This window comes from Vombatus ursinus, unplaced genomic scaffold (assembly GCF_900497805.2).
Source record: "Vombatus ursinus unplaced genomic scaffold, bare-nosed wombat genome assembly UNPS02014158.1, whole genome shotgun sequence".
Taxonomy (NCBI): Eukaryota; Metazoa; Chordata; class Mammalia; order Diprotodontia; family Vombatidae; genus Vombatus; species Vombatus ursinus.
The window spans coordinates 3,002,671-3,070,144 of record NW_020953936.1 but is presented as its reverse complement, the minus strand read 5'-3'; the positions used below and the strand labels follow the sequence as shown (position 1 = coordinate 3,070,144).

Sequence of the window (67,474 nt, the reverse complement as noted above, 5' to 3'; positions counted from 1 at the left end):
GATGATGATGATGATGATGATGATGATGATGATGATGATGATGATGATGATAATGATGATGATGATGATGATGGCAAATAACAATAACAACAACAATAACAATGATAACAATAATAATAGAGTTATCCCTTCCACATTGTGGACATTAGGGGCATAGAGCCTCCACAATCTGGAAAATCCATGTAAAATTTTTGGACCTCCCTTTGTACCCAGAGAAGTCTAAATTCTTTCTCTTCCTTTTATGGGGTGTTTACAGTACCTTATTGTAAAATTTAGGTTAAGCATTTACTCATAGGCTCTGTGTAATCTGCTGGCCTTCATGTGTTATCTGTGGCTTCTGCAAAACTCCCCCAAAATTTCCATTTAATTTCTTATGCCGGCACATGATATGTAGAAACTGTGATAGGGAAAGTCGAGATGTAGAAGGGATAACTGTAATTACAACAACAACAATAATAATAGCAACATTTATATAGCACTTATTGTGTACCAGGCATTGTACTAAGTGCTTTACAATTATTTTCTCATTTGATCAGTACAGCAACCCTGGGAAGTAGGTACTATTACTATCCCCATTTTACATATGAGGAAACTGAGGCAAACAGGGGTTAAGTGACTTGCCCAGGGTCACACAGCTAGCCTGAGGCTGAATTCAAACTCAGGTCTTCCCTGATTCCAAGCCAGTGCTCTATCTAGCTACAACTCTTAAAAACTATAATTTGCAAAATGTTTGCAGATCTGCATAGTAGAAGGAGTTTCCTCATAGGAAATTCACTACACCAATGAAATTACACGTCTGGACTCCCCTAGAATGTTCAAGCTTCTGTATTATGTGCTGGGAATAAACTGAACAAAACAGTTTCTGCCTCCAGGAACCTGCTGTGTGCGTGTATCATCAGAAAATAAAAAGTAATTCCAGGAGACAGAGACAGTTATGTACTTACAAGTGCATACATACATAAATGCACACACATATATGTACACACAAATACATGCACACACCTGCACATGCACACCAGTTCAGCACACACAAATACATATGCATGTACAAACACACTTACACATACAAACTCACATACCAGTTCAACATATACACACACACCACAGTTCAGCGCACACAAACACATATGCACACACACATACCAGTTCAACATGCATACACACACATGCACACACCCCAGTTCAGCGCACACAGATACGCACACACAAACACATGCATGCACACATACACACCAGTTCAATACACACAAATACTTATACACACACAAACACACACACACACATACCACTTCAGGAAAAGCTACATACAAAAAGTAGCTTCTAGGCTGAGTCCTTGAAGAAAGTTAGTGTACCAGGGTTTTGGCAAATCTCCCACATGAGTACCTCCATTTTATTTTTTTTTAATAGTTTTTTAAATTTATTTTACTTTTTTAATATTTTCTTTCTTTTTTAAATTTATTTATTTTTAGTTTTCATCATTTACTTCCACAAGATTTTTTGAGTTCCAAATTTTCACCCCATCTCACCCCTCCCTTCACCCCAAGATGGCACACATTCTGAATATCCCTTCCCCTAGTCTGATCTCCCTTCTGTCTCTCCCCCCACTTCTCTTATCCCCTTCCCCTTCTATTTTCCTGCAGGGCAGGATGGATTTCTGTACCCCATTTCCTATATTTCTTATTTCCCAGTTGCATGTGAAAACATTTTTTAAAACATGTGTTTTTAAAACTTTGGGTTCCAAATTTTCTCCCTTCCTCCCTCCCCACCCACCCTCGTGGAAAAGGCAAAGCAATTCAGTACAGGTGCAGTCATGCAAAACACTTCCATAGTAGTCATGTTGTGAAAAACTAACTCTATTTCCCTTAATCCTATTCTGCCCCCCATTTATTCTATTCTCTCTTTTGACCCTGTCCCTCCTCAGAAGTGTTTGCTTCTGATTACCCCCTTTCCCAATCAGCCCTCACCTCTATCATCCCCCTGCTCTCTCATCCCCTTCTCCCCCTATTTTCCTGTAAGGTAAGATAAATTTCCATACCCAATTGAGTGTGTATGTTATTCCCTGAGTACCTCCATTTTAGATGGTCTGGACATGCCCTAAACCCCTGTTACACTAGGAAGTCTAAAGTTTTTCAGGTCAATCAATCAACAAGCATTTTAAATGTCACTGTGGGTTGAGCACTTTGCTAGATGCTGATGGTGCAGAGACAAAAGGGAAATATCCCTTCAAAGAGTTTATTTTCTACAGGGGGACAACATGTACATATATAAAATATGCAAAATATATACAAGTTAATCTGCTGGAGAGGGAGGGTAGGTAGAGCAGGAAGGTACTAAGAACTGGAGGATTGTGAACGGCCTCATGCCTTGAGCTGTAAGGTAGAGGTGAAGAGGGCCTACGTATCAGGCATCAGTAATAGCCTGTTTCAAAGGTACAGAGACAGAAGATGAGAGGTAACAAGTAAGAAACAGCAAGAATGCCAGGATGGTTAGCTGTAGAGTGATGAAGGGGAGTAAGGTGTAACAAGGCTAAAAAGGTAAATTGGAGCCAAATGTGAAGGAAGTGCCTTCCAGGCATGAGGGAGAGCCTATACAAGGGCAGATAGAGTGCTGGGGTCAGGAGGACCTGAGTTCAAATCCGGCCTCAGACACTTACTAGCTGTGTGACCCTGAGCAAGTCACTTAACCCTCTTTGCCTCAGTTTCCTCATCTATAAAATGAGCTGGAGAAGGAAATGGCAAAACATTCCAATATCTTTGCCAAGAAAATCCCAAACGGGGTCGTGAAGAGTTGGACATGACTGAAAAATGACTGAACAAAAAGGTATGGATACAAGAGATGGCATGTTGAGCTCAGGGAACAGCTGGTACACCAGTTTGGGTGAAAAAATAAGTATGTGAATGGCAATAATAGGAAATATCTGCAAAGATAATTGGGAATCAGACTGTGCAGGTCTTTAGAAGCCAGGCTGAGGATTCTGTGCATTATGCTAGAGGCAACAGGCACTTACAAAAGATTTTTGAGTAGGAGAGTGAAAAGATCAGATGTGTGTTTTAGCAAAATAATATGGCAGCTACATAGAAGAGAATAGGGGACAGAGAGAATCAAAGCAGGAAGACCTAATAAGAGACCATTGCAATACAACATGCAACAAACAACATGCAAAAGATGACGAGGGCCTGAAGTGGGGGACTGGGGTGTGAGATTTACCCCCATATCTACCTTTCCTTACATTCTATTAGTCACTAAAGTAAACAAGACACAGTGCATACCCTGTAGGAGCACAGAAACTAGAAGGCAGAATAAGAATGGTGCATAAATATCTGAAGTTCAAGGTATATTAGTGTCAAAAAGATTGAATTTGGAGTCAGTTTGGATTTGGGCCAGAGTTCAAATCTCAGCTCTGCCATGTATTCTTGTACAACTTTGGGAAAGTCTTTCAATCTTTTTGGACCCCCCCCCCCCCATTTCATCACCTTTACGATGGGGACAGGTTTTCTAGATGACTTCTAAAGTCCATCTCCATTTTCAATCTATGATCCTATTTACTCAAAAGTATGAAAGAACTGCTAAGTTCATGTAGTTTAATCTCACATGCAATCCATGAATCCCCTCTAGAACATCCCTGACAAGAAGAAATAAATAAGCATATAGACCATGAAATCAAAGAATAAAAGTTGAGAATAGACAGAAAAGGAAGAGAATTAATGGAGGGAAGGAGGCAAAGAAATCCTTTTAAGAAAAAAGTGCAGAATATGACAAGACAAAAATCTCATCACAAACAAAACAAGCTGAAAGGGAAGAGAAGAAGGAGAATTTTACTTGATTACTTAACTGTCCTCCTCTGGGGACCCAACCTGCTAATGCTGGTTAGTAGCAGTTGGGAAAGTGGTCCCCAAGGTAGTGTTATACCAGGATAAATCAAGTGAATGATATCTAGTAGGCAATTGGCAAGACAAGGATTTGAGAATAAGAATGACATGACCGAATCAATAGATGAGGAAGATGCCCAAAAATTATTTGAAACTCAGATTGGAGAGGAAAGACAGTGGCAGTGGAAAGATCTGTTTAGGGACTATTGGTATAGTTCAAGGCAGTGGTCAAAATGACCTGTACTGGGGTGAGTGTGTTTATGTGTGTGTACACATACAATTATAAGTACATAACAATTGTACGTATGCACACATACAAGGATATGTACACACATACCTACATGCACATATTTATATCCATGTCCTTAAACATTTATTAAGCACCTACTATGTGCCAGGCACTGTGCTAAGTTCTGGGAAAAATGAAGATAAAAGTAAAACAGTCTGTGACCTGAGGGAGCATATATTGTATTAGAGGAAACAATTATTTGCACTAAGTAGATACAAAATATATGTAAATATATCAAGGGACATATGTGTGTGCATGTGTAAATATGTATATATGTGTGTACATATACATGTGTGTATGTAATTATGGCAGTAGAATTAACAGATCTGGGGGAAGGATTAGATATGAGGAAATATAAAAGAGTTAAAAATAATTCTAAAGTTTCTAGATCAGAGATGAGGTGAAAGGTATTAACTTCTAATAACAACTAGCCTGTACATGGCACTTCAAGGTTTGTTTAAAAAAAAAAACCCACAACTTTTGTAAAGGTAATTTTACTAGATCATCTAAAGAACTTGATAAGGTAATATTATTATCCTGATTTTACAGATGAAGAAAAAGAAGCTGATAGTATTTTTCTTGATTATGCAAATTGTGACTTAGCCGGGGTCCCACAGCCAGTAAATGGCTGAGGCAGGATTTGAACTCCACTTTTCTGGATTCCAGGTCTAGCTCACTGCCTAACAGAAGTAAATAAAGTTGGAAGAAAGAAGAAGTTTGAGGTAAAAGATAATAAACTACATTTTAGATATGGTGAGTTTGATGTGCCAGTGGGACAAAATATAGTTCTGGAGCTCACGGCAGTGATCAGGACTGGGAATATAGATGGAAGGTGCAGCTACATAAAGGTCATAGCTGAAGCATAAAGATGAATGAAAGTGCCGAGAGAGAGTGCAGAGAGAAAAGAGAAGGTGGCCAAGGGCTGGTTGGTGGTAAAGAAGAAGACAGACTTTGAGGCTGGACCTATCTCCCCCAATGCCAGGATATTTTCTTGCCATAAAGAACAGGACCCTGTGCTGGGCACGGTAGCACATGCCTGTAATCCCTGCTACCCAAGAGAATGAGGCTGGTGAATTGCTTGAGCTCCGGAGTTTTGAACTGCCGTGGGCTAATTAGTGTCTAAACTAGGTCCTGCACCAATATGGTGACTCCTTGGGATAGAAGGCCACTAGGATGCATATGGAGGAATGAACCTGCCTTGGTCAGAAACCCCACCAGGTCAAAGTTCTTGAGCCAATCAGTAATAGGCTCCAGCCCATGAATGGCCACTGTATTTTCAACTTTCTTTTTTTTTTTTTTTTTTTGTATTTTTAGGCAATTGGGGTTAAGTGACTTGCCCAGGGTCACACAGTTAGTAAGCGTCAAGTGTTTGGTCTGAGGCCACATTTGAACTCGGGTCCTCCTGACTTCAGGGCTGCTGCTGTATCCACTGCGCCATCTAGCTGCCCCGCCACTGTACTTTCAGCAAAAACAAGTCTAACCACAGGTGCTCTCTCTATATGCTTGCTCGCCGTTTGTTTTAAAGGAGGTAAACATGCTAACCATTACAGAGAGGTGATGGATTTAGAATGCAGGAATATATATATACAGATACATGTGTGTAGATACATGCACATATGTATATATACACACATATATGTGTGTATATATCTATATGTGTGTGTGATAGTTCAATAGTTTTAGTCATGTCCAACTCTTCGTGACCCCATGTGGAGTTCTCTTGGTAAAGATACTAGAGTGGTTTGCCATTTCCTTCTCCAGTTCATTCTACAGATGAGGAAACTGAAGCAAACAGGTTAAGTGACTTGCCCAAGGTCACACAGCTCAGGTCTTCCTGATTCCAGGTCCAGCACTCCATTCACTGCATCATCTAGCATGCGTATATATGTGTACAATCATTAAAGAAATTCATTTGGCACACTTATTTATTACAAGAAAAAAATGTATTACAATGGGATGGGAAAGAGAGAAAATAGATTTCTGTTGTTTTTTTTTTAATGAGAGAGGTAGAAGGGTGGTATGGATGTGAAATGTTGCATGTACTTTCAGATGAAGTCATTGTGTTATTAGTTTTACTTTGTTACAAAAGAACTCTCGTGAAATGAGAGTAATCTGTAAATATGATGTAGAAACAAAACCTATCAAAATACTTTTTTTTTATTCAAAGGCATAGGAATGAAAAGACTTCTCCTTAATAAAAGCATTTATCTAAAACCAAGACATGGTGTTGTAACAGAAAAAAAATGGAAGTTTTCCCAGTAAGATCAAAAATGAAGCAAAGATGTCCACTTTTGTCATTTTTAATTAACACAGTAATAAAAATATTATAGCAATAAGACAAGAAAAAAATTAAGGAAAATATTAGTAGAGAGATGTTTTCTCTGCTTTCAAATAAGATGATAGTTTACTCAGAAAACCTGGGGAATCAATAAAAATTAACTGGGGACAATTAATTGTTTCAGTAAAGCAAGATACAAGATAAACCCATTAAAGTTGTCATTATTTCTGTATATTTGTTGTGGTTTAGTCATTCAGTCTTATCTGACTCTTTATGACCCCATTTGGAGTTTTCTTGGCAAAGACACTGGAGTGGTTTTCCATTTCCTTCTCCGGCTTATTTTACAGATGAGGAAACTGAGACAAACAAGGTAAAGGGACTCGTCCAAGGTCACACAGCTAGTTAATTGTCTCAGGGCAGATTTGAACTCAAAATGAGTCTTCCTGACTTCAGGCCCAGCACTATCCACTATGTCACCTAGCTGCCCTATATAGTACAAACAAAAATTAGAAAGAAGAAATAGAGAAATCTCATTTCAAATATCAATAAAATCCTTTAAGTTTCTGGGAATTAAACTTCCAAGACAAACACTGGACTTACATGAATAGGTAAAATTACAAAATAATTTTCAAGAAGGAATAATTGGAGAGATATGCAGTCTTCAGGGTTAAGCTGTCCCAATATGGTAAAATATCCACATTAGTCTACAGATTTATTGCTATGCAAATCAAATTACCAAGAAAATACTTTATAGAATTAGATAATATAACAAAATTTATATGGGGTAACAAAAGGTCAGGTATCTCTATATTACCAGAAGTGAATTGGTGTTCCCTTTCCTCTTACCTCTACCAATACTGAATTTTCTAGTATATTATTTTTGCCAATGTGATAGGTAAAATTATACTTCAGAGCTATTTTAATTTTCATTTCTCAGATGACTAGAGATTTAAGTACTTTTTAGATAGTTGGAATAGTTTCTATTTCTTCTTTGGAAAAAAGTTCATATCCTTTGACCAAGTATTTATCTACTGAGAAATTATTCAAATTTTATAGTTGTCAATTATTTATAGATACTAGATTTTTGTTCAGTGAAGTTTCATGTAAAGATTTTTTCCTAGTCCATATCTTTTCTAATATTTTATTTTCTGCGTATATTCCATTTATGAAAAAAACATTGTCTTTACATAATTGCAATAGTCTGTCTTGTCTTTTATAATATAGGACCAAAGATCTTGAACAGGAAGGCAGTATGGTATGGTGAATAGAGAGTCTGCCTCAAAAGCAAGAAAATCTGCCTCTGACACATAGTGGTTGGACAAGTTCGTTGCCCTTTCAGTGATTTAGGCAATTTTCTAAGACTGTAAACTGGAGAAAGTAGTAGGGAAAGGACAAAAGTCAACCTGCATTTATAAGAGTTTCCTCACCTGGGAGTTTTCTTTATCTCATGAAATCACAGGTCCAGTGCCTCTCCCTAATATTCTCTCTGTTGTAACTGGTTACAAATTTATCCCTTATGCAAAGAGGTAAACAATATTAACTTTCTGTTTTCCTCTAACTTTTTAATGGTGCAGCTTTATATATTCAATTAGAATTGTTGTGGCAAATGGTTTAAACGCCTGTCCTTTTACCAAATAGAAAATTGCTAAAATGTAAGGTTCCATTAGTCACAATGACTGTTTTGTGTTGCCTCACTTAACTGCTTGGGGGGACAAACTACGTTGAGGAGATTCAGTCGTGAGGACACTGTGGTACTGCATGGTGTATCAAAAGAAAATGTAGCAATAAATGGGATGAAGAGGAAGAGGAAAATACTATCCTGTGAGTCATGACTGTTCCTGCAATTTCAGGACCCCTAGACGCTATTTCCTAAAGCAGTTATCTTGACACTTACTTCACACACACCCCACTCCTACTCCCCCCATGCCGCAACACTCCCTTCACAGATACTGCTTCTTCTGATATTCTTTTTGCACAGCTCTGCCTCATTTAATCCAATTCACACGAAAGTCAAGACATCACCCTTGTGATGGAGGAACGACAACAATAGCCTGAAACTCATCTGATTTTATAAAATTCTGGCTCTATGATTATTACCCTTCCTGCTCCTCAGCTATCTAACCCTATCATGCTTTCTTCACTCTAACTTCTTTGGCACAATATGAACTCATGAAATTCAATGACCAATCTTGATTCCAGAGGACAGATGATGAAACACACTTCCATCCTCTTAGTAAAGAAGTGGCGGGGGGACAGTGGGCTCAAAATGTTGTCTGTGTTGGGGTGCTTGGTTTTTCTTAAAATGTCTTTTATTTTTTTTGTGGTGAGGCGATTGAGGTTAAATGACTTGCCCAGGGTCACACAGCTAGTAAGGGCCAAGTGTCTGAGGCCGAATTTGAACTCAGGTGTTCCTGACTCCAAGGCCGGAGCTCTATCCATTGCACCACCTAGCTGCCCCCAAAATTTCTTATTTTTCTTTGATAGAAGGAAGGGTTTGGGAAAAGGGGAAACAGGGTATATTAGAGAGTGTTTATGTTATAAAAAATATAATAATATCATCTTTAAAAATATAAAGGATATGTAGTGAGCAGCCCATGTGTCCTGTGTACAGCATGTGTAGGGGAAAATTCCCTTATAAAAGGTAAGATGGAGCTCCATTTGAAATAGATAATGTCTCCTGTGAAGTAGAGGATGTGTGGATAAAACTCCAGCAACCACTCTGATAGACGGATGGGCACCTCATTTGTATTTGAATGGTCCTTCCCTACCTTGGCTGGTATATGCCTCAAGGTCCTATATCAACGCAGCTAGGGAGTATTTGAATTATGTTTATTTACGTGCTCTCCTGTTTATGGAAACTTGCACGTGCTTAGGGGTATGAACATAGCCGTCTCTCTTAACATTCCGAAAAATCCATACAAGATAAGTGTCTCTTCCTTCTCCCTCCCCTCAAGCTAAGCTGAAACAGGGATGTGTCTCCAATCTCTAGAAGCCAAAATCTTTTCCTGAATCTCTCCCTTCTTCTGTCATTAATCATCAGAAAAGGATTTGGTGGCAGCCTGCTCTTTTGTTTGTAATTGGACACAGGACATACATGACAATTCAAGGGAGTAGAAAAATTCAATCTAAAGGCCAACCAAATAAACTAGCATAATCTGATGATGGCTATCGACAGGGGCGAGACTTCTGTCTCTCTTTCTGTTTCTTCTTCCCTTATTCAACCAGGATGTAGAGTGATGTGGGTAGCAAGCATCCCATTAATTCCAAGTACCACCAACCTGCAAAGACAGCCTGTCACAGCCTGTCAAAGTCCCTCAGGAAGGGACAAGTCCAGAGCTTGACCCTGCCTGCTGGATTGTTTTATTTTTTGAATGATCACTTATTTTTTATACAGATGTACATTATATACACCTGACAATCAGCCCACTTACCACCATATAGATATGGTCCAGCCCCCAAGTCCACATGGGGTACAGCGTTTGGGTTGGAAAAGTCAAGTCAGTTGATAAATATTTATTAAGCCCATACTCTTTCTAGGCACTGTGCTAAGTGATGAGGATACGAAGAAAGGAAAAAGACAGTGCCTGCCCTCAAGTGCTCACAGTCCAGTGGGGGAGACAACATGCATGTGATTTCTACCTCTGCCAGGGCAATATTGACATGTTCCTGTTGCCTTGGCAAAGGGCAGATGCCCAGGTTGGGACCAGGTGCTAGGAGTGGGAGACTTTAGTACTGTGCCCTACATTGTGCGCTCAGAGTGGTTATGGGGTTGGGGGAAATAACTTATATCAATTATCTAAGTTCAGGACCCTGGAGGAGCCAACCTCAGGCTTAGGGTCTTCTTACTCTTCTGGTTATTTAGAATGGTCGTTGAAGGGCATGAGATTGACTCCGGAAGAAGAACAAGAAGTATACAACAGAACTAGTGACCACAAGCCAAGGTCTGACTTTACCTGCAGAATTCCTTTCGAGCCCAACTTGAATGCCACCTCCTATAGAATCATATCAGTAACAATCTTCCCCTGTTGGTAGCAATTTGTCCTATTCCACCTGAATGAATGAATAAATGAAGGAAGGAAGCATTTATTAAATGCTTACTATACGCAAAGCACTGTGCTAAGTGCACCTGGAGGTGGCAGAGAGGAAAGGAGTAATCACAGTCTTGGGTCCTAGCTGTGTACCAAATAAGGAACAAGTTCAGAAGTATATAGCAGCCTTCTGATTCCAAGAAAAGAGTTGAGATCCAGTTCTAGCTGAAGTGCTACGGTGAAGTGGAAAAACAAGGGAAGGAATCCCAGCACAAAGGGAAGCCTACAGTTTAGTCAATCTGAAGATGCAGAGTCTCTCAGTGGGTGCAGTGGATAATAGTTAAACCTAGCATCAGTCTACCGATCCTGCCCACTAGGGAAAAGCCAAGAGACCCAAACCTAGGTCAAGAACTTATAAAATTCAAACTGGGAAGTCAGTAAGCAGAATTCATCCCAGATCATATCACTATGAGAGCACTGAAAGCTTGCAAGGTCCCAGTTTGAGCTTTAAAAACAGCAGAAGGATGGAAGAGGACAGCAACTCAGGCCAGACAGTCTACTCTCTTAGAAGTGTCTAACCTTACAAGTCCAAAGTAGGCTAGAAGGATGAACAAAAAGAAAAAAAGCAATAATACCACAATAAAGATCTTTTGTAGCAACAGGGAAGCTCAACAGACAAACTCAGAAGAAGAGAGTAGCTCCAAAAATCTATATGCAAAACCTCAAAGAAAAACCCAGGTTAGGCACAATTTCAACCAAAATTCCTAGAAGAGATAAAGCAAGAGCTTTAAAAAAAAAAAAAGGCAAAAAATTATTTTAAAAACTAAATGAGAGTGGTAGAAGAAAAAATAGGAAAAGAAATGGGAGCTACAAAAAGAATGATGTGAAAAGACGATTAATTCCTTGGAACAAGAAGAACACAACCTTGTCCAAGAAAATAACTCTCAGAAAATTAGAATTGACCAAATAGAAGCTAATGACTCTATGAGACATCAAAAATATCAAAACAAAGAAATACCAAAATATCAAAAGACTGAAAAAAATGAAAATGTGAAATTTGATAGCAAAAACAACTGAACTGGAAAACAGATCAAAGAAAGATAATTTAAGAATCACTGGACTACCTTAAAGCCATGACCAAAATAAGAGCCTAGACATCATATTTCTTTTTTTTTAAATATTTTTTCCAATTACATGTAAAAACAATTTTTAACACTCATTTTTCAAAAAATTTTGACTTCCAAATTCTCTCCTTTCCTTCCTGCTCCCTGAGGCAGCAAGCAATTGTATATAGGTTATTCATATGCAATCATGCAAAATATATTTCCATAGTAGTCATATTGTGAAAGAAAACAGACAAAAGAAAAACAAAAATAAAACCCATGTAAAAGATAAGAAAAGTAAAAAATATTATGCTTCAATTTGCATTCAAACTACATCCATTCTTTCTCTGGAGGTGAATAACATTTTTTATCCTAAGTCCTTCAAAATCTAGACATCATATTTCAAGAAATAATAAAAGAAAACTGCCCAGATTTCTTACAATTAGAGGGCAAAGTAGAAAATGAAAGAATATACTGGTCACCTCCTGAAAGAAACCTCCAAATGAAAATTCCCAAGAATGCTATAGCCAAAATTCAGAGTTTCTAGGTCAAAGGAAAAAAAAAATACTATACTGAAGAGCCACAGTCCTTGATGACCATCATTACACATGATTTAGCAGCCACCACTATAAAAGAGCAGAGAGTTGAAGTATGATATTCCAGAAGGCAAAAGAGCTAGACTTACAACTCAGAATAACTTACCTAGCAAAACCGAATATAATCCAACTGAGCAGGGAGTGGCAGGGGGAGGGTGGGGGAGATGTGGGGTGGGGAAGGGGAACGTATCTTTAATGAAACAGAAGATGTCCAAGTATTCCCAAAGAGAAGACAAGAGCTGAGTAGAAAATTTGACATACAAACACAGGAATCAAGAAGCCTATAAAGGTAAACATAAACAAGCAAATATAAGGAACTAACAAAATTAAACTGGTTACATTCTTATATAGGGAAATAATACATGTATCCCCTCAGAATTCTATTATCATCAGGGGTCATAAAGGAAGTCTAATTAGACTGAAGGCCTGGGAGTGATTCTGTTATGTTTTAACGATCTTAACAGAAGAATGGAGAAGGGGACAGGAATACACGGGAAAGGAGTAAGGGAGAAGAATGGGGAGAATTATCTCACGTAAATGGGGTACCCAAGTAGAAGTTTATATAACATAGAAGAGGGAGTGGGAGTGGACGACACTTGAACTTTTCTCTCATCTGAACTGGTCAAAAGAGGAAAGTATACACGTACATACACACATAGAATTGGGTACAGAAATACATTTTGAAGAGGTGTAGAGGTTTTGGGGTGCTCCTATGTGCAGAGGCACCCCAACATCTTGGCACCGAGTCTGCCTGAAAGAATTCAACCCAAATCTTCTTCCAGCCAGAGAAATAGTTTATTAAAGATAAAGCATATAGGCCAGACTCCCAAGGAACCCAAACATCAGTGATGCCCATAGGGACAGTGGGCATGAGACAGTCTCAGCCTTTTGGGTGTGAGAAAACCTCAGCCTCTAGGCTTGAGAGATTCTCAGCATCTAAATTGGGGCAAAGGTGGATCTTAGATACAGTAAAAAACTGTGGGAGGGATCTAGGAGTGGCCAAGTAGTTTAGGGTGAGGGGAGGAAGGGCCTAGGGAGATCTGGATGGGAGTGGCTAGTAAGCTGGTGAACAGAACTCCTGGGACCTGGACCTTGTGGAGCCTAGCTAAGATTAAGGGTGGGAAATGGCCAGGGGCCACAGGAAGGTAAAACAATGGAGGGGAGATTGGGTGGAGCCACAATGAAAGGTCAGTTGAAGGGGGGAGGTGGTTGAGAAAAAAGGTCCAGGTGGGAATTCTGTTTGGAAGGTCTGAGAGATTTGAATAAACAATGAGAACAGATAATGGAACTAGAAGGTAGAAGTTTGTTTTCAAAGGGAGATAAAGAGAGACAAACAGGAGCCAGATTCTTTTCAGCCCCAGGGAGGAAAGATGCATATCAAAAGGGTGAGGCCAAGGCTTTGGAAGGGAGATAAGGGGAATCTAAAAATTAAGGGTTTTCAAACTGGATGGTGGGCACATAACCCCATCACATTTCATCCATGTTTTTTGCTGAAAGGTACTATAGACAATAAATTAATATCAATACTAAAAATATATGCTTCAAATGGCATCACATCTAAATTCTTAAAAGTTAAATTAGTCATATGGAGAAATAAATAGTAAAACTATAATAGTGAGGACCCTTAATTTACCCTTTTCAAATCTAGATAAATCTAACCCCCCCTAAAAAAATAAAAAAAGAAATTAAAGACCCAAATAGATTTTTAGAAAATTTAGATATGATAGACTTCTGGAAAATATTGATTGGAAAAAGAAAGGAATATATCTATTCTCACATGTGTATGGCACCTTCACAAAAATTGACCATGTATTAGAGCAGAAAACCTCAAAAAACAAATGCAGAAAAACAGCCAACCATAATGCAATTAAAAAACTGCTTTCAATAAAGGACCTTTGAAGTAAGATTAAAAATTAATTGGAAATAAAAATCCTAAAGAATGGGAGGATCAAAGAATAAATTGTAAAAGCAGCAATTTCATTAAAAATAATAACAGTGAAATGACCTACCAAAATTTGGGAGATGTAGCCAAAGCAACACCTAGGTGAAAATTTATATCTCTAAACACTATCATTAATAAAAGACAGAAAGAGCAGATCAAAAAATTGGACATACAGCTTAAAAAAAAAAAAGCCTAGGAAAGCATCCAATTAAGAACCCCTAATTAAACACTGAAATAGAAAACCTGAAAATCAAAAGAGAAATTAACAAAACTGAAAGCCAAAAAAAAAAAAACGAACTAATAAATAAAACCAAGACCTATTAAAAAAAAAAAAAAACAACCCAACAACAATAAAATAGAGGAGTCATTAGCTAACTTGATTTTTTTAAAGTAAAAACCAAATTACCAGTATCAAAAATGAAAGGAGGAAATTCACAACCAATGAATAAAAAATAAAAGAAAAATGAAAAGTAAAAGAGTAAAAGAAATTATTAGGTGCTATTTTGCCCAATCGTATGCCAATAAAACTGACCATCTAAATGAAATGGTTGGAATTTATAGCAGGACATAGGGAAAAAAAATCAATCTGGGAGGGGAAGACCCTCAGGGTTTCTGGCCAGAACAGAAACAATTGCTATTTACCCTGACTCTGAGCTATCAAAACCCAAACAACGACCAACTGAGGCTTGGGCTGAGACTTATTTTTGGTCAATCAGTGACAGCCAGAGTGATTTGGATTTAAGGCATACTTGAGTAGCCCCATTTGAATCCCAATGGGCCTTACCAAAGCCTGGTTTTTCCAGAGCTCTCTTTCAAGAAATCTACTTTCCTTTGGGTGAAGCACGCACATGTAAGTGCATGGTTCCCCATGTGGACAGAGGGAAGGAGGGAGGGAGGGAGGGAGGAAGGAAGGAAGGAAGAAAGAAAGGAAGAATAGCATTACCCAACTCTTAAATCCTTAAGAAAACAACAATAGGACAGCCCATACCTTTCCTCCATAAATGCCCACAGCCCAGCCTTAACATCAAGTTCAAGGTCAGGAAATACACTGGAAGAAAGAGTAAACAAACAAAAAGAATCCTACCACAAAAAGCTATTATGGTGACAGGTACGCTCAAGACACAAACCCAGAAGAAGAGAATAATAACTCCCAAACATCTAAAAGCAAAATGTCAAAGAAAAACACAGCTCAGGTACAAATTCAACTAGAATTCCTGGAAGAAATGAAACAAGAGTTTTTAAAAGAGTTAAAAATCTTTATCATGAAACAAGAAAGTTAGAGTAAAAAAAAAAAAGAAAAGAAATGAAAACTAAGGGAAAAAAAAAGAATTGGAAAGAGAATTAACAACTTGGTACAAGAGGTACAAAATCATGCCTAAGAAAATAACTCCCTGAGAATTAGAATGGACCAAATAGAAGCCAATTATTCTAGGATACAACAGGAACTATTTGTTTGTTTGTTTGTTTGTTTTTTTAAGTCAAAAGACTGAAAAAATAGAAGAAAATGAAAGGTATCTCACAGCAAAAACAACTGACCTGGGAAACAAATTAAGGAGAAGATTTTAAGAATTATTGCACTACCTAAACACTATGACCAAAAAAAGAACCTAGACATCATAGACAACAAAATTTCAAGAAATTTTGAAAGAAAACTGCCTGAATTACTGCTCTGGTTTTAAGGAACCAGAGAATAAAAAGGAAATAGAAAGAATCCACTGGTTATCTCTTGAAAGAAATCACAAAATGAAAACTCCTAGGAACATTATAGCCAAAATGCAGTTTCTAGGTCAAAGGAAAAAATACTGCAAGCATCCAAAAAAAAAAAAGTACCAAGGAGCCATAGTCAGGATCACCCATGATTTAGCAGCCACTGTTATAAAGAAGTGGAGAGCTTAGAATATATTTGAGAAGGCAAAAGATCTAGGTATACAACCAAGAATAACTTACCCAGAAAAAATTAGTATAATCCCTTCAGTCATTTCTATCTGACTCTTCATGACCCCATTTGAGGTTTTCTTGGCAAAAATACTGGAGTGCTTTGCCATTTCCTTCTCCAGCTCATTTTGCAGATGAGGAAACTGAGGCAAATAGGATTAAGTGACTTGCCCAGGGTTATACAGCTAAGTGAAGCTGAATTTGAACTCAGGAAGATGAGTCTTCTTGACAACCAGCCCAGTGCTCTATTCACTGCACCACCTAGCTGCCCCTTTGTGTATAATCCTATAGGAAGGAAAAATGGATCTTCAATGAAATAGAGCATTTTCAAGCATTCCTGATGAAAAGACCAGAGCTGTGTAGAACTCTGAAGTCCAAATACAAGGGTAAGAGAAATATAAAAAGGTAAACATGAACAATGATAAAGAAGTAAATGGATAAACTACTTACATTAAAATATGGGAAGATGATACATGTGACTCCTCTGATCTCTACTATCATCAGAGGTCATAGAGGAAGTTTAATTAGAAAAGCCTGAGATTGGTTCTGTTATGGCTAAGTGATCTTAAGAGAAAATAAAAAGAGAAGGGAAAAAGAATATACTGGGGTAAGGGGAGGAGGGAAAGAAAGTTTAGGGAAAATTATGTTATAATCAGGGTGTACACATAGACATCTATACAAAGAGGGGACAGGGTGGGAGGAAGCAGCTGACACTTGTACCCTCACTCTCCTCCAAACAGGCTAAATGAGGGAAGAATACACACACACACACACACACACACACAGAATTGGACACAGAAATAACTTTCACTCAACAAGGAAATAAGAAGGAAAGGTAAAAAGGGGGAATTAGAGAGAAGGTAGATTAAGAGAATGATGAGTCTTAAGCAAAACAAATTCTAACTAAGGATGCACAAAAATATTTATAGCTCTTTTTGATGTGGCCAAGAGTGGGAAACCAAAGTGGTGTCTATAAATTGGGAAACTGCTGAGTAAGTTATAGTACATAAATGTGATGGAATACTATTGTAGTTTAAGAAATGATGAAAGGAATGGTTTCAGAGAAACCTGAGAAGACTTATATGAACTGATACAGAGTGAACTAGGAGAATAATTTATATAATGACAACAATATGATAAAAAACACACAACTGAAAAAAAATTAGGAACTCTGATCAGTGTGGCAACCAACCATGGTTCCAGAGATCTAATAAGGAAATACGATACCTGCATCCTAATAGAGGTGAAGGACTCAGAGTGCAGAATGAGACATATTTGGGGAAGGCAGGGTGGGAGGGATGTGGCCAATGTAGAAATTTGTTTTGCCTGACTTACACATTTATAACAGGAATTTTGTTTTTCTTTCATTATTAATTAGAGAGGATTGGGTTGTGGGGGGCAGATGGGTGTGGAGAGAAAGAAGATTCTTGCTGATTGAAATATATATATATATATATTTTAAAAATCAATGAAATGGATGAGTAATTACAAAAATGTAAATTTCCCAGATTAATAGAAAAGGAAATTGACTATTTAAATATCTTACAAAAAGAAATTAAATAATCCATATATGAACTCCCAAAGAGATTAATAATTGAATTCTAAGAAATATTTAAAGAACAATTAATTCCATTACTTTATAAATTATTTTAAAAGAATAGGAAAAGAAGGAGTCCAAACAAATTCCTCCATAAATTAAATATAGTCTTGATACGTAAACTGGAGAGAGTCAAAACAGAGAAAGAAAACTATAGACTGATATCTCTAATGAATATAGATGCAAAAATTTTAAATTAAATATTAGCAAGGACACTACAGCAGCATACACTATGATCAGGATGGATTTATACCAGGAATGCAGAGCTGGTTTAACATGAGGAAAATTATAAATCTAATTGGCCACATTAATAACAAAAACAACAAAAATCATATGACTTCATCAATAGATGCAACAGAATTAATTTGAGTCAACATATAATAGATGGGCTTGGAGTTCTGATAAGTCTTCCCCAAACCTTAATATTTGCTTTTTAAGTGTGTCACTGAGATTTTGGGGAAGTGCATCAATCTTTTTAGGCAGTGAATCTAAAACTGTAATTAAGGTAAGATGTACTATAATACTAGAAGGTACATCCTGATGTTATATAAAGTGAATTAGTTTGTCTCCCTCACATCAGTAGAGAGGTGTTATAACTACAAATGTGGAATGAGACTGTCACACATGGCCAATGTATTGATTGGCTTTACTTAATTGTATTCCTTTTTTTTTTTTTTTTTTACAAGAGAGAGTTCTTTGGGGAGGGGTGATTGGTAATCATTGGGAAATTATAGCAATTTTTTTAAGAATTAAGAAAATGTTTATCTTTTAAAAAGATGGATGGTCAAGATCAGGGAACAGTTAATAATCCAGTGTGGCTCAAATGTACAGTGCATTAAGAGTAGTATGAAATATGGCTGGAGAAGTATATTAAGAGGATTAGTATAAAATAAGGTTGGAGCCAGATTCTGAAGGGTCTTAAATGCTAGGCAAAGGAGTATGTATTTCAGGCCTGTACAACATCTGGCCCATGGGCTGCTTTCAGCCCACAAAAGGATTTCAGGTGGCCCTTGAAAAATGTGGAGAATGTAAAAGAAAGTAAAGATGTAATGGTTCTTTGTCCGCTCCCCGCTTAACCTGCCTTCCACTAGTCACTATTGTGCCCATCATGTAACTTGGTGGGTGGGTTGCCACTAACATGCTCTCCTGTTTGTCATGTGACCCACAGCATTTAACCATCATCACTCTGTCTCTACTCTAAGAGGAGCAAGAGTCACATCTTCTCAATATGTTTTCGGTCATTAGTGGCATTGAACAGGGAGAAAGTGAGTGCAGCCACGCACCAACGCAGCTGACACCCACTATGTGATGAGCAGCAACAAAGCAAGGACTTTTTTTGTGTATTTATTTAGTATTTAATTTTCCCCCAGTTGCATATAAAAACAATTTTTTAACATTTGTTTTTAAAACTTTGAGTTCCAAATTCTCTCCCTCCCACCCCCCACCCCACATTGAGAAGGCAAGCAATTTGATATAGGTTACACATGTGTAGCCATGAAAAACATATCCATAATAGTCATGTTTTGAAAGAAAACATAGACCAAAAAAAACCTCAAGAAAAATAAAGCTTTAAAAAATGTTCAGTCTGTATTCAGACATCATCAGTTCTTTTTCTGGGGATGGATAACATTTTCATCCTAAGTCCTTCAGAGTTGTCTTAGATCACTGTATTGCTGAGAATAGCTAAGTTATTCACAGCTGATCATCTTACAATATTGCTGTTACTTTGCACCCAACACATTTCATTTTGCATCAACCCATGCAAGTCTTTCCAGGTTTTTCTGAGTCTTACTCATCATTTCTTACAGTACAATAGTATTCCATCATAACTTGTTCAGTCATTCCCTAATTGATGGGCATCCCTTCAATTTCTAATTCTTTACCCCCAGAAAAGAGCTGCTATAAATATTTTTGCACATATAGGTCCTTTTCCTTTTTGTTTTTTTAATCTCTTTTGGGATACAGACCTAACAGCGGTATTGCTATGTCAAAGGGTATGCATGGTTTTATACTCCTTCGGGTACAGTTCCAAATTGCTCTATAGAATGGTTGAAGAATGGGTAGGATGAAGGAATACTATGGCATTCTCCCCTCCTACCAGGCACCTAGAGATTGAGGATCCCAGTTAGCAAGGAGAAGTTGTGTTGTTCGTCCTTAGGTTTGGAAGAGGAACGGTGACCTCATGGATGATGTCTTGACTTGCACATGAATTGGATTTAAGTGAGGCAGAGTTGTACAAAGTCCTCATCCTCACTATCTCTTCCTGAATCATTGAAGTCCAACGGCCGGACAAAAGTCAAGATGACTGGCAATGGCCTGGGATGCAGTGTTTTCCTTGGTGTCCTCACTGCCTGACCAAGCTCTGAGCACTCCACAGCGCCTGCTTCAGCCACCTTCATGGCCACTGCAACACATTATTCCCATCTACCCATTCCACCCGGGAAAGTCTTCACAAGCTTGGGAGCAAGGAAAAGTGGTGTTAGCTTAAAATCTAAAGGTGGCATCTGTGAGCTGAGACCTGAGTTGAATGATGAAAAAGAAATAGTAAGGTTATGGAATATATCCGTGGACATCACAAATCAGTTTCATTTTTTAAACATTCAAAAGGGGAGCATCTGAAGGACTGGTGGAGAGGCAGCATAGTACCATAGGGAGAATGTTGGATTCTGCAGCAAGGTGGTGAAGGTTTAGGGTGCTGGACCTTGAATTTGAAAGACCTGAGTTCAAATCCTGCTTAACCTAGTTGTTTGACTTGGTCAAGTCATTTAATGTCCCTAATCTTCAATTTCCTTATCTGCAAAATGGGAGTAATAATAGTAGCAACAACAATAATAATATCTACTTCACAGAGTTCTTGTGAGGATCAAATGACATATGAAAAACACTTTGCGAAACTTAATGTGCTAGGTATTTTAGCCGTTATTATTATTATTATGAGTCAAAAGATCTGGGTTTAAATCCTGGCTCTGCTACTTATTACATGGATAACCTTGGTTGAACTATATAGTCTTAATTAACTAATACTATTTTTAAAATCTGTCCTGGAATCTATATAGCTTAAACAGAATTTATTCCCAGCTTAGATCTGGAGTTTGTTTCATGGTGTTTTTGTCTTATTTTATCATCAGCTTATTGAAACGGCAGCTGTAGCACACTGGAGACAGAGCTGTCCTCAGGGCCAGGAAGACCTGGGTCCAAGCACAGCCTCTGACACAGACTAGCTATAGGACTCTGTAAATCACTCAACATCTGGGTGCTCTGGGCAGTCCTCTAAACTGCAAAGAAGTTGCTAACCTGCATTGGTAAGGAGAGTTTCCTCAGGTGAGAATTCCCTTTGATCAATTAAATCACAGGTCCATTTCTAGTCCCTATCCCCATCAGCTTGTTGAAGGCTAATTACAGTCTGTTGGGAGAAAATGCGTAAGGCAATAGAGAACTTAGAAAACAAATGAGATAGAAATAATTTCCTGCCCTTGACCATTAGTTTCCCTACAACTGAGTCCCTAATACTTGTTGCTGGATTCTCTCCACGGCTATTATACACATACTTGGACGTCTACCTACTGCTTGCTACGTTATTGTTTGTCCTTCCTTCTCAAAGAGGATCATGACATCAGGAAGATGATGCTATGACTAGCAAATTAACTGGATTTAAGTGTGGGAGGACTGTGCATGGTCACCGGCCTCACTCGCTCCTCTAGAGTCATCTGGATCCGGTGGCAAAGTACAAGTCAGGATGACTGGAGATAGCCCCAGATAGAGTGGGAGACCTTGGCCTTTTTAAGTTAAGGTCTTTCCCAGGTCTCACTTTGACCGAGGCAACACCCAGTCAGTGATAAAGGCTACTTAAGAAGTGAGCCGAGGAATGACTCCTTTTATCTAATAAAAAAAAAAAAATCAATCTGAGAGGGAAAGACCCTCAGGGTTTCTGGCCAAAATAGAAAAAATTACTATTTACATTCACTCTGAGCCATCAGGGCCCAAAAAATGACCACTAAGTGGTGCTTGCCGTAGGACCTATTGTCGGCCAAGGAGGCTAACTCCAGTCATCCTGATCTGTATCTTGCCCCTGGACTCAGATGGCAGAAAGTGAGGCTGCTCTCCCTCACTTAAATCCAATTCACTTGCAAGTCCTGGCATCGTCTTTCTGATGTCACGGTCCTCTGCAAAAGTGAATGACAAACAACAACAATAAACAACAAACAACAAAGAGTTGTTGGCCAATCAAAGAGAGCCAGAGTGAATTGGGTTTAAGACGTGGTCTTTAAGAAAGAAATCTAGCTAGTAAATCCCAGGATATCTTGCTAGGTTTCAGCCATCAAAATTTACATTCCTTTGAGCAGAGCACCGGGCATGTAAGGGCATGATACCATATGTGGATAGGGGGAGAGCAAAGAGGGAAAGGAAGGGAAAGAGAAGAGAAGAGGAGAGAGAAGGGGTTGAGGAGAGGAAGGAGCTGAGTTGCCCATCTAGAACTGACCGGTTGGGTCCCTAGTGGGGCAACTTGGACTACTCATAGTTTGTTGTTTGTCCTTCATTCTCCAAGAGGACCACGACATCAGGAAGATGATGCTATGACTTGCAAATGAATTGGATTTAAATGAGGGAGGGCTGTGCACAGTCACCAGCCTCACTTTCTCTTCTCGAGCCATCTGGGTTCAGTGGTAAGATATAAATCAAGATGACTGGAAATGGCCTCAGCTTGCTACATAAAACTCTGCCAAATACCTGGCCCAGCCTTGCCCAGAAAAATAACTTGGTTATCATAGATCTTAGGCTCAGTTTGAGCCTTTTGTTAATAGCAGTCATATCCAGAGCAGGCAGAACATCCACAACATTTATCAATTAAGTTTACTGTCTTATATGGGTGTGGTTCATGGTGACCACAGTTTACAATAACAGTTAAACAGTCACAATAGTAACAACAAAGATCATTAACCACAGATCACCATAATATAGAATAATAATGAAAAATTTTGAAATATTTCGAGAATTACCAAAATGTGGCACAAAGATAAAATGTGAGCACATACTGTTGGAAAAATGGTGCTGATAAACGTGCTCGATGCAGGGCAGCCACAAACCTTCAATTTGCAAAAACACAATATGTGCAAAGTACAATAAAATGAGGTATGCTATATGCTATATTGCATAACCATAGTGCACCACCTCTGTAAGAAAGCAAGGGAAGTGCTTTTTCAATTCAAGCACTTATTTTCTTAGTTCTGCCTGCTTATAAGCTTTAACCCACAGTGAGATTTCTGTCCCCTAAAATAACTCACTCATTGCTCCCACGTTCAGTTCCCCAGCCTTCACTGACCCTCAGGTTCTGCCTGATCTACCATTCTCCTTCCTTCCCTAGTCTAGGCTATCTTGCAAAAGCTGAAGCCCCAGTTATGGTTTATGTTCTCATGAAGGGTCAATTCTTAGTCCAAGGAGTTAAAAGATAAAGCCTTCTGTTTTACAATAAACACTTTGAGGACTTTTTTCTACAATCACAATTTTCCAGAGTGATTATTCTACATCTTTCCCTGGGGATGTACTTCTCACTCTTTAATTAATCCATTTAATTAAACTCACAGAGACCTAAATTCAAATCCATCTTCAGATATGTATAGTTGTGTGACCCAGGGCAAGTCATTTAACCTGTGTCTGCCTCAGTTTCCTCACCTGTAAATGGGGGATAATAATAGCACCTACCTCAGAGTTGTTGTGAAGATCAAATGAGATATTTGCAAAGCATTTAGGACAGTATGTCTTAATAAACGCTTACTCCCTTCCCCTTAATCATTAATCTACTTAACCAGTTGACATGGCCAAAGTGGGACTTCCCATAGGATCCACCTTTTTCGTTCTATGGCATCCCTCACCCCAATCAGATGCCTCAAAGATACATATTTAGATCCTTGTGCCTCTGAGCTGAATAACTATCTGAACTGGGGGGTAAGGTTATAAATACAGGCTACAGAGCTGCCAAAAACTATAGGAAATACTTTATATAAATTTTAAAATCTTGTAATCCATCATTAATATTATCACCTACAAATAATATTTATTGAATGGCCAAAGAACTTATTGCACATAAGTAAGAGCTAGAAGAACTGGACATGTCAGCTATATGGATCTCAAGCATAAAAAGAATCTGGCTTGACTCCAAAATGACTGCTTTATTCATGATCTGGTATTTTCTCATTCCATTGTCTTTGTTATGCCTAGATTGAGCATTTAATTTAAATCCATTAGTTCCTTTTTCAGGTTTTACCACAGAAGAATAATTGCTCCATTCTAGTCTGAAATTAATTATTGATATTTAAGACTACTGTTAGATGCTTGACTGATTCACTTATTTTTTTGAATAATAGGACTTAATGGAAAAGGGCACAAGATAGGGCAAATATAATTTCCTGGTAAATTCATCTTCCCACCACTCTCAAATTAATCTGTCTAAAACAACATGTCATTGTGTCACTTCCCTCCCCCCAAATCTCTCCCAATTTAATTTTCCCCCTAGTGTCCATAAGATAGGGGTCTATGGCATGGTATAGTCAATGAAGTCACAATCAAATAGAAATATGGGGCAACTAATCAGTACATAAGAATCCCTGCTGGCCACACGTTGAGTTAGTTTTTAAATATAATGTTATCTAACTTTAAACTTTTAATTTCTATTGTTATTTATTTAATCTGGCATGTTTGTCACCTCTGGTGTAGTGGGAAAAACACTGGACTGGGAATCAGGAGAACTGGGTTCTGCTTCTAAATTTGTTATAATTAGCTAGTTGAATTGGTAGCTAGGTGGCACAGTGGATAGAGTGCCAGATTGGGAGTCAGGAAGACATCTTCCTGAGTCCAAATCTGGCCTCAGCACTTACTAACACTACCTGTGTGACCCTGGGAAAGTCACTTAACCCTGTTTGCCTGTTTCCTCATCTGTAAAATGATCTGGAAAAGGAAATGGCAAACCACTCCAGTATCTTTGCCAAAAAAAAAAAAAAATGGAGTCGCGAAAATTGAGACACGACTGAAAAATAACTGGACAAATTTTTTAAAAACCCAGCTAGCTGAGTAATTAATCTTGGTCAGGTCACTTTACATTTCTGGACCTCATTTTCTCCATCTATAAAAAGGAGGGATTTGTACTAAGTGATCTTAGAGCAAGAATCTTACCTCCCACTGTTCCAGTCAGGCTAACAGACTCAATCTACTTATCATATGGTGGGTGCTCAGATACAGGAAACCAGTGTTCAGCCTGTGTTTGTGGAGGACTGGTCACTAGACAGAGATAAATTGACCTCAAAACTTCTCACCCATTCTCCACTCCATACATGTCAAACACCAGCCTCAACACTCCCTAGTGCAGGCTGAACCTGATGAAGAGGTCATTTCTTCCTATCATGGAGGCACCTTGCTAAGACTAATCACCTGTGCCCTTGATCCCATCTGCTCTTGTCTTCTACAGGAGCTTTCTCTAATCATCATTCCTTCTTTCTCACGCATCTTTAATCTATCTCTTTCTACCGGCTCCTTTCCTATCTCTACAAGTACTCTTAGGTTTCCCTAATACTATAAAAAGTACTTTCACAACCCTTCAACCCTACCCAGCTACTATCCCATTTTGCTCCTTCATGACTAAAGTTCTTGGAATAATGCTATACAGTTATCCCTTCCACATCGATGAGGGTTAGAGGCATTGGTGCCCATGAGATACGTAGGGATTTTATATATAAAATTTTTTGGCCCTCCCTTCTTACCAAAGAAGAAGTTCTGAATTTTTTATGGGGTGTTCACAGTATCTTATTGTAAAATTTGGTGTATTTGGTCATAGGCTATATTACATAATACTATACATATATTTTATGCATTTCTGAGTTTCAAAGCTTTTTCTGTTGGCCTTTTCATGTCATCTGCAGCTTCTGCAAAACTCCCCCAAAATTGCCATTTAATTTCTTATGACAACCTGGGATATATCAGAACCATGATGGGGAAAATCATGATGTGGAAGGGACAACTGTATACGTGACAACTAAACTACCTCCCCACCCAGTCAGCTCCTTGCAGTTTGGCTTACCACTTTACTGAATGGTTCCAAGTTGACTGTTAATAATAATGATGATGACAGTAGCTGATAATATGTGCAGTAATTGGTAGTTTACATGTTTTCCTCATGTAATACCTGGGGCCCTTCTCACCCATGGGCTCCTACTTAGCTACCCTAGTTGCACAGAGTTTGGATTAGGTACTTTATGGGTTAGTCTCCTCTCCAAAACACAGCTCATGAGCCCCACCAATGTGTTTACTTTATATGTCAGCCAGAGAAAAAGTTCACAACAAAAACTTTTAAACTTTATTTATTTTTATTGATAGATGTTGTTCTGGCATTACCTTCATTTCAGATACGTACTTCCTCCCTTCACTATTCCATGAGCCAATTCTTGTAACAAAAAGTGAAAAAATAAAAAAAAGAAGAAAAATGAAGTTCAGCAAAACCAAGTGATACATCAACTGAATCTGACAGTACATACTTTACATATTAGTGCTATGAAAGGAATGATGTATGTTTTCTCACCTTTTTTCCTGGACTAGCCTTGGTCATTATAATTACACAGGTTTCAGATTTGTTTTTTGTCATTTTTGTTTTTTATTACAATAGCCAGTGTGCAGATTGTTTTACTGGGGCTATTTACTTCACTTTATATCATTTCATGTAAATTCTTCCCATGCTTTAAAATAGATAACACCTTGCTTTCCTAACATTCACTATTTTGAAACAACTGAAAAGTGAAGGAATATCAACTAACACATGTCAGAAGTTAAATTTTTCCTACAGGGGAAAGTTTAGAAGCTGGTTTTGGAGCTGATTCTCCCATCTCCAGCAAGCACCAAAGAGAATATGTTTTAATAAATGTCACTTGGACAACTAAGTTTTTTACATAGGTTTTCTCCTTTTCCCTTCTCCAATGTAGATACTGAATTGCCATTTAAGTAGTCTTTTGGAATGCCACCAAATGCAGGAATACAAATCACCTGGGGAAATTAATCAAATCTCCTCATTTATAAGATCTAGAACTCACACAAATAGCCATCATTCAAATTGCTGTAATGAGTGGCCCTGATTCCATCATGCACAGGACATCTACATGGGGGAACATGGGTGAGAAGGAAGGAAAACTCATACCTTGGATGGCAAAACTGCCAAGATCTTCTGGTAATGTAACTGTGTAGCCTGCTCTCTGTTGGACCCACTCCCTGCCAGGGATTGTCTCTCAGTCACTTGTTACTGTTTGCTCCCACTGTTTTCCAGCAGGTATTATATGGCTGTTCCAGCTGTTCTTTAGCTATCCTGTTATCTTCAGGGTCATGTAATATATTGTCCAACATCCACTGGGGAAGCTATGACTCACCATGGACTTTAAGGAGAGCTACATCTCTGTTAACCAGCTCTTTCAGTCTGTGTAACGCCTTAATTATAGTCCTTCACTGAAGTTCTAGATTCAAAACCATCTGGTTTCGAAGAAAAAACTATTTGGTTACTCTGGTTCCAATTAGCGGGGGTGCTATAATTTGTGAGCCTCTCCCCTACAGAGAAGGCTCCTTATCCAGCCCTCTCAGGCGATGAATGAAGCTCTCCCTATGAAGGTCTCTTCTATTAGTCCTCACAAACATAGCCAATGGTTGTGAAGCTCTTCTTTTTATCATCAAATTGTACCAGAAGATAATAGAGATCAGGCTAAAATCAGGTCTGCTCCATGAGCTCTTCTTAGGACTCTTCTGTTTTATGTTTATTTGATCTATTTTACTGACCTATTTTACTCATTTCTCCTCCACTCCTTCACCTGTGTCTCTCAGTTCAACTGTCATCTAATATATAGTCAAAAACTTATCTTATTTCTTAGTATCATAGACCCTAGGTAGGTAAATATGTTCGGAGCTCTGCTTCCTCAAAATGAAAAGGAGCTGAGTGATACTATGATGATAAAACTATTTTAGGCTTCCCCCAACATGTCCTTCTGCTCTATGCAAATAGCAATGGCTGTGGTGGCTAAAGAAGCCTGAAAAGGCTGGTGACCTTTGTCCCAATTCCCCCTAACATTGCTGCCTGATGTCCTATATATCCTAGCTTGTTGTCTCCTAGACCTCTTGACATTCATAAGAGCCCTGTGAGGTGATACTGCAAAATATTATCTCATTTTTCTAGATGAATACTCTGAGACCTAGAGGTTAAATAACTTATACTGGGTTACACAATTATTAAGCTAGAGAGATGGGACTCAAACTCAATAATTCCCACCAAATTAAATTAACATTTACTTTATTACTCAGTGACATAAATGCAAAAATGGATATATGGAAGAGTAATGAAAAATATGCTAGAAAACGTGATTCAGGTATAAAAGGGAAGATGTGAAAGACTTGTAGACTATATGGAAGCTTCATACCTATGTACCGTGAATACTTTCTTTAAGAAGTGAATTTGGGCTATCACTCTTTGCAGATGACATAATGCTATACTTAGAGAATCCTAGAAAATCAAGTAAAAAACTACTTGAAATAATAAACAACTTTAGCAAAGTTGCAGGCTATAAAATAAACCCACATAAATCATCGGCATTTCTATATATTACCAACAAAGCCCAACAGCAAGAGATAGAAAGAGAAATTCCATTTAAACTTATTGTAGACATTATAAAGTATTTAGGAGTCTACCTCCCAAAACAAACCCAGAAACTCTATGAACACAATTACAAAACACTTTTCACACAAATAAAGTCAGATCTAAATAATTGGAAAAACATCAGTTGCTCATGGGTAGGCCTAGCTAATATGATAAAAATGACAATTCTACCTAAGCTAATTTACTTATTCAGTGCCATACCAATCAAACTACCAAAAAATTATTTTATAGAGTTAGAAAAGATAACAGCAAGATTCATTTGGAAGAACAAAATGTCTAGAATATCAAGGGAACTAATGAAAAGAAATGCTAGGGAAGGTGGCCTAGCCATTCCAGATCTTAAATTGTACTATAAAGCAGCAATCATCAAAACTGCTTGGTACTGGCTAAGAAATAGAGTGGTGGATCAGTTTAATAGGTTAAATATGCAAGACACAGTAGTCAATGACTATAGTAATCTATTATTTGATACACCCAAAGACCCCAGCTTCTGGGATAAGAACCCACTCTTTGAAAAAAATTGCTGGGAAAACTGGAAAAGAGTATGGCAGAAGCTAGGCACAGACCAAAATCTCACACCATATACCAAAATAAAGTCAAAATGGGTTCATGATTTAGATATAAAGGCTGATACTGTAAGCAAACTGGGAGAGCAAGGAATAGTTTACCTATCAGATCTATGGATAACAGAAGAATTCATGATCAAACAGGAGATAGAGAACATTACAAAAAGCAAAATGGATAATTTTGATTACATTAAGTTGAAAAGTTTTTGCACAAACAAAGCCAATGCAACTAAGATTAGAAGGAAGGTAGAAAATTGGGAAAGAATTTTTACAACCAGTCTCTCTGATAAGGGCCTCATTTCTAAAATACATAGAGAATTAAGTCAAATTTATAAGAATACAAGCCATTCCCCAATTGATAAATGGTCAAAGGATATGAACAGACAGTTCTCAGATGAAGAAATTAAAGCCATCTACAGTCATATGAAAAAATGCTCTAAATCACTATTGATTAGAGAAATGCAAATCAAAACAACTCTGAGGTACCACATCACACCTATCAGATTGGCCAACATGACAAAACAGGAAGATGATAAATGTTGGAGAAGATGTGGGAAAGTTGGAACACTAATGCATTGTTGGTGGAGTTGTGAAATGATCCAACCATTTTGGAGAGCAATTTGGAGCTATGCCCAAAGGGCTATAAAAATGTGCATACCCTTTGACCCAGCAATAGTACTTCTAGGGCTATATCCCAAAGAGATAATACAAATGAGAAAAGGACCCACATGTACAAAAATACTCATAGCAGCTCTTTTTGTGGTGGCAAAGAATTGAAAATTGAGAGGATGCCCATCAATTGGGGAATGGCTGAGCAAGTTGTAGTATATGAATGTGATGGAATACTATTGTGCTATAAGAAATGATGAACAGGCTGACTTCAGAAAAACCTGGAAAGACTTGTATGGTCTGATGCTGAGTGAAGTGAGCAAAATCAAGAGAACGTTGTACACAGTAACAGCCACATTGTGCAATGACTAATATTGATAAACTTAACCCTTCCCGGAAATACAAGGATTTAAAACATCTCCAGAGGCCTTGTGACAGAAAATGCTATCCACATCCAAAGAAAGAACTATGGAAGTTGAATTGCTATTTTTTTTGTCTTATGTTGAGTTTTGTTTCCTCTTTCTGATGGTTCCTCCTATTGGTTTTAATTTTTACTTTCAATATCACTAATGTGAAAATATGTTTAATATGAATGTAAATATATAGCCTATATCGGATTGTGCGCCGTCTTGGGAGGGTGGTGGGGAGGAAGGGGGAGAAAAATTTTAAACTCAAAAGCATATGGAAGTGATTATTTATAAATCAAAATAAATTAATAAAAAAAGAAATTAATTTGGAAGTGAATCTGGATATCATGTCAACTGGATATAGAAACATCAAGTAAGATCATTTAAAATCAAATTGGTTATGAAATTGGAAATGAAAGGTCAACAATGTAGGAGTCAGTTCTGAATCATCTGTCTGTGTGCAATCAGACTGCTGATTTATAAGAGCAAAGATCAGTCATTTTCAAATCAGAAGTAAAACAAAGAGAAAATACATTGTACAACTAAAACAACTTCAACTTAACCTGTTTAAAATATTGATACTAAACAATGGGAAACATACCATTATTATTTCCTATAGAAGTTTAAATGATGTAAACCAATCACCACAAGGAGACACCCCCCCATAAAATAAGCCAGAAAACAGCATCAATCAACAGACACCTGAAATCCTTGTGAAGAAGAATATAACAGGGGCAGCTAGGTGGCGCAGTGGATAGAGCACCGGTCCTGAAGTCAGGAGGACCTGAGTTCAAATCCAGCTTCAGACCAACCACTTGACACATACTAGCTGTGTGACCCTGGGCAAGTCACTTAACCCCAACTGCCTATAAAGAAAAAAAAGAATATGACAGACAAAGGGAATGTACCAGTATAAAGAATAAACTCACTCAAATGCAACAAATCAGAAAAAAAGGCCAAGATGCCCCCATAGAAAGTCTTTCGTATGCACACTCAGTTGTAGTTCAGCAACCAATTTAAAAAGCACACAGGAAGCAGACAAAAACAATCATAGAATACTTGTGTATGCTCTAAAGTGAAGAAGGTGCCCTTTATTACACGTGCCCGGCAAACATCCACGTACCTCGCACACACTCATAGGACTGGACTCAATCTCCCATTATACTAATAATGGTAAAAGGTGAAAATATGTCATATACTGCTGAATGAGATAGTGGATCCCAACTAATATTTTAACTATTTTATAAGTAACGTTTAAGACAAATAACTTCACAGCCTATGAAAGCATTAGTACTTGATGTCCTAAGTGATAAAGATCACCCATATTTGGGTTATATCAAAGTGTCTTCAAAGTTCCCTTAAAAATGTTATTAATGTCAATGGGAAATGAGGATGTTGGCTCTGCTATGCCCAGTGTCGGCATTAATCAGGACAAATTCCAGCTTCTTAAAGACGGAACATTTGTGCAAAAAGCTGGGACCCAATGTCTACTCACTGCAATTATCCGTATAGCCTACACAGGCTTACAGGAAAACAAACAAATGATAGCAGTCAACATCATGTAGGCATTAGCATTTCAAACTTAAAAGAAGATTTTAAGAAGTTTGATTTTAGTGATTCTCTACCACCAAAAGTATGGAATAATATATTGAGGAACTCTAAAAGAGAATAGGCATACCATCATTATGTGACTGGGATTGGGATATGCCCAAGTAGAGGATCACAAAGTACAATTTACTGACTCTCAGCCATAGAGAATTCTCTTGTAAATTCCTTTATCTGTCATGGATAGGGATAGGGATTGGCCTTGTGATTTTAGTATAACTGAACTCCCTTGTGAGAAAATTCCTTTTACCAATTCAGGTTATTGCATCTTTTCTACAATTATAGCATATTAGATGTCTATAGAGCACTAAGAGATTAAGTGACTTGCTGAAGGTCAGAAATCCAATATGTGTTAGCAGTGGGATGTGAGCTTAGGTCACACTGGCTCTGAGTCCAGATCTCTCCACTATAACATACCGCCTTCTCTGTTTCTATCAGTGATAGATCTCAGATAACATCTTGAGGAACTACTGGAGTCTAACAGCTTGTATGCATTACCTCTAGTGGTGGTAGAGAAGAAAAGTAGGAAGATACAAATGTGTGTGGACCGTAGGATTCTGAACAAAAGAACTAGAGTAGACCAGTGTACAATGCTATGAATTCAAGATGCTCTGGACTATCTCTTATGCAGCCCGTGGTTTTCAGCATTGTATTTACAGAATAGTTATTATCAGTCTCCAATGGCAAAAAATGATAAGGAGAAGGTAGCTTTCATCTGCCCAGCTGGATTTTTACCAATGTAAACATAAGCCTCAGGGTATCTCGAGGATACCTGCTACTTTCCAATGGTTGATGGATAAAGCAGTTGGAGATATGAATTATTTAGAAGTGTTGGTATACCTTAGTGACTTCAGCATTGTTGCTGTTTTTAAGAAGCCCTAGAAGAACATGAAGAGCGAGTGATAAAAGTATTATACAGACTGGAGAAGGCTGATCTGAAATCGTCAACTGATAATGCTCATTCTATAGAACTTCTATTTAGTATGAGGGTTTATCATCTCAGCAAGGAGTGAACACTGACCTCAAGGTGGGGGAAGAAAGCACTACTTAAATGGCCACCTTTGAGATTTAAAAACTTTTCTAGGAGTTGGAAATTATACTCTTAAATTCATAGAGCATTATCTTTTTATTTCTGAACCACTGATGATCTTACTGATAAATATATGATTGAAGAGAACAGAAACATAAGTTCAGGAAAGGACAATATTCTCTAAACCCTTTGAAGTCAGTTGGAGATCACTGAACATACAAACGTGAATAATCTTTTAAAGATTTGATCAGTTGCATCACATGCCTACCAGTTATGACCTTTGCAGAATCCAAACAAGGCTTCCGTTCTAGTACAGATGCTAACTTAGAAGGTTTAGAATCATTATTATTCCCACAGAGTAACGCTAATCAGAAACCAAATGCCTTTTCAAATAGAACATTTAGTAACAGTGAGACTTACTATGTTGTACACATCAACTGGAGTTTATGGCTTTCATGTGAGCCATCACTGAAAAATTTACACTATATTCACGTGCATTTACACTATATACATTCAAATGCATAGACTGACAATAATCCACTTACATAATTTGACTTAAAGGATAAAAAGATTGCAATTACTCACAATCAATACATTTTACAGCTGAGAGTGAGGCTGAAGAAAGCTCATCATTTAGCTATAACCCAAGCTTAGAAAAATTTTTGCTTTTTGTTTCCCTTCTTCTAGACCAAGGGTGGGGAACCTGTGGCCTCGAGACTACATGTGGCCCTCTAGGTTGTCAAGTGTGGCCCTTTGACTGAATCCAAACTTCATAGAACAAATTCTAGATTGTCCACTTCGGGGAATTTGCATTCCCAATCATTTCATTCTGCATTGGTTCATACATGTTCCTAGATTTCTCATTTCTTAGAGTGCAATAAAATTTCATTAAATGAACATGTAATAATTTGTTCAGTCATTCCATAATTGTCGAGCACCCACTTTGTTTCCAGTTCTTTGATACAACAAAGTGCTGCTAAAATATTTTTTGCGCATATGAGTCTTTTCCCTCCTTTTTAAAATGTATTAATCTTTTTGAGTTGGAATACTATTAATGGAGTCACTGGGTCAAAAAGTATGCACAGTTTAGAGAGTTTTGGGGTATGGTTCCAAGTTGCTTTCCAAAACAAGTAACAACAGTGCATTAGTGTGCTTGTTTTCCCATAGCCCCTCCAATAATTGGCAATTTCCATTTTTGACATCTTTGCTTATCTGGAGATAGAACCTCAGAGCTGTTTTAATTTGCATTTCTTATTACTAGTCATGTGGAACATTTTTTATATGGCTGTTGATGGCTTCCTTTCTTCTTTTGAGAATTGCCTCTTTGTACCCTTTCAGCATTTATTTGGGGGAAATGGCTCCTTATATACTGGTAACAAGTTCCTAAACATCTTGGACATGAGACCTTTATCAAAGAACTTTGCTGCAGAGTTTTCTCAATTAACTATTTCCCTTTTAATTCTAAATTCATTGGTTTTTGTTTGTGCAAAAGCTTTTCAATTTCATGTAATCACAATTTTCCATTGTTTAGTGAAGAACTCTTCCTCTGTTCATAGTTGTGAATAGGTATCTATTTCTACTCCTCCAACATGAACTGTTACATTTAGGTCATGTATCTGAAATGATTGACCTGTATCATTTTTTTATTGATCCTATTTATGGTTAATTGATTTTGTCCTATAACTGCCTAAGTCATGGTGCTTTGTCTTTGAATTTAGTTCAGAATTCCAGCTGGCCTGTAATAGGTTAAGTTTAGAAACCCAGTTCTCTTGCTAATCACTGTTTTATTCTTGCCACAAGGAATTCTACTAATCTGGGGGATATGAGGGATTAGGGAATCTGATCCAATATATACACACCACTAAGTTATCTTAACTTCAAGGATGTCTGATTTGCTCTCCAAAGAAGTCTGGGCTACTATCTTGCAGGTAGACTAAAACAATGAAAACTTCTTCGTCACAGGAGGCAAGGAGGAGTGGGTCATTGCTAGTTCTTCCTTACCAAATTTCTAACCAATCATACTGTTCCCTACACCTCAGTTATATAATCAATCATGTTATCCTCAATCCCATGTCACCTACCCTGTTCTGTTCTTTACTCCTCAAAACCTATAAAAGAAAACTGTCCCCTTCATTTGGGGGTCTTATCTTTGCTGAGGAAGCTGAGATCCTATCTGTTGTTAAATTCGTGCTTTACTAATAAATTGATCATGCTCAGAAATTTGTGCCTCAGTTTACCTTAAACTGTTATATATCCATTTGGCCATCTCTAGTTATCCTGATCTATGTCTTGCAACAGGACCCAGATGGCTCTGGAGGAGAAAGTGAGGCTGGTGACCTTGCACAGCCCTCTCTCACTTAAATCCAATTCACTTGCAAGTCATGGCATCATCTTCCTGATGTCATGATCCTCTTCAAGAAGGAAGGACAAACAACAACAATATCCATTTGGAGCTTATTGTGTTGTACTGTGTAAGCTGTTGGTCTAAACCTAATTTCTGCCATTGTTTTCCAATTTTTCCAGGTGTTTTTGTCAAATAGTAAGTCTTTATCCCAGCAGTTAGGGTTCTTGCATTTATCTGGATTACCTCTGGATCTTATGTGCCTAATCTGTTCTAATAACTTTTTTATTTTTTTAACCACTACCAAATAGTTTTGATAATTACTGCTGGGTAGTAAAATAGGAGATCTGGTACTACTAGGCTCCCTTTTACATGATCTCCCTTTATATACTTTTGGACAAGGAAACAGCAAACCACTGTAGTATCTTTGACAAGAAAACCCCATGGCCAGTGTGGTCCACAGGGTCATGAAGAGTCAGATATGACCGAACAACAACCTTTAGTATTTTTCAGAATGCATTCGGAGGAAAGGAATAAAACCTGTAGGCTATGCGTTTTAGGGAAATCTCGCTAGGAAAGAAATAACCTGAGAGGTCAAAGAAATAGAACTATCAGATTGTATAAATAGAAACAGACCCTCAGGCAGGCACCAATTAGATGAGCATTACTGATTTCTATCTTGAAAGCCTCCACTATAATAGTTAGATATGTCCCTACCCCACCAGGATATTATGAAAAGACTAACCTCTTAGAAATGCATTATCCTACTGGAACAAACCTGATCTTTAGCAACTCTTGAGACCTCTAGGTTATGATAAAATATGATAAACATTTATTAAGCACCTACTATGTGCTGAGAACTGTGCTAAATGCCAGGGATATAAATGAAAGAAAGTCCTTGCTCTCATGCAGTCAATTTAATGGAGTAAGACAACACACAAAAGGAAACTGAGAAGTGTGTGGTGGGATGAAGGAGTGACAGGTGCGTTATGAAGATGATGATGGAGTAAAAACCAGAGCACCTGGTGGCAAATGGAGAGATGGCTGGAATTTTGAGGGACCCTCCCCAGGCTGTGAGAGGAATTTTTTTTTTTTGGTTCCCCCTCCAATCCTCCAGAGAAGTAGAGGCAGTTGAGGTATTGCTGGTGAGATGTGAATAGCAAAGCTAGAGCAATCTCCATGTGGATGTTTCCTGGTGACTTTATCCTAGGGGAGGGGGAGTGACGCGATAAAGATGACAGTGGAATTGAAATACCCCTGAGCATCTAGTGACACATTAAGGAGATTAATATATTCTAAGCTCAGTGTTAACAACGTCTTCCCCCCATCATTTGACATCTTGTCCTTAATACTTAACCTCCCAAATAAGAAAAGTGACTGAGTAACCTCACTTCTTAGCTCCCTTCAGCCCTCCAGAAGGTCTGCCCTAAGGCTGGGTAAAACCATATACACCTTTGTTCTTGGCAACTGCTCATTAGGTGATGCTAATTTAACTCTTTATCTTGTAGCCAGCTAACTGACTCATTGACCTCCTGCCCAAAGAACCGAGGTGACAAGAATTCCTCTCACTTAGCATCTTAAGACCTCGGGGTTGAAGAATTTCCCCAACAGCAAATATATTCACACCATAGCCTAGAGAAGGGATGGGAAACCTCGAGGCCACCGGTGGCCCTCTAGGTCCTCAAGTGCGGCCCTTTGACCGCATCCAAACTTCACAGAACAAATCCCCTTAATTATTGGGTAAAACATGGACTCAGTCAAAAGGCTGCACCCGAGGACCTAGAAGGCCACAGGTGGCCTCGAGGCCGAAGGTTCCCCAGCCCTGGCCTAGACCTTTTCCTTCTGAACCAGGAGAGGGGTGTGGGGTGTTGGTAGTTTTTGTGGGGAGGCACCATGGCTGCCACTGGCTTTAACTGGCATTGAAATCCCCTTGTGCACACACACCAGGTTTATATAGGAATTCTTGGAAGGCTGAAAGCACATGTGCTAATTTAATTTTCAACCCCAAGAAAGGGCCCTGACAAAGCCTTCCATCTGCCCCTGAGAGGCCTGTGGGAGGGAAGGGAGAGGCACAGGGAGTGACGGGGAGAGAAAATGGAGGGACCCCCAGAATGGCAGGTGGTTCTACACTCCAGCGCTGAGGTGAGGGGGGGAGAGGAGAGGCGACATCGCGGTGTCACGTGACTTCCTCCGAGACCGGTCAGGAAGCTGGGCCTGCCCTCCCGGCGTCACGTGGCCCTCCTGGTTGGGGGCAGGGTGAGGCAGGCGGTCCGGGTGGCTCGGTTTCTGGGCTCTGCGCCTGCGCGCCGCCTCGCCTGCCGCTCCCTCACCTCGGTGGCGGCTGGCCTGATAGCCCTCCTGCGGGGGGAGCCTGGACCCCGAAGTCCTCTGCGATGGGGGTCAGTCACCCGGTGAGTCCCAGGACCTGGCTAGGTGACTGCTGGAGGAGATGGTCTGTCACAGCCGGGGGGTGGGTGGAAGGCTGGGGAGTGCGGGCCACCGACCCTTCCGGATGCCCCGCCCGCCGCGTAGCGAACGGGGGGGGGGGGGGGTGGGGGAGGGGGAAGGACCTCTGCCCCCCGCCCCTCTTTCTACCCCTTTGGAGAGCCGGCCGGGCGGGGCTCGGAGGGCGGGGCCGAGGGCAGCGGGACATCCCCGGCGAACCGCTGCGCTGGGGCTGGGGTCGCGGGCCCGAGGCCCCAGCCCCGCCCCGCCCCGGTGACGCGTCCCCCGCGGCGCGGCTGGGTAGTGGCGGGAAGGCCGGGGGGCCGCCCCGAGTGGGAGTGGGGGCGTGTGCGCATCTGTTTTCTTTCCTGGAGGCTGGAGGCCGGCGCCCGGCAGGCAGCCGTGGGCGGCGGCTCCTCGGAGCAGAGATGCCGGACGGGGCCGCGGGGACCGTGGGGCGCTGCAAGCCGGCCTTGTGCGAGTGCGGGGCGCTCTGAGCGCCGGCGTCGCCCCGTCTCCTGCTGCCCTCACCGTTAGCAGCACCATCATGGTTCCGGCCAGTGCCCGGGCTCCTCACGCTGCGGGCCAGGAGCCGAGCATCGCCGCCGAAGGCAAGTGCCTGGCGCAGGCTCGCAGTAACTGAGTCCCCTTTCTTCCTTAGGGCGACCAGCTGTCTCTTGACACACGTGTGTGTGTGTGTGTGTGTGTGTGTGTGTGTGTGTGTGTGTGTGTGTGTGTGTGTTTTGAAAATGGGGCGGTGGTGGATGTAATCCTTATTGAGAAGAATTTCGATTGTCCCCATTTGGTGGGACATCTCTCTCCCCTGCAGGAATCCTAGAAAAATTATGTGTGAGATCTTCTCTGTCCTGGTGTGTCACTCGGGACAAGTCCCTTAATGCCTGAGTGCCCCAGGCAACTCTCCAAGCCCCGAGAATCTCAAGCTGTAAATTTCTGAGAAGGCGTCGTCCAGCATTGGTAAAGTTCATCGTTGGAGTTCTCCTATACCAGTGAAATAAGGGGTCTAGTCCCAGTGCCTTAACTAAAAAAAACCAGTAGATTCCCAGAAAGATTCCAGTGATTAGTTTTTAGCAAATTTTTGTGGTATCCAAAAACGGATTTTGTGGTGTCCTTGTGAATTAGTTTTCCCTCATATTGTAGCTCTCTCCTTAACCATCCTCTAAACCTTACTCTAGTTAACATATTTGTTGGGAGCTGACCAAAATGCATAAGAAAATGATAGGATTGTAGATTTTCTAGGAAGAGCTTAGAGATCACTTCCTTCAGTTCTCATTTTAAATGTGGAAAATGACTCCTTCTGGAAACTTAGAAGTCATCTAGTCTAATTGATGCTTAGTGGCACCTATAGATTAAATGATTTGCTCGAGATCACAAAGGTAGTAAGTGCCTGGGGTAGGCTTTTGAACTCAGTTCCTCTCCAAGGTCCCATGGCTAGTTATATCAGAACTAGAACTTATATCTGCTGAATATCTCTACTGCACTACACTGAGGAATTGGACAAGTTGGTATTTTCCTGAATGCCCACTTGGACTAAAGATGTATTTTGAAGTCACTGATTTAACTTCCTCACCCCTTCGAAAACTCAGGAAAATTGCCTACATACATGGTTTCCTCCTTGAACCTTCCTCTCTAGGAATGTATCTGTTTACCTGTTATCTCTCCTATTAGCATATATGTTCCTTGAGGGCAGGAGCTGTTTTTGTACTTTTGTCCTCTTTTGTATCTCCCTTACTTAGAGTAGGAGACATATAGAACCTAGTCTGTAAACATTAAGAGTCTGCTGTGTTCTAGGCCAGGGGTGGGGAACCTTCGGCCTCGAGGCCACATGTGGCCTTCTGGATCCTTGGGCCTTTTGACTGAGTCCAAATTTTATAGAACAAATACTTTTGTGAAGTATTTCCCCACTCCTGTTCTAGGCACTGTGCTAAGTGTTGGGGTTACAAAAAGAGGCAAAAGACAGCCCCTCCCCTCAAGGAACTCACAATCCAACAGGGGAGAGAACAAGCAAACATATATATACAAATTAAGCTATATATGGGAAATAAGAGAGGTAAGGTGCTAGCATTAAATAGAAAATGAGATTTTAATTGGGACTTGAAGCCAGGAAAGACAGTGGGTGGAAGTGAAGAGGAAGAGCATTCCAGTCATGGAGGACAGCTAGAGAAAATGCCCAGAATAGAGAGATGAAGTGCCTTGTTTGTGCACAGCAAGGAGGCTGGTGTCACTGGATCGAAGAGTTTATGTTGGAGAGCTGTGTGTAAGAGTACTGGAAAGGGAGGAGGAGGCTAGGTTATGAAGGGCTTTGAAGGCCAAGAGCATTTTGTATTTGATCCTGGAGGTAATTGGGAGCTACTGGAATTTACTGAGTAAGGGGTGACATGATTGGACCTTCGATTTAGGAAAATCACTTTGGTAGCTGAATGAAGAATGAATTGGAGTGGGGTGAGACTTCAGGCAGACAGATTCATCAGTAGGCTATTACAGTAGTTCAGATATGAGGTGATGAGGGCCTGCACCAGAGTGGTGGCAGCGTCAGGAGAGAAAGGGGCTACCGGCATTTGAGAGATGTGTTACAAAGGTGAAATCAGCAGTCATTGGCAACACCTTGGATATGGTGGAGGGGTAGGGGTGGAGTTGAGACGTAGTAAGGAATTGAGGATAATTCCTAGATTGCAAGCCTGAAGGACTGGGAGGATGGTATTGTCCTTGACAGAAATAGCAAAGTTGGGGGGGAAGGGGAAGGCTTGGGGAAAGCGAATGAGTTCATTTTTGAACATGTTGAGTTTAAAATGTCTACTGGATGTTCATTTCAAGATGTCTGAAAGGCATTTGGAGATGCAAGATTAGAGGTCAGCAGAGGGTTTGGGACAGGATAGGTAGATTTGATAATCATCTGTATAAAGATGGTAATTAAATCCATGGGAACTGATGACATCGCCAAATGAAGTACTGTAGAGTTAGTGATGAGTTCAGGGTTTACCCCAAGAATGTTGGGATGCCACCTGAAATGATGAGGAATAGACATGTAGGTCCTGTTGTCCTGAAAGAATTCACTCGACAGTCTCCAAGTTAAAGAAAGGCATTGATTGGGGTGATGTACGCCAACCAGCTTCTCTCCTTGTGGGGGGAGGCAGAGCATAGGCAGCAGGTCCTGCTCTCCTAAAGGACACAGAGTAGCCCCTGCTTTCCCTAGGAGGCAAAGGTGGTTATTGGGGTTAGGTGCCTGGTTTACAATTTTATGGAATAGGGGGAAAGGGGACTAGAGAATGGGAGGAGCAAGCATGGCTCCAAAATGCCTGGTATATCAGGTAGTCCCAAGGTGCCTTTATCATACAGATGAGCAAAGAGTATAGGAAAGGGGAGGAGAAGAATTGTTCTGAAATCTGGGGTGCTTTGTGAAAGCACACAAGTAAGTCCTTGGGGGGCTTCAATGCATAGTCTTCTTTGATCACTTTTCTGGCTGGTCACATCCTGCATCTTATCTCCTATCTCATGTCCTGCATCCTGCTTGCTCCATCTTCCTTGAGCATTCCTTTCTACATCATCAGTAGTAGAGAAGAAGATGCTAGACAGAACCCTGTGGGACACCTATAATTAGAGCAAGTTATCTGGATGAGGATTGAGGAAAGAAGAGTGAGGAGGGATCAGAAAGGAGGAAAATCAGGAGAGAGTGGTGCTCCACAAACCTAGAGAAGAGGAGAGGGTGATCAACAATGACAGAGGCTGTGGAGAGTATTGAGAAAAGGCCATTGGATTTGGCAACTAAGAGATCATTGGTAACTTTGAAGAGAACGTTTTCAAGTGGAATTGATAAGGTTGGAAGATTGTAAGGGGTTAAAAAGAGAGAAGAGAAAGTTAATAATTTCTTGTTGCGTGATTGCCTTAAGTGATTCATGGCCTAATGAATTATTCAGTGTTTGGTTTATCAACTACTTTTTTTTCTAGGTTACCCCAAAGATTTCAGGAGCCTTTTGGTTGTTGAAAAGTTTTATAGTATCATAAGCGTAGAGCATCTGGTGCCCCTTTCTAATTTTATTGATGAGATTGATTTCATATACTTATGTTCATAGACTGTGAATATTATACCTAGTTGAGTCATAAAAATGTAAATATGTTGGAAATAAAGTAAGGAAGGAAATAAGCATTTATTAAGGATCAACTATGTGGCTGGTCCTGTAATAAGTGCTTTACAAATATCCCATTTGTTCCTCACAGGAGCTGGGAGGTAGATGTTTTTACTATCCCCATTTTACAGTTAAAGTTACTTGACTTGCCCAGGGTCACATAGTCTGAGGTCTTCCTGAGTTCAGATACAGCCACTGTGCTGCCTAACTGCCTCTAGGCAAATACCACCACAATATTGTATGTACCTTTGGAATATGTTTTTAATTGGGAAGAGTTATTATCCATGCTGCATATTTCAAAGAGAATTTCATGGAATTGGGGATGATGAATCAGAAGACTATCAGAAGACAGAATCTTGAGCAGTTCACATCCAGTACTGTACATCCTGTTCCTAATGTCTTTACCAGATCAAACTTGATAGGAAATTTTAAATCTGTGTAGGCTGTGTGAGCGTTTCACAGAATTCTAATTCTCTGGCTCTAGAGTCTTTTTTTTTTTTTTTTTTTTTTTGAGGTCTGAGGAACTGTATACAAAGCTATTTATATTTGTATAAAACTGCCAAATTCTGTTTTTGTTTTAAAATGTAAGCTATTCCACAAACATTGAGCTCCTTCTTGTGCAATGTACTGATTAGGGAATAAATTCATCAAGAGGGTTTTCATTTTTGAACATCATCCAGTGTTACCTTTTCATCAGATTAATTTTTTTTTTAACCTGGACTGAATAAAGCCCCTTTCTCAGATTTTGGATTTTTTTTTATTTATTTTCCATATTTGTGGTGAGAAGTAGTATAGAGTAAAGTACAGAATCTGCTTCCTTTTCTTGATATCTTGGGTTCAAGTTTCTCCTCTTACATGTGCTATGTATGCAACTTTGGACAAGTTTTCTCTTTAAAAAAATTATTGTTAATGTCTTTTGTTTTCATGTAGCCTAAATTTCCTCCTGTATCCTTGTTGCTTCTCCACCTGTGCCACCACCATCACTTCTCCCCTCCCCACACCTCCACAAGGAGCCATAGCATATAACAAAGATTTTTTTTTAAAAAAACAAGGAAAAACCAGCAAAACCAGTCAATTTATTGAAAAAAAATAAGTCAGTATATATAATGTACTATATCTTTGGTCTCCCCATCTTTGGAAAATAGTGGGGAAAAGTATCTTTTCCATTTCATTTTTTAAGACCTAGCTTGTTCTTTGTAATTTTGCAACATTCATCTTAGATTGTTATATTATGGTGGCTGTTATTTCTGTTTACATTATTACAATTATTATGTATATTGTTTTCCTCCTCCTGCTTACTTCACTTTGCATAAATTCACATAAGTCTTTCCATGCTTTTCTATTAATTATATTCATTGTTGTTTCTTACAGTACAGTAGTATTCCAGGGGGCAGCTAGGTGGTGCACTGGATAGAGCACCTGAAGTCAGGAGGACCTGAGTTCATATATGGCCTCAGACCAAGCACTTGACACTAACTAGCTGTGTGACCCTGGGCAAGTCACTTAACCCCAATTGCCTTTTAAAAAAAGAAAAAGAAAAAGACACAGCAATACAGTAATATTCCATTACATTTATCTGCCACAGTTATTTAGTCTTTCCCCAGTTGATGGGCATCTCGTGTACTTTGTTTCCAGTTCTGTTACCACAAGGTGCTGCTACAAATATTTTGTTGTATATGTGGGGTATATGCCTAGCAATGGAATCTCTGAGCCAAAAGGTATTTTAGGCACTTTATTCACATGATTCCAGATTGCTTTCCAAAATATTTGTACCAATTCACAGCTTCATGAACAATGTATTAGTGTACCTATCTTTCCATAACCCCTCCAAGAATAAATATTTCTTTTGTCATCTTTGCCATTTTATAGGATATAAGTTGAAACTTAAGCATTTGCATTACTCTCATTGGATCTGGATTTGGCTAGTCTTAGTTAACCTCTTAGTGTCTTCAGACAGCTCTTTAAGACTATAAGTGGGTGAGGGTAGATGAAAAAATAACCATTTATATAGAGCCTACTATAACTCTAATCTTAACCCTAGTTTTTGCATTGTGCTAAAAGTACTTCTTTACAAATCTGTGGGATAGGTGCTATTATTATCCTCATTTTACATTTGAGGAAACTGAGGCAAGCAGAAGTTAAATGACTTGCCCAGGGTCATGCTCTTACATGTCTGATACTGGATTTGAACACAGCTCCTTATGACTCTGGGTTTAGGAGTCTATCCACTGTGCCACCAGCTCTACTATCAGTTGTAGAGACTAATGAGGTTCTTTCTTACATCTGTGAAATCACAGGAGGTGCTGTAATTTCATCCTCCTCATTCCCCACCCAACCCCCAAACTAAGTATGGCATGTGAAATGGTAAAATTTAATTTAATTTTTTCCCAGTTATAAATTACTTCAGTTAGTGAGGAAAAATACTAATCTGTATAAAATCTTTTCAAGCAGTGCTTTTTTGGGCAGTGTTAGGTAGTATGAGAGAAGGCTTTATGGAGGAGGGGTTATTAAAATGGACCTTGAAGGAAAAGGAGTTCAGTGGGGGGGGAGAAAATATAAGCAGTGAAATACTGAAGACCTGAATTATGGTGGTAGCCAGTGAGAGTGGAAAAGAGGAGATGGAATTCTGCTCACTTCATCCTACACCACCCAAACTACAGTGGTTCCCTATTAGCCCTAGGGTCAAATAGAAATTCCTTTGGCATATAAAGCTTTTCACACTCTGGTCCCTTTCTACCCTTTCAGTCTTCTTACCCATTATTCCATGCTCTCTGGTCCTGTTATGTTTGCCATTCCTCACACACAATGAACCCTCCTTCCACTGGCTACCCTTCATGCCTGTAATTTTTTTCCCTTCTCACCTTTTGGAATCCCTAGTCCTATGAAAATTCAGTTTACCAGCAATACCACTTTCAGGTTTGTATCCCAAAGAGATCATAAAAACAGGAAAAGGACCCACATGTGCAAAAATATTTATAGCAACTCTTCTTGTGGTGGCAAAGAATTGGAAATTGAAGGGATGCCCATCTATCCGGGAATGGCTGAACAAGTTGTGGTACATGAATGTAATGGAAGACTATTGTGCTATAAGAAATGATAAGCAGGTAGACTTCAGAAAAACCTGGAAAAACTTATATGAACTGATGCTGACTGAAGTGAGCAGAACCACAGCCACATTGTGGGATGACTTAACTTTGATAGACTTACCTTTTCTCAGCAATGCAAGGATCTAAGACAACTCCAAAAGACTCATGATGGAAAATGCTATCCACATCCAGGGAAAGAACTTTGGAGTCTGACTGCAGATGGAAGCATACTATTTGCTCTCTCTTTTTGTTGTTGTTGTTGTTTCATTTTGTTTCTTTCTTATGGTTCCTCCCATTGGTAGTGTGAAATTATGTTTAATATGAATGTATATTTAGAGCCTGTATCAGATTACATGCTGTCTTGGGGAGCGGGGAGGAGGAGAAAATTTAAAACTCAAAATCTTATGGAAGTGAATGTTGAAAACTAAAAATAAATAAGTAAATAAATAAAACAATGAAAATTCAGTTTAATTGCAATTTCATACATGAAGCTTTTCTTGATTCTCCCATTTCTAGCTGCTAATGCTATTTGTATAGTCTGTTGTCTCCTGTTAGCTCCTTAAGGTGTTAGGGACTATTTATTGCACTTTTTTCCTTTACATTCTTAGCATAATGCCTGGCACATAGGAATTACATATAATAGGTACCTGGTGATTGTCAGATATATGCGAGTGATTTTTTAGAAAACAAGCAGCCTAACTGAGGAGGTTTCAAGGATGAGGAAGGGTGAAGAGTCAGATCAATCAAAATAGAGAAATTAAGAGGATCAAGTTTGGGTGGTGGGATGGGGCAGGAAGGGTGGAGTCATTTTTTGTATGTTGAGTTTGCAGGACCAGTGAGAATTCGGGTGATATCTAGCAGACAGTTGGTGTTGTGGGACTGAAGCTCAGAAGATATGTTACAGGACTGGAGATAGAGTTAGGAATCATCTGGACAGAGATGACAAAGCCGTGGAAGTAAATGACATCGAGAGAGGTCAGTGACAGAATATTGAGGGGACTACCCCACATTTAGTAGGCAAGTGGATGAAAAGAAACCAACAAAGGAGGCCAAGAATGAGTGGATCAGAGAAATAATATAAGAACTAGGTGAGAGTAGCAAAGGGTTTGCATTTTGAATTTGTATTTATCCAGTGATAGACAGTGTCCAATGTTGCAGAAAGGTCAAAGGAAGATGTCAAGATGGTTAACATTTTGCAAGCCATATAGGTTGAACTGATAAGCAAAAAGCGAAAGAGTTGAACCTTTTGTGTGTGCTAAGTCAGTATGTGTAAAGATGGGCTAAAAAAAAGTTAAACTAGGGCAAGTTAGTTTCCCTTGTAAAAAATATCTTCTATAACCTAAGTAAATTGTTATGAATGATATACCGTAGGGTTAGATTTAATGTATCTTCCTAAAATATCATGTGTTCACCGGGTTCTTAGTAGTGTCCTAGTTGGAAACAGAATTTTTGTCTCTTTATAGATAGTGTAATACAGCTTGACTAGTGGAAGTTTGCAGCTCTGGGATTTGGGCTATGCAATTAATAATAACTCAGTTATGTAGTGTTTTAAGATTTGCAAAATGCTTTCACCAAAATCCTGTGAAAATGTTTCAAGTGTTATCATTTTACAGATGAGGAGTTAAGGGATTTGCCTATGGTGACAATTATAATAACAATAGCTAGCATTTATTTAGTACTTCCAGGTGAGCAATATGCTTTGCAAATATTGTTTCATTTGTCCTTAGGACTACACTCCCTGCTATGGACAGTATTGATTATGTTTGAGACAAAGATATCCCTGTGACTAGGTTAACCAGACTTTTAAAAATTCTGTTACGCTCCTCCTATGCGCTTTGCATCATGCTAGGGAGCCCTCTGTAACTGGAAGGGGCCGCAGTGCCCAAGTCTATCTTACTGATGAGAAGACAGTTGTAGGAAGTGACTTGCCCAAGCAGAAACCTTTACTTTCAATCAGCATCATTGGTGTTAAGTGTCAGAGGGATGATTTGAATCCATGTCCCCTGATGCCAGGGCCCTTCTGTGTCTCAGGTAGTAAGTATCAGAGACAGAATTTGAACCCAGACCCTAATGGATCATGTTATCAGATAATGTTTTGTTGTTATGACTATTTGTATATTTTAAGTTCCTTGATGGCAGAACTCTTTTTTTTAGACAGATCAATTCTGAGAATATCTGGCTTCATGTTGTTATTAAGAAACAAAATTAGAATGGATGCATATCCTGTTGTAGTCATATGTAATTTATTCATTATCCATTTATCAGCAAGGATTTATTAAGTGCTTACTGTATGCCCAGCTTTATGCTAGAGGTTAGAGATGCAAAGAGAGGCAAAGACACAGAAACAGTCACTGTCCTTAAGGAACTTAGGTACTAATGGTGTAGGCAGCATGTAAAGAAATAGGTACATAGAAAATCAAGAGTAAAAGGACCCACGTGTACAAAAAATATTGATAGCAGCTCTTTTTGTGGTGGGAAAGAATTGGAAATTGAGGGGATGCCCATCAATTGGGGAATGGCTGAACAAGCTGTGGTATATGAATGTAATGGAATACTGTTGTGCTATAAGAAATGATGAGCAGGCAGAATTCAAAAAACTTGGAAAGACTTACATGAACTGATTCAGAGTGAAATGAGCAGAACCAGGAGAATGTCGTATACAGTAACAGCCACATTATGGGATGACTGACTTTGTGGACTTAGCTCTTCTCAGCAATGCAAGGATCTAAGACAACTCCAAAAGATTCATAATGGAAATTACTATCCACACCCAGAGAAAGAAATATGAAGTCTGAATGCAGATGGAAGCATACTATTTGCTCTCCTTTTCCTTTGTTGTTTTGTTTTATTGCTTCATTCTTTTGGTTCCTCCCATTAGTTCTAATTGTTCCTCACATCATGACTGATGGGAAAATATGCTTAACTTGAATGTATATGTAGAGCCTATATTGGATTGAATGGGGGGAGGGAGGGGGGAAGAAATGGGAGGTGGAGAAAATTTAAAATTCAAAGTCTTACGGAAGTGAATGTTGAAAACTAAAAATAAATAATTTTAAAAAAAGAAGATAAAGAGTAGAAAACCTCCCAGATAGAATACTCTTCTATAGGACTGCACATATTTTACATTTGAGGCGGGAAGAAACAGCAGAGTGGAGAGATTGTTTGGTAGGAGTCAGGAATATACTTGGTTTTAAATTCTGCCTCTGGCACTTACTACCTTTTGGACATGGACAGATCGATAACTCGGTTTCCTCAATTCTAAAATGGAGAAAATACCTGTCACACCGACTTCCCAGGACTGTTGTGAAGCTCATTTACGTGAAGCACTTTGTAACCTTTAAAATGCTGTAGATATGTCAGCTCGTATTGACATGTGCCGTTATAGATTATTTCAAGTGATGTCAGAGTTGTTCATCTCCCTGAACATATTATAAAATAAGAATTTTTGAGCGTAGAGGGATCTCTAAGAACATCTAGTCCAGGGGTTGTTAACCTTTTTATGTTATGGTCATCTTTGGCAGTCTGATGAAGTCTATGGACCCCTTCTTAAAATGATGTTTTAAAAATGCATAAAACAGAATCCGTAGGATTACACAGAAAAACCAGTTATATTGAAATGCAATTATCAGAATATTTTTTTTAATTGGACCTCAGGTTAAGAAGCCCAGATCTAGTTTAATCATTCCACTGAATCTACCATCTTGTAAGGACTATAAAAAGAGTGCTTCGTTAACATTTTAGATCCAAAGGATTTAAAACTGTAAAAGAGAACATAGAGATCTTCTAGTCTTCCCCCCTCCCCTCCATTTTACAGACTGAGAAAATTGAGGCCCAGACAGCTGAAATTACTTATACAAGTTGTTGTTCAGTCATTTTTCAGTTGTGTTTCACTCTTCATGATCTGATTTGGGGTTTTCTTGGCAAAGGTACTGGAGTAGTTTGCCATTTCCTTCTCTAGCTTATTTTATAGATGGGGAACTGAGGCACTGTCCAGGGTCACACAGCTAGTAATGTCTGAGGCCACATTTGAACTCAGGAAGATGAGTTGTCCTGACTGCAGGCCCAGCACAATGTCCACTGTACCATCGAGCTGCCCCAAACAGCTATTAATTAGCAGAGCTGAGACTCAAACTCAAGTTTTCTTGACTCCAAAATCCATTTCTTGGTGTAGTCATTTACCTTAATAAATGACTACTGGTCTTAAGAATTTTAAAACTACACTTCTTGGTTATTGGTGCCAAGATGAACCCCAGCATCCCCAACCACCCTGTGGTCTTGTTCTCCGTGGGGGATCTACACCCTAAGGTGACCAAAGCAATGCTCTACAATAAGTTCAGCCCAGCTGGGCTCATCCTCTTCATCTGGGTCTGCAGGGACATGATCACTCACAACTCCCAGCAGCTGACAGACACCGGATACTCATTAGATACAGTGAATTTTGATGTCACTAAGGGTATGCCATTGCATGTCATGTGGTCTCAATGTAATACATCACTATGTAAAAGTTGTGTGGGCAATATAGTCATCAAAAATTTTGATAAATCCATTGATAATAAAGGATCATATTGTATATCTGCTTTTTGGAAACCTCCTTTCTTGTAAGGTGGTATGTGATGAAAATGGGTCAAAGGGTTCTGGATTTATATACTTTTGAGATAGAAGAAGCTGCTGAAAGAACTATTGAGAAAACGAATAGAGTGCATCTTAATGATCGCAGAGTTTCTGTCAATTTAAATCCATAAAGAAAGACAAGCAGAAATGGGAACTAGAGCAAAAGAGTTCATCAAGTGTTTACACCAGAAATTTTGGTGAGGACATGCATGATAAAAGACATAAGGAGCTCTTTGGCAAGTTTGGAACTGCATTAAGTGTAAAAGTAATGATTAGTGCAAGTGGAAAATCCAAAGATGTTGGCTTTGTGAGCTTTGAAAGACATGAATATGGACAAAAAGCTGTAGATGAAATGAATGAAAAACACGTGTGTGGGCTGAGCTTGGAAAAAAGTGGAACATAGATCACAAGCACAAATTTGAACAAATGAATCAGGATAGGATTACCAGATACCAGAGTGTTAAACTGGATATGAAAAATCTTAATGGTATTGAAAATAGTTCTCACTATTTGGTACTAGTGCAAAGGTGATGGTAGAAGGTGACTCTGTCAAAGGTTTTGGATTTTTATGTTTCTTTTCACCGGAGGAAGCCACAGTCACAGAAATGAATGTCAGGATCATTGCCACTAAGCCACTGTATGTAGCTTTAGCCCAAGCAAAGAGGAGCAAATGGCAAGTGTCTGAGCTGTGCTCAACCTTGTGTAATCAACCCCTATTAACCTCCTTCATGGCAGCTATTCCTCAGACTCAAAACTGTGCTTCATATTGTCTTGCTAGTCAAATTACTGAATTCAAGTCAAGTCTTTACTGGATTGCTCGGGCTGCCAGACCTCATCCATTCCAGAACATGCCCAGTGTAACCCACTCAGTAGCTCTGAGGATGCCATTTAGTACAACGAGACCAACTTCTTCACAGTTTCAACTCAGATGATGGTTCCACATCCCACCAGCTGGTGCTGCTGCAGCTACTCATGCAGTCTGCACAGTTCCACACTTTAAATATGCTGCAGGTGTTCACAATCCTCAGTAGCATCTTATTGCACAACCACAGGTTACATGCAGCAGCCTTTTATTCATGTGCAAGGATAGGAACCTTTAACTGCGTCCATGTTGGCATCCATCCCTCTTCAAGAGCGAAAGCAGATGTTGGGTGAATGGCTATTTCCACTCATTCTGGCCATGAACCCCACTCTGGCCATTCTAAAATTAATAAAGCCATAGCCATACTGCAAGTGCACCAAGCTAAAGAAGCAGCCCAGAAAGCATTTAATAGTGCCACTGGCATTCCAGCTGTTTAAAAGAAAAGATCAGGGACTGTGAAATGGAACTTCTGCTTCACTGAAGACAAATACCTAAACATCAGAAAACTTAAATATTATGAAAAAATTGCAAAATATAAAATAGGAAACTGAAAAAAAGTAACTATTTTCAGGTTTTTAGATGTTTTCATGGTTTTTGCTGATTTTTTTGTCTGTTTAAGAAGATATTCTTTGTTATATGGGATGACTATCTTCAGGAGGGAAAGCAGATGGATACTGGGAGAAATTTTTGCAATGTAAAAACAAACTATCAATAAAAACTTTTTGAAATTTGTAGTCATCTTCCATTTAGAAACAGACTTTCAACTGTTCAAAAATTTTATTCAAATTTTTGCCAAATGAAGAAGTAGCAGAGAAATCAAAATATTTTAAGGAAAAATTAACAGCCATTTTAAGGCAAAATGGGAAATATTATCCATAGTTACCTAGTAAAAACAATACTTGTTAGAGGAAATAAGGATGCCTTCCATTCCTGTGTTAAGGTCATACAAGATTGCTAAATAGGTTCTACCACTTAGCCTTTTTTAGTTTTGCTTTGATTATCAAGCCAGGCATAAAATAAGACAACTTGTACTTGCGAAAAGGTATTTGCTATTGAGAATGTTAAACATGAAGTCCAAATTGGAGGGATTCCCTACAGATAGTGAGGTTTTCCAGATGCTTTTGAATTCCAGAATAATTTTAGGGCTTTTTCAATGAAATCTGAAGTCACTCAAAGCCATTGGTCTTTTTTTGTGTGTTTTGACTTTTGCTCTGACTGGTTCATGGTTTAATTATACAGAAATGATTCTGAAATAATTCCTAAGTTAGTGACCTGTACATTAAAATAGTCGATTTTATGTAATGATGTTTGATGCTTTCAGTGTCTAGCACCTTCCCACCCTCTTAAAGAAAGTATGTAGGAGCAGCTAGGTGGCTCAGTGGATAGAGCAGCGGCCCTGGAGCAAAGAGGATCTGAGTTCAAATCTAGCCTCCAACACTTACTAGCTGTGTGACCTTGGGCAAATCATTTTACTCTGATTGCCTAAAAAAAAGAAGTATGCACAATTATACAGGATTGAAGCTTCTGAGTTGTCTATAAGACTGCCTTCCCTCTCCCCCCTTCTCTGTGCCCATCTTCACATTAAAGTTAGAGTGTCCATTTTTGGGGGATCTGATCAGGTTTTTAATAGGATTCTCCAGAATAAATGCTAGTGTATAAAGCACAGTTAACTTGATGGTAGTACTCACAATGAAGTAGTGGAGGTTTACCTCATTGATGCTTCTTATTGGAAGCGGCTCCTTTTTTTTCTGTCTAAGAGGAACCTGTGAGCCATCCTTCCATCCAGCTGTGGCTTCCTTATGTCTTCTGGTGTATTGAGAATATTGATGTAGCTCATTTCCTGTAGATTTTGCCTTGAGTACTAACAATTAGTATTTATCAGTAGTCTCTAAAATGTGCTTGTTTCTTCTGTCCCCTTTTCTGTGACTTCCAGAAAGCCATCCTTTATCCTGACTGTAACTGAACTTTTACTGTGAACCTTCTCTCTACTTATGTATTTGATATATTATTTTGCTGTATACTCTTTCAGAATGTTTTGTAAGTGTTCTGAATGAGTTTTATGTGAATATTATATTGTTCTAGCTACTGTAATTTCTTGGAGGGTAGGAACCTTTTCTTTCCTTTCATCTTGGAAGGAGGGGAATGTCTTAGCATCCGGGATCTTGGTTAACATCTCGACCAATGCCTTCCTGTTATAGATGAGAAAATAGATTAAGCTTGGAATGTTCTCCCTAACCCTCCTCAGCGCCCGATCACCAACCTTTTTAGCTTCCTTGAAGTCCCAGCTAAAATTCCATTTGTTACGGGAAGCCTTCTCCAACCCCTTTTAATTCTAGTGCCTTCCTTGTTAATTATTTACTGTTTATCTTGTAGCAACTAAGTGACGCAGTGGATACAAAACAGGGCTAGGAATCAGGAAGCCTCATCTTCATGAATTTGGCTTCAGATACTTACTAGCTGTGTGACCCTGGGCAAGTCACTTAACCCTGTTTGCCTCAGTTTCCTTATCTGTAAATGAATTGGAGAAGGAAATGGCAAGCCACTCCACTATCCTTGCCAAGAAAACAGCAAATGGGGTCTTGAGGGGTTGCACACAACTAAACGACACATTTATCCTGTACATAGTTTGCTTTGTATGTGTTTGCATGTTGTCTTCCCCATTAGATTGTGAGTTCCTTGAGGTCAGGGACTTTTTTCCTCTTTTTGTATCCCCAACACTTAGCACAATACCTGGTAACAGAGTAGGCTTTTAATAAATGATTTGATTTGAATTGGTTGATTTGATTAATTGTCCAAGATCACAGAGGTAGGACTATGATTTCCTGAATACTTCATTTTGCTGCCCTCCTTACATACTCACTTGGTCTTTATTCTTGAGCATGTTTTGGTCAGCTCTTTGCCCCGAATGCTTACTAAAGCGAATAACTGGAGTATGAAATTGAAAGAAAATTTTGATGAGTTTGATTTTGTTCCAAAAATTTCTCGTATTTCTTTAGACTGTGATCTCTTAGATCAGTTTTTCTGATTTTATCCAGATTTTAATCCAGTTTTTAAATCATCTAATTTAAGGTTTTCCTCCCACTGGAATCTGTAATTTAGAATTTTGCAATTAAAAGAAAGATTTTTAAAGAGTTTTAGTCTTCTTTACTGTATAATATTATAGTATTATGTAAGCCTCAAAATGAAAGTGATTCACAGAGCCATCCGTAATAGATGCTAGTTGTCCAGTCCATCCTGGGACAAATCTTACTATATCCTATATTCTGTTTGATTATCCGTCTAGTGAAAAATTTTTATTCTGTGAAAGCAGATTAAAATAAACGAAAGAAAAAGGACCCACAAAGAGGAATTATGTTGGGAGTGGGATCTAGGAATGAAAATACCAGTGTTTTTGAAGTATACTTTTAAAAAGCAGCATCTAGTAAAGTCACCACATTCTCCTCCTCCAACTACTTTTCTGGTCACTTTTTTTATTTTGAATGCTATTAAAATAAATTATTGAGATATTTATGAAATAAAAAGTAAATTTTGATGAGTTTGATTTAGTTCCCAGAATTGTATCTCATATTCTTGTCTTTAGATTGAGATCTCTTAGATCAGTTATATTGAGTTATCTTTTGAGATTTTAATCCAAATTTGTAAAAATCTTATGTGGGGCAAAGTAGGCTGAGGTGATATACTCTAATTCTAGGCATTGTATTTTTCACTATGATAATTTATTATAGTAGAACATGTGATAGACTAAGGGAGCAAAATGACTGTAGTCACAAATTTAGGAAATATTTTGAATTCTGGGAAAAGATTTGTGGGTCAAAACATACTTAGAAGCTTACTCACATGCCATATCTTTTGTAGGTAAAAAAAATTCCCATATGAAGAAGAAAGACTTTCTTCAATATGATGGATTCAGAAGCTCATGAAAAGAGGCGAAAAATCCTGTCTCCTTCACAGCAGGATATATCACCTCACACTGTTCATGAGTTTAAGCATTACCTTTGTGGCTGCTGTGCAGCCTTTAACAACATCGCAATCACATATCCCATTCAGAAGATCCTTTTTCGGCAGCAGCTGTATGGACTCAGAACTCGAGGTGCAATACTTCAGTTACAGAAGGAGGGATTGCGAAATTTGTACAGAGGAATTCTGCCTCCGTTAATGCAGAAGACTACAACATTAGCACTTATGTTTGGTCTCTATGAAGATTTCTCTTCCATTCTTCGCCAGCATATCAGTTCTGAAATTGTGACTCGAAATGCGGCAGCTGCTCTGGCTGGTGCAACAGAGGCACTTCTGACACCACTGGAACGCGTACAGACATTGCTGCAAGACAACAAGCATCACGATAAATTTGGAAACACTTATCATGCTCTCAAGGCTTTGAGATCCTATGGAATTGGAGAATATTATCGAGGTTTGATACCCATTCTTTTCCGTAATGGACTCAGCAATGTACTATTTTTTGGCCTTCGAGGACCCATCAAGGAACATTTGCCTGAAGCAAAATCTTGTAGCGCTCATTTGATTGATGATTTTATCAGTGGAGGTTTATTAGGTGCCATGTTGGGATTCTTGTTTTTTCCAGTGAATGTTGTCAAAACTCGAATGCAGTCTCAGATTGGTGGGGAGTTTCAGTCTTTCCCTAAGGTTTTTGGAAAAATCTGGCTAGAGCGTAATGGGAAATTGACACATCTTTTCAGAGGCGCCCATCTGAATTACCATCGATCCCTCATATCCTGGGGCATAATCAATGCAACTTATGAGTTCATGTTAAAGCTTTTATGAAAGATGTCATCAATAAATCCCAATAATAAGCTCAGTAGAACTTCCAAGAAGACTTTAGTTATACCCTGGTTAACAGGCTGAATACTAGACAGTGTCATAACTCAAACTGAGCAAGATGAAACATGAGCAAAGTAATTTTTCTTTGGGATAAAAATGAGAATAAAGGTTTATGGGTAGCAAAGTTAAAATTATTTTTATCAATACTTGCTAGGTCTAGACTTTTGTTATCATTAATTACCATCAGTGTCGATGGAAAGGTTCAAAGTCCAAGACAAGATTTTTTTTTTAAAAAATATAAATTCTTTGAACCATCTGTATTAAAACTTGAGCTGCCATGAACAGCTGGAGAAAGGAGCCCTAGTGTCTTGAGATTTCTCAGGCATTTTGTGCTTCACTCTCTTGTTTACTCTCTAGAGCTGTAGAAAAGGGTCTTTAGTTTTGCAAAACAGAGAAGAGAAGCAGCTCTATTAGGTATGGGCTTTTCATGAAAACTGCCTACCTTTACTGTAAAGCCAAATGTGTACAGTTACCAAAACTGGGTTGCTCTTAAGTCACATAGGATTTTATTTGTGTTGATGGAACTGAGCAACTTTTATTCGCAAAATAACTTCCTGTTCTGAAAGACTCAAAACTTTAAATTAACAATTATAAGCTCTAGTTTTCTTTTCTAAATGTAATTCTCTTTATTAGATCCAATATTTATGTTGAACCCTTCTTGAATAACTTTAGATGTTGATTTATCCTTTTTAAAGTTAATTTCATCACAAAAATGAGTAAACTTGAATCTGTTAGTTTGTCTTTTGAAACAAAAATTTTCATTCCATTCTCACATGACATAGAACTGTGTTTCATTGAATTAGTGCTTCATCAGCAAAGGTGTTTTGTTTTCTTGCAGAGTCATAGTTAGGTAACTTGAAATTCCACTAATTCTATAGACCTTCTTCCTCCCTCCCTCCCTTAAAAAGAAGCTGCTTTATTTAGTTGTTACTTCATCTCCACCTCAGGTATGTGTCCTGGCTTTGCAAAAGTTCATTATTTTGTAGCCTATGCTTTCTTTGGTTTCTGAACATAAAGAAAAATCCTGAACTCTTGCTTTCTATTAGACTAGCTAATTTTTGCATTCACTTAGTAAATTTGTGTTGGGACCCAAATTTTACATTATCTTCACAAACCATAAAACTCATCCAAGTCTTAAAGTCCTGGGTAAGACTTTGGAATTTTAGCGTTTGACACTAACTAGATATCTTGACAGCTAGTAGCTAAACAAATTGGAAATATCATTTATGAAGAAATGCTGTTTAAATCTCTTTTTTTTTCTTCAGGTAAATAACATGGTTGAAATGACTGACATAAATCAGAATCTTACAAACATCCTGAGAAAATTATTTTACCTGTAAAAGAGCTATTAAATATTATTTAACATAGGTTGGTTTTAAATATCTTACATCAGTGACTTTTCAACTTTTTTACAGGAATGATAAGTGGATGTTGTAAAACAATTTGATGTCCTAACCTTGCCATACAAATGTTTTAATAATCTGTGAGATTCTATGCTTAAAATCAAGGCTTTAACAAGTGGCAGTTTCCTAAGTATTGCATGGGATTAGTTAGTGAAAAGTCCAGAAAGAATACATACTTCTAAATACAGTATATGACTGGCTGAACTAGTGAATTTTGACAACTTATCTCCAACTATATGAGATGAGAATCTAGCAAACACCATTTTTTAAAAATTGCTTTATATAACAGCATTAATAGCTGTAAAGCAGCCCCATATGCTGGAAATGAAAAAATATCTTACAAACAAAAGTATCTTACAGACATTAAGGATATTATTAACACTATTCAGGGTTAAATGTTACCATTTCAAATCACCAAATATGTGTGTATGGCAACCTAAACCTTAAATAGAAGACGATATGAGCAAATGGAGTGGAACTTTTCAGAGTTTAAATTTTTAAAAAATATATGAGGTAGTCCTTGACTTTGGTCATGTTTTCAGACAAAACCTTTGGAAATGTTCCCAAATGCTGACACTTATGTATGCATGCACTGTAAATTATTTCCCCCTCCATTGTACATTGGTCTACTGAATTAACTGTATTATCTTTATTCCATCTTGACCTACTCCTGTGTTTACACTCCAGTTGGTAGAAGTTGTGTTCTTTTGCACTTTTGTAGACTATAACTGAAACTAGAATTTGGGGAGAATGCCTAGTTTTCCCTTTCTAAAAATGTGTTTAGTTTTGCTTTGTTCTTTTTTTTAAAATAAACAAGTTGGCTCATGAAATAATATTTTTAATGCTCCTAACTCTGATGCTATTTTGGATTTCCTTGTCACTTTTCTACAGCATGTGAAAGCCAGAATGAAGATGATTTTGCATCACACTAGACATCTTAAATTTGACAAAAGATTGAATGATACATGTGTGGATCATTTAGCCATCTGCTTTGTTCTGGACTTTAAAAGAAAGAAGTAATAGTAGGCTGGGCAAGAAGTGTTAATCACTGAATTTTCAACTTCATCATAACTGGCTTGCTGTAAGACTTTTGAAAAGGTAAATGTTGATTGAATAACTTTATTTGAAAAGCTTTTAAAGTGGTCTTTGTGTCACCCCATTGTCTACTTGTGAACATAGGGGTGCTTTTGGTTTTGCTTTTTTGTGCTACTTAGTTTATGGTTTTTGTATACAGTCCTAAGAGTTTCTATGTGCCCTCAATATAGTAAAACACAGCCTTTGTATGTTAACAACTTCTATTGCGTCTCTACTTATTTTATTTAGAGGTGGCAAGAAAAATGGCCTTTTCTTATGAATATAATCAGCATTCATCTTACCTAAAGTTGTACAGACTTTGTAATATAATATTGCGAACAGTGCTGTAAAATGGGATAGTGTGGATGGAGAACTGAAATTCCTGTTTAGATTACTATAGTAATACTTGTATTACAATGCAGCATAGTAGAAAGATAAATGTAAGAAAAAGAAAGGGCATATTAAAATTGGGCTTCATGGCAAACCAATCATGTTTAAAAAGTAGATTCAATATAGGTGAAATTACATATGTACTGTGTGGTATTAAGTCATGAAGTAAAATCTGCAGTAAAAGGGAATGCGGAAAGCACATGGATCCAGTTTTGCTTTTTAACTTCAATTAAAAAGTATCTCCATTTGTTTTCTGATGAAGAGGAAAGTGTTATGTATATTTTAGGAACTTTAAAATTTTCTCTAATCTTAATTTTTAAAGATTAAATTATCTTGTTTTTAAATTCTGTCCTTTGGTTATTTAAAATACCCTAAATTGAATACTTGGCAAATAGCATGCCCTGTTTTCTTATGCATTGCATTAAAACTATTTTCATTTGATACATGGAATTTAGTGATTTTATGAATTTATAAATGAAGCCTATTAATGTCTGGTTTTTCTTTGTTAACATTTGATGTAATATATTTAAGTCAATCTTCCCTCTTTGATCTCCTGTAGGTTAGTGCATTATTCTTTGACCCATTTTTTTCCTGGGTCAACTGACATAATTATATAAGACTTTTGGATTATTTTGAATTACATGGAGGCTGCAGATCCTCTGCCATTTCATTTGGGTCTCTTAACCTAAATCAACTTTTATCATCACATATTTATTCATTGCTTTAGCTGTAATATTTCCATTCTCTCTTTCCATGCTGTTCCTTCATTGTAGAACTTTCCATTCATGTTAACAGGTCTACATTTTTTTGTACATTATGCCAAAATTTTACCTGAAGACCTTTAAGTATAGTAATAGCTCCTCTATCAAGCATCAGAGAATAGTTCCTCAAGTTAATTTCCACATTCTTGAAGCTTACTGCTATAAGCACTAAAACTTTCTAGATTATTGGAATGTATTATATGGTTGTCCATTTACTTAAACAGAAGATACTAGATGGAATTAACCTTCTTTTGAGGGCTGAGTCATTGTAGTCTGTGCTGTGATACAGGTCTTGTTGCCTATGTAGGTGTATACCGTTATTCAAGCCTATATCATAGCCCTCAAGCGTTGTGCTTTTTTGAGTTCTTCTCATTTTGAATTCTTCTGATAATTTTTGACTGCTCCATTGTTTTCAACTGTCACTTCAGCATTCTACAATTTAGACATCTGGGAAACCATTTAACCAGGTTTGTTTTAATTCTAGATAAATTAGAAGTCATCTCTAAGCAAGTACCTGAGGAGTTCTTTGATGAATGAAGGTCACAAGCTTTAATGTAGTAAGCCTGAGCAGCCAATAGCAGATGTCAACTGAGTCCTGTTTTGCAGTGTTCTGTATAGAACGCTGGCTGCTTCTTTATAGGAATGATGAAATGGCTGTGGAGCTATTAAATGTCCTGTCCTTGCCATTCGAATGTTTTAATACTGTATGTGAATCTAGGCATAAAATCCAGGCCTCAGTAGATGATAGTTTACTAATGGCTGCACAAAGTCTAGAAAAGATATGTCCTAAATGCAGTGACTGGTTGAACCAGAGAATATGATGTCCTCGCATAAAGGATGAAAATCTAACAAACACTTTTTTAAAAAATTGCTAGTAATATCATTAACGCAGCTCAGTCTTGTCATGCTAGAAATGAAAAGGTATCTCATAAGCTAGCACAGTCTATTATGAGTATTGTTTGGAGTTAAAGGCTAACATTTGAAGTTGTCACATAAATGAATTATTTCTATATAGTGGGATACTTAAAAAAAAGTTATTCCTTGTTTTAACTGAAAATTTAGAGAATTAAAGTAGGAAGGTGTTTTATGTAATGAAAAACTTCGAATTTGACATTTTTTCAGGGTGGGAGGATATCATAAGTTAGATGGCAGCACTTATTTGATAAAATAGGACATAGTCAAAGAAATAGGGTAGCCAGCGTCTATGAGATTCAGGTGCCCAGTTATTTACCAGGCATGAAGGAGAGTCCTCTGATCATGGATGGAATATGGGAGATATCCCATAGTTGAAAAACTGTACGTTTCTGTACATTTCCAGCAGGCTACAATGTATAGTCCCAACAAAAATTTTAGAATCAATAAATTGTAAAAAAAAAAAACAATGTATCTGATTTTGCGGTGGGAAGTCAGTATAAAAGGATTTATTTTAATCAATCTGATTAATTAACAGTCTTCCATAAAGTGAGACACACATGCCCAAGAAAATTAGTTGTGATATTATCAGTTCATATTTGACTTTTATTGGCAGATTGGAACTAAAGTTCCTTAGGGAAATCTGGTTAACCTAGTGCTTATGATGGGATCTTTCTCTCTAGGCTCTGTTAAAAAAAAAAAAAAAACCAACAACAAACTGACCTTTATGCTGTATAATGTCTACTGACTTGAGATATTTAATTTTAGAAGTGTCCTGAAGCCAGAATGAGAATTTACAGGTATTTTATTTTTTTAGGTTCTTTTATACTTCCTGTGCCAATCCCTCAGACTCATATCTGACCAAAAGTGGATAGAAAAGTATGGACAAGATGGAGTGGACTGCACCACCCAGCTGCCTGAAGGCACTCTTAGCAAATTTGCAGATGACAAAAAATTGGGAGGAATACTCAGAATGACATATTAAAGATCTAAAAAGGTGACCACATGCTAGAATAGTGGGCTGAAAGTAATGTGAAACTTCATAGGGATAAACAAACATGACACTGAAGAAAACAAGGATGATGATCAGCTAGATTAAATTTACAGTGGGGTTTGTGCGTAAGGCAAATTTGAAGGTGCTGTCAAGTCTCAAGATTCATGAAAGTGTCTTAGAAAAAATATTTGTCCTGACCAGAGGCATCTAGGGTGTTACAATATTCTGTGCCTGGAATCAGGAAGACCTGAACTCGAATTTAGCTTTAGACACTAAGCTAAAAGACCTTGGACAAGTCACTTAGCCTGTCAGCCTCAGTTTCCTCATCTGTAAAATGGGAATCATAATAGAACCTACTTCTTAAGGTTATTGGGAGGATCAAATGACATTTTAAAGCATTTTGCAAACCTTAAAGTTTAACTCTATAAATGCTAGGATGTTAAAAAGAATGTCAGTAATTATCCACATACCCACTTTACCATCTCTACAAAAATTATATAAGGATAATCTGTATGCACATTGACAACACTTTTAAGGTTTGAGAAAGGAACAGGAAGACTTGTAAACTTTTATAGAATGACCACATCTTTATAGGCATATGATTCAAAGGTGCAAAGAATACAATGAGCTCATTGTGCTTTACTATTTATTGATTATAAACAGCATTTGATTTAGTACAGGAAAATGCCACTTTTTTAAAAGCAAGAAAAAAACCAACCAGATCAAGAATGATTGTACGGATGGATGGATAGGACATAGAAAAGAGACAGACATTGCAAATGGATCATGAGTCTGGTCTGTAGTTGAACAAGAGCAAAGCAGGACAGATTGTATTTGAGAAATACAAGATGCTTTTCTCAATAACCCTAGGCTTCTCGCTGAAACAAAGGCCCATTCTTTAAAATAGTATTCTCCTGAGCAATTATGACCAATTTCTGAATTAGAAGTTGAGGATCCCTGAAAGGGTAATGAAGAGGGACATAGCAAACATAAGCAAGCAGCAACACATCAACAAATGAATTGTACACAGATGTAAGAGATGTCATTGGACAAATATACGGCTAGGAAAAAAATAGGCCTGTCATGTAGCAAGATCAGACAATAGATGACATTGTCAAGCTGAAGGCCCACAGGGGAAAAAAAAATAGGCCAGTTGCATAGAACATGTAGGCATGGATAAGTTGAGATCATGGTAAGGGAGCAACCACAATGATGAGATCATAGATCCATCCAAGTAAATGGTAAAGTTCTACACTGGACTTTTTATCATTTGCACAAATTAGGGAAGGTGAGGCTAGACACCAGTTCATGTGAAAAATATACCTGGAGATTTCATTGGCTTGCAAGCCTAATTTGAATAAGCAGTATGATGTGGAAACCTAAACAAAAACCTAATGCATTCAATTGAGTTAATAAGAATATGGTACCCAGAGTAAGGGAGATAATTATCCTGTCTTCATGCTCTGGTAAGTCCATACCTTTAGTGTTAGGGTCTAGGCACCAAATTTTAGGACACTGACAATCTAGTGTATCCAAAAGAGAAATCAGGATTGTGAGAACTGTAAATAATGCAGGAGATTGTTACTAGAGATGTTTATTTGCATGGGAAAGAGAAGACTGGGGGAAAGAGGGTTAGAGCTGATAGTTTCAAATACATGAAAGGACCGCCATGCGGAAAAGGGAATAAATTGGTTTTTGTTTGGTCCCAGGTGGCAATATTATGTAGAGGAACAACCAGTAAGTGTTTGAAGAAAGAATTCAAGCCAAAGTCTACTAAGCCAGTCTACTTTAAAGAAAGTGTATTTTCTGTCACTGGAGGCCTGCAATCAGGCCAACTCAGCTGAGATATTTTAAAAGGAGATTTCTTATTAGGTTGTCACAATGCCTCTTCCAATTCAAGTGAGGGGAGATAATATTCTTTAAAGTAAGCATTCTTACTTTAAGTCATTTGGCCTCTAAGCAATGCTATTCATTTTTAAATCTTAGTTTGAAGGATAGTATCTCTCTAGGTTCTTTCCTGTGGTGAAAGACAAATGATTGCCATTTAGATGTTCTGTTTCACTGCTTGGCATTTCTTGTGAGAAGGATGATCCCATATCTTCTCTGTGTTATTAGAATGCAGAAAATAATTAAACTAATTTATTAAATAAACTAATAAACTTTGGTTGACATATAAGTTGATGAACTGATGTGTTAGAAGAGATTTTATTGTAAAGATATTTAACCCTTTTCTCAGGGAACAAGAACCAGTGAAATGGATATGCTTAAGCCCTCCTTGCTGATTTCCCATTTCTTTACCTCTCCTCTGAAAAAGTTAAAGCAGACTGAATGGCAGGAAAATATAGATGCCAGTGGCATAGTGCAATGAAGGATGCCATACAGTAAAATAATTTTAAAAGGGTCCTTAGGTAGCTCATAGTAAGTACAAGCAGCATAAGGAAAGGTGGTTCTAATATGGAAACAATTCCCTTGAATAACAGTTGGAACTTAATATTGAAAAGAAACTGAAATTTAGGTTATCTTTTGCTATAGATGAGATTTCTAATATAATGTTATCACAGGTACTGGAGTATGTAGTTTTAACATATTGATAGGTTGTCTTATATACAAAAATCTGGAAACCTGCATTCTCTCATTTATATCCCCAAGAAAAACAGCCTGTATATTGAGTATTTTGTATATTTGATTATTTCCATCCATATTTAAGTCAATGTCTCTGCTTCTCTGACTGTTGGTTTTTGTTTTTTAGCTTATATTGAGTGATACAAAAACTCTTTGATAGAGAATACTGTCAAAATACACTACTTGAATGTGTGATTTGGGCAGGGGCCTTAAAAGGGCAAAAGTGCCTAAGGAACATTTTAGTCCCAAGAAAAAATATTAAAAACATGAGTGAAGAGACTTTACAAATCATTTAGTCAAGGTGATACAGGAAATAAGTAGGAATTTGATTAAATTGTACAGCTGATGTTAACAATACAGCAAACATAGTAAGGAAATATACTCTGATTAGGTGATATTGTAACAAATGGACACATTTTTGAGAATGGAAATTTTTAACTCAAGGACTTTTTCATATCCATCTCCCTGACTTAACAGGTTAAGATAGCTGACACAGATCTGCAGCAAAACTGATCCAAGTAAATAATCCATTATTGATATAATTGGCACATACTTCATAGTGATATGGAAGTGACTGTGTTCTTAAAGTCAAAACAAAGGAAACATAAGGCTGTGACAAGTCCTATCAAATTGGAAAAGTTTTGTGTATGACCCATTGATGTTTGCTGTCCAAGGACCAGCCTAAGTCCAGAGACTTTAATCACCAGAGGCTGGTAATTTTTTTTTTCTGCAACAGGAAACTTAAGACAGTAAGACAGGTAGTAATAACATACCAATGAATCCTTGGAATATCTTAGTAAATTTTGTAAAAATAAAGCTCCTCAGGTAAGGAGGTTGTGTTCCCTGGTTCCAATTTAATGTCTGTGGCAGACAGGTTAATGAGTTCTAATTTCACAGATCTTCAAAATAAATTCATCACAAAACTAAACAATGACCGATTAAAACCTATTGCAGGGAAAGCTGACTACAAAACTCAGACCCTAAGAAAAAAATGATTGCCACAGTTTGGGGTAGGTCAAAAGGTAGAGAGGTCTACCTGATTTTTCGCTTTGTTCAGAGGGTTTTTGGATGTGATCAGGAAGCTTATCTATGATATCCAAGCTGCCTAGGAAGAGACACCTACTCATCAGACTAGCTGTGTCGAAGACAATAAGCTGTGCTAATTAAGTGCCCAGATTAATTTGACTATTTTGAGAATTAAATTTTAGTTTTTAAAAATGTAGTGAAATGTTTACTTAGTCTTCATTTATGCAAACAAACTTCAAATTGCTTAGGAATAAATACAATGTATTCGGAACAAATCTGATACTCTTGTCACTCTGTAACCTTCAGAACCAATTTTTTTTTTAAACACATATAATCTTGTCTGTGTCCTCCCCAATAAAAATATTATTTGGATAGAGAATAATTTTGGTGTGTTAATTGCATTTTATGACTGAAAGTCTAATGCTTTTTTTTTTCCTTTAATGCTCTGATGTAATTTTAACTTTTTCCATTTTTCTTTAAAATAAGAAATATGGTTCAAACCACTTTAAGATTTAAGATTAATCAGGTTCAAAATCATTTTTTGTGGTAGCAGTACTTTAGGATTTTAAGTGACAGTCTCTTAGAGTATTTTATGTTCAAAGGCATATGGTCATAACGCCTTGGTTAACTATTCAGTAGCTTAATGGTACTCATGTTAAACTTAATACCAGAAACGCCATCCCACTCCTTTTACCTCAGAGTAGCAACAAGAAGCAGAGAGAGAGAATTGTTCTCTACAAGTTGGATATGTCCAAACCAGCACCAACTCTTAAGTCAATTGTAGGGTTGTTATTCCCTTGTTCACCTAATTTTTATGGCTACTCTGGCCAATTAATATTTTAATTGCCAGTGTCTAGATTCCCTTTATTGTTGAGATGTGGCAAGTTATTCTTGGCATAGATATGGAGAGACTTAAACCTACACGCTCCTCTTTCTTTTGGAGACTAATAAATAATAGTGTTATAAGCACGTGAACTTCCACTCCATTAACCGTAATTTAATTTTCCTCAGAATCGACACCCCCCCCCCCCAAAAAAAAATCTGGTGAAAAATGAGGTCTTAGAGCTGTGTTTAAAAACAAACAACAAACAACTTTTCTTAATCCTTAACCACATTTCACAATGGAGTTCCAACCTTTTTTTGTAATGTGGTGACAGAGCCCGAATCAAATCAATCATGTTAACTGAAAATAAATAGAAAATTTCACTTTAGAGTATAAACAAATGTAGCCACAACTTTTTTGAATGAGTTAGAAAATTACACCTGTCTGTGACTAGTGTGAACCTAAGCCAGTTCCTTATCCTCTTTGGACCTGTCTCTTTCTCTGCAATGTGGAAATAATACTTATACTACCCAACTCACAGGGTTGTAAGAAGTGTTTTGTAAGCCTTCAAGTGCTATAGAAGTGTGAATTACTGGAAAAAGCAAGTAAATCACACAATCCAAGGAATGATTTACAGCAAATAAACCTGTAAATGGTCAGAAAAGCAGGGTACAAACTGATCTTAATGTAAAACAATCTCTAGAAACACCATATATATACACCACTAAACAAAGTAAACTGTTGCCTCTGTTATTAACCTTGATAGCCTACTGGTTTCTTCTGTGCTAAAAGTGCACACCTGGGTTATTTAAAGAGCCATGCTTCATAATAATATTCTTTCAATTAAGAATGAGGTAGAATACAATGTTATGAGGTAGAATTTAGCCAAATATTCAGTTGCCTTTTACTTCCATGCTGAGAAAATGAACATATCAAAATCCCCTTAAGAATAAGGTGTTGATTTAGCAAGCTCAGAATGTGCCATCCAGAGTCAAAAAGTATGCCAGGCAAGGAGGGCACCAGGCCTTGCCTTGCAGCTGCTTCCCAACTTCTAGTATAAGTACTTGGCATTTTCTGTAGTTATAACAAAGATTAATTCCACATAAAATCTGTTGATTAAAACCTTAAATGCTGCTTTTTTAAATGACCAAAATAGATCTTTCAAGCAAATTTTGCAAACTAAGTTTCACAAGAGGTTTACTAGTATGTCTGTGATTTATATTGTTAGTTTATAGGACCGGACATCAGGTAAGGGTTTATTTGTTTGTTTGTTTGTTTTAAACCCTAGAGCACTGGGAATCATTATAGACTCAACATGTAAATAAGAAAATTATCAGTAAGCATAATCTGTAGGAGTAAATTAGACTGGGCTAAGCTACCTGGCATCCACACTAAGTGTGGTTCCCTGGAGTGAGGAGGCCATAGGCTGTCCAAGGAGAATTGAACCTTTCTAGGACAAATAAATAGATAAATAAATACGTGGATAAATACATATATAAACACACAAAGGAAGTGGATTTTAAGTCTAATGCAATTTTAGCCTTTAAAATTAAAGTCAGGGGCAGCTAGGTGGCACAGTAGATAGAGCACTGGCCCTGGAGTCAGGAGGCCCTAAGTTCTAATCCAGCCTCAGACACATAACATACAGTAGCTGTGTGACTCTGGGCAAGTCACTTAACCCCAATTGCATTTAAAAAATAAGTCAAAGTCAATTATGGAATCTGAATGAAGAAAAACATTTTTTTTCTGCCTGCCTTTCCTAGAGGCATTTATGACACACACCTACTCCCTCTCTTTATACACACACACACGTATATGTGTATATGTGTGTGTGTGTGTATACACACATAATTTATTCTTGGATGAAATTTTCAGATTTCAGTTTATGTTTATATTTATATCTGCTATACAAACATAAGAAAAATGAAACTGATGGTTTTTTTTTTATTTGTTTGCTAGGCAATGGGGTTAAGTGACTTGCCCAGGGTCACACAACTCGTAAGTGTTATGTGTCTGAGGCCAGATTTGAACTCGGCTCCTCCTGACTCCAGGGCCAGTGTTCTATCCACTGTGCCACCTAGCTACCTGAAACTGATTTTTCCAACTACCTTCATTTATGTAGTCCTTGAGCATTAGGGCTTATGCCATTAAAGTTCATAACAACATTCTTCTATCACAATGAAGCCACATAAAGTCACAAATTTGCAATAATGCACTGCAATGGCATTTAAATGTGTAGCCTCTACTAATGCTCAGTGTTAAGCATATGCCACAGAGATTTATCTAGCAGTATCTGAACAGACTACATGCAATTGATAAGATAATGACAAAGTATTCTGTCTTAAGGATGCAATTATATCTGGGAAATTTTCAAGATTAGTCTAATCATATACATAATTCTTAGTTGTATTTTTTCCATATTAAAAAAAAATAATGAAATATATCTGTAGAACTACAGAATCACTTTATCATAGATTTAGACTTGGAAGGGACTGTCTTGTCCAGCACCTTCATTTTCTGATTTTTAGATGAGAACCTGAGAACCAGAGATTGACTTGCTCAAGGTGACACAGGCAGTAAGTGACACAGCTGGGACTCAAGCCCAGCTTGTCTGGCT

The 67,474-nt window shown here is 38.1% G+C and overlaps 1 protein-coding gene and 1 pseudogene across 5 annotated transcripts; both read left to right on the top strand.

The window, feature by feature from the left end:
• The first annotated feature begins 37,183 nt into the window (after positions 1-37,183).
• SLC25A51 (solute carrier family 25 member 51) lies at positions 37,184-66,417 on the top strand. 5 transcript variants are annotated; one of them, XR_003568838.1, is made up of 3 exons: positions 37,184-37,278; positions 53,869-57,353; positions 60,210-66,417. XR_003568838.1 is itself a non-coding variant. In XM_027859005.1 (3 exons), the coding sequence occupies exons 2-3, from the start codon at positions 53,911-53,913 to the stop codon at positions 57,185-57,187; spliced, it is 555 nt and encodes a 184-aa protein (XP_027714806.1). In that variant the 5' UTR covers positions 37,184-37,278; positions 53,869-53,910; the 3' UTR covers positions 57,188-58,162. The 5 variants fall into 5 exon arrangements, 3 of the variants coding, with proteins under 3 accessions (XP_027714806.1, XP_027714804.1, XP_027714805.1); XR_003568839.1 differs by lacking the exon at positions 60,210-66,417 and having other exon boundaries at positions 53,869-55,799; positions 57,147-58,161; XM_027859005.1 differs by lacking the exon at positions 60,210-66,417 and having other exon boundaries at positions 53,869-54,424; positions 57,147-58,162.
• Positions 48,783-50,450, top strand: LOC114040821 (annotated as a pseudogene).
• Positions 66,418-67,474: the final 1,057 nt, after the last annotated feature.

Excerpts from the sequence above, each read along its gene's own strand:
- SLC25A51 (XM_027859003.1), top strand. The coding sequence starts at position 53,911 with ATGATGGATTCAGAAGCTCATGAAAAGAGGCGAAAAATCCTGTCTCCT.